Here is a 61898-nt window from a genome sequence, read left to right on the forward strand (position 1 = left end):
AAGATACTATGGATTACAATTTATAAAACTGTAGAGAAGAAAATTAGATGATTACAATGATGATAAGTGTCTATATTTATAGAACTAGATTTAGGTAACCATTCTTCTTGAATTATGGGTTCATTATGAGTGTTTACTCAATCCATCTGTTACTTTTGAAAAACTTGTAACAGCTAAGAAAATGTTAGAATTCCGTAACTGATGAGTTAATTCTGTAACTGATGAATCAATTCCGTAACTGATGAGTCAATCCCGTACCTGTTGAGTCAATCTCGTACTTGTTGAGTCAATCATGTGCCTGTTGAGTTAATTTCGTAATTGATTGCCTTGTTCTGCCCGCTTCAATCATTTATTGTATTTATTGTACGTTACAAAATTGATTTGTAACTGTTTGCTCTTTAAAATGAGTAACAATTGAATGTGTACGCAGTTTAAAGGACACATGATTTAATTTAACACGAATGATGTAAGAACGGCCAATAATTAAATTAAAGAGAGATAAAATGATCAAACCAAACGCGATGGAACAATTAAGCCTGCTTTAAGTTGAACATTAAAACTGGCTCCGATCGAGCCTTCGGGACGGGATCGGTTGCAACTAAAGAGAAGAGGAACTGAAGAACACTTTGAACAACAACTAGAAGACAAAAATAAACTTTATTACTTTGATATGTGTGCCAACAGTGGTTTAAAATGAAAATATTCTCCCCTTTATATAGTAGGGGAGTTTCAATCTTAGTACAAGCCTAAATAAGGTAAAAATCTTCTCTTTTCGGTAAATGTCGATCTGCAATTGATATCGGACGAGATTTGTGTTGCAATATCCGATTGAGGGCGGATATTGCAGCTCCTTGCTCATCGTGCTTAACCGTTTTCCTTTTTCCTTAGTACCGAAACTTCACTCTACCTGGATCCGATGTTCAGCTGTGTCCAATCCTGAATGCACCATTCGTCCTCCCCGGGGCTCTGAAACGAGGAACCCTTCGGCTTTACTCGAGGTTGCGTCATCATGCTTCCTTCTCATTTCTTTACTGGAAAATCGGGGGTAACATTATACTAGATTTTACTCGTACACGGATAGTCCCCTCACTTTTCGAAGAGCATATTTATCGAAGCGACGAGAAGTGATTAGTTGACCCCGGATCCTTCCTTCGTACGCTGCAATCGGGTCGACGAGTCAGTGAAATATCCCATCAATCGCGTCATTCTGACTTCGGACATGTGTTAGCCGCGGGTTGAACATTCTCGAATATGAAACGTCGCGCATTAATTACCTCCCCCTATAAAAGCTTCGGTTCTTTTTTCACTTTTTTACTTTCCGATCTCAAACCTTCTTAAATTACCCTCGAACTTTTTACTTGCTCATAATCCCTTCAAATCTTTATACACTGTTCTTCACATCTTCACATCTTCATCTTCTCATCTTCTAATCTTCATACTTTGTCCTTGAATCTTTATGTTTGACCTTCATACCTTCATCTTCATACATTCCCAGAATTTGGTAACGAAAACTTCAAAGTCTGTGCCCCAACAGGTCGCCCCTTCAACTTCTAACCCGACCATAGATGTCGAGGTGGTCGTACCTGAATTGGCCCCGGAACATCCTCTAAAGAATTTCATCCTCGGAGGATGCTCTATAGAGAACGACTTTAAGGTCGAAAAATCCTCCAAGGAAGAGGACCGAGATGAGGATGTGTGAAGGTTGTATGCTCCATCACCGAGGACACGCTCCCGACGGTTCGGGAGGACTACAAGTGGTACATCAAAGAAGTGGTCGTCCTTTGCCCCGATGAGGACATCACCACACATGTGGAGGGGTATTTAAGTGTTTATACAAATTCCTTCACGCTTCGCCCGGTGGATATAATAGTGACGTCTGCAAAAGGTATGAGGTCTGCCTCGGGCAGATTCACCCGTCCTTCTGGAGGATCGTGATCCTCCTCTGGCACTTCATCAATAACACGAAGGAGCTTTGGTTTACCATCGACCACCTGCTTTGCATCTACAATCCCCGAATCGTCTGAGGGGGATTAATCAAGACTCGTCTGTCGGGCAAAGAAAATTCCATTCTCGAGCATTGGTGAAGACGGGGATCAAGGATGGCATGGGAGATTGGTTCGAGTGAAGACCGAGGATCTCATTATCTCCGAGTTCTTGTCGTTCCCTGAAAAGTGGAACCTAACCCGTAAGTTCTTCTCCTTTTGAGTATTTAGAATACGTTTTGGATTTTGTTCTTCTTTCTCATCGCTAGTTCTACCATCGTGCAATGGTTTCCCGAGTCACCCATGCAATTCCCCACTTCAAAGACTAGGTCGAGGGGATCTGCAAATAGTTATCGTACTTCGAGCGCGAATGGCGCAAACTCTCAAAGGGAAAGTGGGAGGCCCGTTCCTATTGTGAGTGTTTTCCCCCGATCAAGTTTCCTTTTCTATTCAACTATTATCTTTATTAAGTCCAGCTCTTCCTTCCACGGGTTTGGACAAGATCACTGAGCTCCTGGCAGTGGACGAGGATGAGGCTCCGTCCTCACCTGCTAACCCCTCTGCTTCGGGATAGTCTGAGGCCATTGTGAAGATGGAGGAGAAAAAGAGAAGAAAGAGGGGGTCTTTTGGTTCCCCGGATGTGGATGCTAAGGCCAAGAAGAAGAGGGTCGCGATCAGGCCTAGAAAGAGCAAAAAGAAGAGTACCTGGGCCAGGGTATTGGACCCCTAATCCCTTTACCGGATCAGGGACTACCCTGAACATGATGACTTGTAGTTCGTTGCCCATGGGCCAGCTGTTTATGCAGAAGAGCGGGCAGCATCGGGAGAAGTGACCGGGAGGCCGAACCCTCTTTGGCTCAGGAGCTCGAAGGAAAGTCAGTGGTTACGACCTCTCGAGAAGCTACTCCCGCTTCGAGAGAAGCGGTAAGTGTCATTGACATCCCGGAGTTGCCATCTCACATAGAGTCTTTATTTGACGAGGCTCATCCCATTAAAGATAAACCAACAGAGACATCATGGGCCACAGATAAGGCCCTCAACATGTTCTTTAAAGGCATAGACATCGGCGTGTTGAAGGACTACTCCGGGTTCGGTCACCTGGAGATCCCGAAAAAAGATGTGATGCCGGAGTCAGACAGGCTAAGATCGAGCCCCAAGCTGGTGAAGCGGTTCCCTGTCCCGAGCGTTGATAAGTGGGGAATTTCACTACTTATTAGTACCTTTTTGCTTTTGACTCAAAAATGAGTGTTCCGAATCACAATACAAGAAAGGGTGCAAAACTAAAGAAGTGCAGTCTGCAGAAGGATATTTGCGGCCGCAGAAGAAAGTGCGAACCACAGAATTCCATCTTCGGCCGCAGATTAAGTGAAAGAGCCCGGCAGGAATTTGGCCAATGTGCGGACCACACATGAATTTTGCGGCCGTAAAACAGGGTCTGCACTGACAAATGATTCAAAGTTCAGAGACTGTGCAAAAGACCATGTCCTGAAGCCTTGTTGAAGTGTGGACCGTACAAGAATTGTGCGGCCACAGAAGATGCATCGCAGCCGTAATCCAGAATTGTGCGGCTACAGAATCCAAGATCTTGCAACTGGAGAAATCTTTGGACCGCACATGGAATTGAACCTCCCGAGGGCATTTTTGTCAGCGAATTTTAGGCCACTATAAATAGACGAGTTTTACATTTTTAGGTCATGTTTCGAATTTTGAGGTGTTGTAGCCGTTAAATTTTTCCATTTTAGGAAGTTTGTGAGCATTTTAGTGTTTAAACATTATATTTATCATTTTAAACTTAGATTATGAGTTTAATTAGCATTTGTTATTTATTGTCTTCAATTCCCACTATGCGTAGCTAGATTTTTACTAGGGTTGTGACCCAACCCTAGTGTGTAAACCTTATGGGTACTTAATTTAATGCCTTTTTGACTAGGCTTGCAAACACTGATTCATGCCTTTTTTACTTAGTCTCTACTTGAGAAAGAATGACATAGTCTAGGATAACTTGGGTAACAAGGAATTGGACTAATTGAGGGTTTGATTAGCCTAATCAAAGGGTTCAAACTAGAGATAATGAGAACCCAACTTGAGCTCATATCAACTATTTTGTTTGATACTCATTCGGACTAGAGAAAGCCAAATTGGGCAAAATTACTCTTTGACCGAGAAGTATTAAGTGGGTAACGTAGAGTTGAGAGCTATAATACACCCCAATCAACAAAATAAGTATTAATGTATTTTACCTATTAGGCGAACACCTAGGTTATGGTCATATACCTAGGCTTTTTAATTACTTTGAAAAACACTAAAAACAATCATTCGGTTCTAGTTTCTTTTCTTAGCTTATAATTGCTAGAGTAAAATTAGAATTAGAAGTCAAAGCCTTTTGTGGAAGTGCAATTTAGCTATTCCTTTCACTTTCGTCAAGTGTATACTCCTAACACCCCTAGTAACTCCTTGTGAAAATCGATCCCGACTATTGTTGGGTTCTATTCTTCCAAAGACCGTTTTCACTCACTATTGAGTGCGGATTGGACGTGGATCAAGCATGGATACCGACCTTAAAATAACGGTCATGTTTACGATCCCGGTGGATATCCGGATGTTGTCCAGGCCGGTTGGCATTGCCAGCTATCTTCGTTGCTTGGTGACCGAAGAGGATCAAGCGAAGATGAATGAGATGGATGCACCGAGCCTTTTCAATGAGGCACCACAGGCGCTAAACAGGGTATGCTTTTCTTTCTTTGTATCCTTTGAAGGGTTCATTTAACCTTAATGTATTCTTATGATCTCATCAATTTTGTTTCTTAAGCCATGGTTCTTCATCATGAGAGCTTCCATCGGTCTTGGATGTAGGTGAGTTAGCTCGAGTTCGAGCTCAAGGAACAGGTCCGGCAGAAGGACATGTACAAAGATCTTAGCGAGCAAAGAGATGAGGCCCTCAAGGACCTTCCCATCCTCCATAACGGAGCGTTGAGGAGCAAGATGGATCTTTTGGCCTCGAAAAAGGAGGCTACTAAAGAGGAGTTGACATCGACTAAGGACCAGCTCAGGGTGATGAAGAATAAAGCCGACAAGTGGTCTCGGCTGAATGATGAGCTCCGAGCACAACTATACTCGGTCATATCGGAACGGGATTCCTTCGGCTGAATGATGCCTTAGTTTATTTTTTATTTTCTTTTGTACATTTGTTTTTTGTTTATTTTGAGACCATTTTACCGTGCATCTATAAATACTTTTGGTATATATAGAAAATTTTCCCTTCGGCTATACTAAGTCTTTTACTTTTCAGCATCCGCTTAGAACTCTTTGTTTGAAAAAAGTCATTAATGCCTTAGCATAAAATTGGACATAATTTAGAGTGTTGGTTCCCCCAGATCCCGAATGAGGCCTGATTTAGATAAAAACTCTAAGTTGTTTTGGCTTGGAATATCTGATAAAAGTCTTTAAAATACTTGAATGTTTCAACCGGACACAGTGATGTTTAGTCAAGGGTGGCCTTTTTTCTTAGGTTTTAATCATGTGTAAGGTCCTTACTTTCTACGTACGGACTTGGACGTCTCCGAGTCGTTTTAAGTTGGTCATAGCCTTTCATGTTCAGGACCTGCCTAATAGGCTCGGTGCCTCCGGGATTTAATAGTCTGAGCTGTCCGATATTATTATCGGACAGCAGTCCCCGAATCAGAGAGGCTCGTGGGCTCTAGGATTTTGAACCCGTTATTTGTTCTAAGTAACTTAACGATAATGTCGTTGGTGCAAATGTGAAATAATGAAATATATAGGACAAATTTCTTTCATTACTTTTCATGTAGAGTACATGATCGAAGGCATAAAAGCTTTCTGCCATGGCAAGAATGAGCTACACGGGCATGATTAATTTGACCATTTGACCCTTACAATGAATTCTAATATTCAAACCTTGGATTTTAAAATGAAATAAAAAATGCCTTCTAAGGACCCTGACTTAAGGCGTAATGGTTCTCCTAGTATTCGAGACTGAGCTCATGAGGGGTCGAATACTATCGATCCAGTACAGGTGATCAGCAATCTTGACCTCGGGCCGATCTTCAAAACAAGGGTAGCACGTTTTACTATTGCCTCGTTAAAAACCTTGCCGTAAAACCCACTTAGGAAAAAACCAGTCCAAGGAAAAAAGATTGCATCGCGTGCTTTCAGACTTAATCGTCAAATTTAACTTAGACCGAATACCCGTATGGGTTAGTCCAAAGCATAACGAATTTCAAAGTAAATTATGTTAGTACCTTAGTAGTAGTATCGCTTTAAGTGTGCCACATTCTAGTTATTCGGTAGTTGTACACTATTCCTTGACTCGAGCTTATATGAACCTTTTCCGTTTAGACCGGAAACTCTATACGGACCTTCCCAGTTCGGGCCTAGTTTCCCGACATTTGGGTTCTTGGTATGTAGCGTAACTTTCCTTAATACCAAGTCCCCGACTTGGAAATATCGAAGGTTAGCCCTTCGATTGTAGTATCTCCCCATTCGCTACTTTTGGGCCGCTAATAGGACCAGGGCGGCTTCTCACCCTTTGTCCGATAAGTCCAAGCTTGTAGCCATGGCCTCATCATTCAACGTCTCGGTAGCGTACTGGAACCTTAGGCTTGGTTCCCCTACTTCGACCAGGATCAGAGTTTCTACACCGTAGACTAAAGAGAACAGGTTCGCACCGGTGCTTGACTTCGAAGTTGTTCGATATGCCCACAAGACCTCGGGTAAAATTTCTTTCCACTTTCCCTTTGAATCGGTCAATACCTTCTTCAAGTTTTGGAGTATAGTTTTGTTTGTTGACTCCGCTTGATCATTTCCACTAGGGTGGTAAGGTGTTGACAAGATCTTTTTAATTTTGTGGTCTTCGAGAAACTTACTTACCTTGTAATTGATGAACTTCCTCCTGTTGTCGCAAGTGATCTCGGTCGGTATCCCAAATCGGCATATTATATGATCCTAGATGAAGTCGATGACCTCTTTCTCCCGAACCTTCTCGAACGCCTGAGCCTCGACCCACTTGGAGAAATAATCGGTCATGAGTAATATGTATTGGGCTTTACCGGGTGCCCATGGCAAGGTACCAACGATGTCTATCCCCCATTTCATAAACGGCCATGGCGATAAACTGGGTGAAGCATTTTCCCTAGTTGATAAATAATCAGGGTGTGCCTTGGCATTCGTTACATTTTCGGACGAAGTCTTTCGCATCCTTCTTCATCTCATTCTAGTAATAACTGGCTCTGATTAATTTCCAAACCAAGGATTTCGCTCTTGAATGGTTTCCAAAAGTACCCTCGTGTACTTCCCTAATTACATAGTCGATCTTCCCCAGACCCAAATACCTAGCTAGTGGCCAGAAAAAGGATCTTTTGTATAAATTTTCCCTCGACCAAGCTGAACCTGGTAGCTTTAGTACGTAGGGCTCTTGATTCCTTGGGATCCGATAGCAATTTCCCTTTCTCAAGGTAGTCTATGTTTTTGTTCCTCCAGTCCCAAGTCAAGCTTGTCGAGTTTACCTCGGCATGACCTTTTTCTACCACCGAGTGCATCAATTGCAATGCATCGGCCTTGTTATTTTGATCCCAAGGTACGTGTTGTAGAGTCCATTTCTTGAATTGGTGTAATGTCAACTGCATCTTATCCAAGTGTCTCCGTATCCATTCCTCTTTTACTTCAAACATCCCATTGACTTGGTTGACGACAAGGAGGGAGTCATATTTGGCCTCGATCCCCTCAGCCCTCGGGTTCTTAGCCAGTTCTAAACCTGCAATCATAGACTCATATTCGGCTTCGTTGTTAGTCAATTTTACAGTTCTAATAGAATGCCTTATAACGTTACTCGCAGGTGGTTTTAATATGATGCCTAGCCTGCACCCATTTGGTTTAGAAACAACATTTATGAATAGGGTCCCGATTCCCGAGCTAGTCCCCGAGGTGAGAAGTAATTCCTTCTCAACCTCGAGGATCAAGGCCGGCGTAAAGTCAGCCATGAAGTCGCAAAAATCTGAGATTTTATGGTGGTCCGGGATTTGTACTCGAAATTGTACCCGCTAAGTTCTATGGCCCAATTGGCCAGCCGGCCCGAGAGCTCGGGTTTGTGCATAACATTCCTCAGCGGGTATGAGGTCACGACACATATGGCGTGACACTGAAAATTTGGTTTTAATTTCCTAGATGCGCTTAATAACGCGAGCACAATTTTTTTGTAAGTGAGGATACCTTTTTTGGCATCTCCTGGGGTTCTACTAACATAATAAATAGGAAATTACATACCTTCTTCTTCTCGGACCACGACACCACTTACCGCCACGTCGGAAACTGCCAAGTAGAGGTACAGTTGTTCGTCCGCCTTTGGATTGTGCAGCAAAGGAGGGCTCGATAGGTATCACTTGAGTTCTTCTAAAGCTCGCTGGCACTTCGGGGTCCAAGAGAAGTTGTTCTTCCTTTTTAATAATGAGAAAAATCGGTGTCTCTTGTCCAACGACCTAGAAATAAAAAGTCCCAACGCGGCTATCCGCCCGGTCAGTCTTTGTACTGCCTTAACATTATCAACTACGGTGATATCTTCTATAGCTTTTATTTTGTCGGGGTTGATCTCTATTCCGATTAGATACCATGAACCCGAGGAACTTGCCCGAGTTGACCCCAAAAACACACTTCTCCGGGTTTAGCTTCATGTTGTATTTCCTAAATATGTAGAAGGTTTCCTACAAATGCTTCAAATGGTCCTCTGCTCAAAGGGACTTAACCAACATATCGTCAATATAAAACTCCATTGATTTCCCTATTTATTTTTCAAACATCCGGTTAACTAAACGTTGATATGTGGCACCGACGTTTCTAAGCCCAAATAGCATCACATTATCACAGTAGGTGTCGAATTTTGTAGAAAGAAGTCTTTTCTTGATCGCCCGAGTCCATCTGATTTTGGTTGCACACGGAATAGGCGTCGATAAAACTCAGTATCTCATGTACGGCCATCGCATCGATCATTCGATCGATGTTAGGCAAAGGGAATGAATCCTTCGGACACGCCTTGTTAAGATCCTTATAATCTAGACTCATTCTAAGTTTATGTCCTTATTTAGGTATGACTACTACATTAGCTAACCAATCCGGGTACTTAACTTCCCGGATGTAACCTATTTTCAAAATTTTAGATACCTCATCTTTGATGAACGCGTGTTTGAGTTCGGACTTAGGCATTCTATTTTGTTTGATCGGGTGAAACTTTGGATCCAGGCTCAATTTGTGAGTTGACACCTCCAGTGGGATCCCTGTCATATCTAAATGGGACAAGGAAAACAATCAATATTAGCTTTAAGAAAATCAATAAGTTTTTTCCTAAACTCGGGAGTTAATCCCGTGCCTAGGTATAACTTTCGATCCGGTAGGTGCTCGATCAGTATAACCTGCTCCAATTCCTCGATTGTCGATTTAGTGGCATCGGTGTCATCGGGTGCTATGAAAGATCTCGGGATGTCGTAATCATTCTCCTCGTCCGATTTGTGCTCCTCCTATTTTTCAGGCCCGATCGAGGTCAGGATCATTGATTGCTATTTTGTTTCCTTTTCTTCGGCCAGCCCCCTATTTGTTTTATGTCGAAATCGCAGGCATCAGGATTACTTCATCGATAATGAACATCTTCTTTGCAGCCTCTATTCCCCGTAGACTGTTTTGACTCCTCCCGGAGTAGGAAATTTCAATGTTTGATGTAAGGTTGAAGGCACCGCCCTCATGCTGTGAACCTATGGCCTTCCGAACAAGGCGTTGTATCTCAGATCCCCCTCGATCACGTAGAACTTTGTTTCATGTGTGGTCCCGACAGTGTTCACTAGTAAAGTTATTTTACCCTTCTTCATCTAGGATACTATGTTGAATCTGTTCAATACCCGGATCGCCGAAAGGATTTGGTCCAATAATACCAGTTGTTATACGACCCTCCATCGGATGATATTAGCCGAGCTACCTACATCAATCAATACACGTTTAATTTGAGATTTATTGATAAGCACAAATATTACCAGTGAATCGTTGTGAGTTTGGATGATGCCCTCCCTCGGCATCTTCGTCACTGAATGAGATGGCCCCTTCCGGGACGTAATCCCGAGTGCACATTTCCCATGTGATAGAAACTTTGGTGCGTTTTATCATTGTCCCTTAGGGGACATCCACTGCCCCAATGAACATGTTGATCATGTGTTGTGGCTCTTTTTGTTCAACCTTTTTGTTGGCGTCCCAATTTTTGAAATAATTTTTTTCTCGTTCGCTTAGGAATTCTCGAAGATGCCCATTGTTGAATAATCGAGTCACTTCTTCCCTTAGTTCTCGACAATCTTTGGTCCTATAACCTTGAGTACCGTGGTACTTACATACCAAGCTATGTTCCCTCTGTGCGGGATTGGACTGAAGTGGTCTAGGCTACTTGGTCTCTTTGATGCGACCTTTGGCCGATATTATACTTTCAGCATACACTTTGAAATTGTACTCCGATAATCTCGGTGCTTCCCTACCCCCCAGCGACCTGTCTAAACTATTTTTAATTATCAGACCTCAGTTTCTCAATCCTTGATCATTGTCCTTTCGTTCCTAGTTAGGTAGCAACCAGATCCGTTTTCCCTTTTATCCGAAGCATACGACTGATACCGATCTCGGACCGGCTCCTAGTCGATAATCCTCTTTGATCTGTCATTCGCTCTGTTGTGGTAAAAACAAACCCGAGAGGACCCCCAACTGGTCTTCCTCAACTCTGATCTTCGACGGATACCTGTTATGGAGGTCGGTCAAAGTAATCGCCGGGTACTCCACCAAGTTTTGCTTCAATTATTGAGAAGAAAAGGAACTTCGGGGTTTGATCCCTTGAGTAAATGCCTCAACGGCCCAATCATCCGCGACCGGGGACAAGTCCATTCGCTCCATTTAGAACCTTGACACGAACTCCCTAAGCATATCGTTATCTCTCTACTTGACTTTGAAAAGGTCTGATTTCCTCGTCTCGACCTTGATGGTGTTGGCATGGGCTTTTACGAAAGCATTCACAAGCATAGCAAATGAATCAATAGAATTCAGAGGCAAGTTGTGATACCATATCATCGCTCCTTTGGATAAGGTTTCTGCAATTTTCTTCAATAACACCGATTCGATCTCGTCGTCTTCCAGGTCATTCCCCTTGATTGTGCACGTATAGGAGGTTACATACTTATTTGTATTTGAGAATGTTGGACATTAGGAATCTCTTCAGGATTGGCTTCGGGCCGCACTCTAGGGAAAGGCTTTTGAATGAATATTTTGGAATCACCCCTTCAATATTGGAGGAGGCGCTCCCTGAATCTGATCAACCCTGGAATTGTAAGTTTCCACCTTCTTTTCGTTGGCCTCTATCTTTTTCTCACTAGACTCCACCCGCTTTGTCAGTTCTTCAAGCATCTTCATCACCTCGGAATTTTACCCGGCCCAAATTCATCTGGTTCTACAACAATTTGTTCATCCCTTCGAATGTTTTCTCTAACCCACGCATGCTTGATCCTGTTAGGGACATGAATTTAGGTCTGCAGCTGCGCTATTGCCGCTTGCTGAGCTTGCAATATTTCGAAAATCAATCGCAAGCTAACCCCATCACCTTCCTCTTTGAGTGCTTCTCGAGACGATTGTCGGGGTGCCCTGCGAATGCTGTTTTCGGGGTCAGTTGGCTGGTTGATGTTGATGGCAACCTGTGAGTTAGCGTCGGTCGGGTCAGAGACTGGGACACTATTGGGATCAATATGGGCATATCATTGCAGGCACCACGTTATTATTTTCATTGTGGTGGCCTAACTCGGCATCAACGTTCAAGTGAGCAGATTGAGAATTTAACATTCTTAAGTTAAACAGAAATCAAACTTCAAAGAACAAAGTGTAAAACAGGGTGTGTTATGGAAATTTGTATTAAATCACCACTAATATCCTTGGCCCCACGATGGGTGCCAAACTGTTTACCCTTAAAAATGAGTAACAATTGAATTTATACGCGGTTTAAGGGACACGTGATTTAATTTAACACTAATGAGCTAAGAAAAACGAAACATTAAATTAAAGAGAGATAAAATGATCAAACCAAATGCGATGGAACAATTATTCCTGGCTTTAAGTTGAACACTGAAACTAGCTCTGATCAAGCCTTCGAGACGGGCTCGGTTGCAACTAAAGAGAGAGGAACTAAAGAACACTTTGAACAACAACTAGAAGACAAAAATGGACTTTATTGCTTTGATATGCATGTCAACAGTGGTTTAAAATGAAAAAGTTATCCCCTTTATATAGTAGGGGAGTTTCAATCCTAGTACAAAGCTAAATAAGGTAAAAATCTTCTCTTTTTGGCAAATATCGATCTGCAGTTGATATCAGACGGATTTGCACTATAATATCTGGTTGAGGGAGGATATTACAGCTCCTTGCTCATCATGCTTAATCGCTTCCCTTTTTCCTTAGTCCCGAAACTTCACTCTGCCCGGATCCAATGTTCAGCCGTGTCCGATCCCGGATACACCTTTTGTCCTCCCTGGTCTCCGAAACAAGGAACCGTTAAACTTCACTCGACGTTGTGTCAGTTCATGCTTCACTCTCGTTTCTTTACTGGGAAATTTGAGGTAATATTATCCCTGATTTTACCCATACACAATAACTGACGGCGTTATGATGGTAAATCCCATGTAGTTTGAGATTAATTGATTCTTTCCTCATTCTTAATTATGAGCTAGTCTCCCGTACCTGATCCAGGGCTATTCTATGATGATCAGTTCCTATACTAACATGCACGGTAGAAGTATGTGTATTTCACATATCATCTTTACATGTCATTCTTCACTTTTCTCATAACTTTGCTGACACGTGTCATCATATAAAAGACCCATATGGCGAGTCTATGTTTCACTATACATGTCACGACCCAGAAATTCATTATTGGTTGTGATGGAGCCTAACATCGCCGTGAGGCAAGCTAACGGTGATTAATCAACTTAGTTACTCATTTTATTACTTTCGAAATCATGAATACCATTAAATAAGTAGAGTAAAATCTGGCACTCGTAGAAAACCCGTGATTTTATTTTCCAATTTCCGTATAAAATATAAATTACAAGTTGAAATGATAATGATTACGTGGACTACAATAATGAACATCCAGTAGGAACCCCCAAAACCTGGTGTCACAAGTGCATGAGCATATACTAAGGAGTGCAGTAATAATACAACATCTGTTTGGAATACAAGTTAGACAGGAGAATATAAATAACTCTGATGGTGACTCTATATGATGCGGATCGAAACATGAAATGCAGCTCAACGTAAAATCCCCGCAACAGTCGCGCCCTTTGCGTCCAAAAGACCACCAGACATATATATATATATATATATATATATATATATATACATACATACCTGCACAATAAGTGTAGCAAGTGTAGCATGCGTACGTAAATCAACGCGTACCAATCAAGTATCTAGCCTAACCCCAGAGAAGTAGTGATGAGGGCTCGACGCCGACAATTACTAGAGGTCCAATAAAGCAGTATGTTAAATCCTAAACATATATGAAGCACAACAGTAATTGTAGGATAAAATGGTAACCAGCATAATCTTTCAAAATTTCTTTTAGTGATATAAACTTCTCAATCTTGTATCCTATCTCAAAAACTCGAGAAATATCAAGTGCCAATATCAAATAAATAAGAAATACCATATAAAATGCAAGGCATCAGTGGAAGAACAATCTCGTGAATATTCGGACTGCTAGCAATATAACGCATAATTATGCCGAGGTCGTATGGCCCGATCTCATAAGGAATATGATACTGTCGAGGCTAATAACCCGATCACATAATAATGTGTACACTGCAGAGGGTCAAGCGGCACGAACCATGGATGCATCTATAATACTGCCGAGGCGAACAACCCGCTCCCATAAGAGTGTGGTGCAAAAATCTGCTGAGGCGAACGGCCCGATCCCATTATAATAAGAAGCTTTAACGGGTCAGTTACCCCACTCACGAATATACGTGTAAGTAATGAGATTTTAAAGAAACCTTTGCAATGAGTACGCACAACGCGGGAGAAATTCATAAGGGAAGCACAAATTATTTCGCGGATTATCAAGTAGCTCGTCACATCTCTACAATAGCGAGTCTATCAACCTATGCAAGTCTAGTCTCAAGTCATAACACGAAATAAAGGAATTAAATGAGAAAAGATGACTCAAATAATATAATTATAGCATGGACTTGAACCTAAGTCTACCCGGACATAATCAGGAATTCTAGCATACGTACGGACACTCGTCACCTCATACGTGCATAGTTCCCACAACATGTAGCACATACGAATATAATACCTACGGGGTAAATTCCCCCTCACAGGGTTAGACAGGAGACTTACCTCGCTCCGAAATTCCATAACCGGCTCTAAAGCCACTCTAACACTTCAAACCGATGCACATCGCTCCAAAACTAAGCAAACCATGTGAAAACCAATAAATATATTCTCTAATACTCGTAATAAATAAAATTATAACAATTCCCAACTCCGCTCGAAAAGTCATTAAGGTCAACCCCCAAGCCCACATGCCCGGAACCCGAAAAAACTCACAAAATCTGACAACCCAATCAATTACAAGTCCAACCATACTAGTTTCACTCAAATCCGACTCCGAATCGATGTTCAAAACTCAAACATTCACTCTATGAAACTTTCGACAAAAAACCCCCAACTTCTCTTTTTAAATCAGCAACCAAATGCCAAAAAAGAGGATAGATTCATGAAATATAATCAAAACTGAGTAGAGAACACTTACCCCAATTTGTATGGCAAAAATCGCTTCAACCCGAGCTCCATAGCTTCAAATATGATAAAATGGCTGAATCCCCTGAAATATAGCTTATGCCCAGGTATTTACTCTTCGCGATCGCAGAAAATGCTTCGCGATTGTGAAGCATAACTTTTCTTAGCTCAAAATTGCCCTTTGTGATCGCGGAAAACCAATCGCGATCGCGAAGAACTAGCAGCCCAACTCCTCCAGACAGCCTCTAGTATAATGGTCATAACGTTTTGTATAAAATTCCAAATGACAAATGGTTTGACTTTCTGACAACTAGACACCAAGAGCTACAACTTTTATTTATGGATCATCTCCAAATTCCATATAGATTACAAGATATGAGCTTCCAAAGTCAGCTATGTGCAACAGAAATTTATTCTTCGCGAACGCGATTCACATTACCCTTTATCCCATTTTTCTCTTCGCGAACGCGATCCAATGTCCGCGATCGCGATGCACACTACTGTAGCCAAAAATCAGTAATTAAAAATGGCCTAGAAATGGTTCGAAACTTCCCCGAAACTCACCCGAGCCCCTCGGGACCTCGTCCAAACATACCAACAAGTCCCAATACCTTATACAAACTTATCCAAAGGCTCGAAACGCCACAAATAACATAAAAATCATGAATCCACGATAAAAATCTTTCTTTTAACTTTCAAACTTCCAAACTTTGACGAACGCATCTGAATCATATCAACACATTCCAGAATAACGCCAAACTTTACGCACAAGTCACAAATCACGATACGAACCTATTCTAAGGCTCGAAATTTCAAACGGACATCGATATCACCAAAGTCCACCTCAAACCAAACTTAGGAAATTCTAAAATCTTCAAAGTGCCAACTTTCCACAATAAGCACTAAAATACTCTCGAGGCCGTTTACTCAACCCGAATATACGCCCAAGTACGAAATCATAATATGAACCTATTAGAACCTTCAAATTCCAATTTCGAGGTCGTTTACTCAAAAGTCAAACCTTAGTTAATTCTTCCAACTTAAAGCTTCCGAAATTAGAATTTTCCATCTGAATCAACTCTGAACTTCCTGAAATTTGATTCTGACTATGCGTACAAGTCATAAAACATGAAATGAAGCTACCTAAAGCCTCAAACTGCAGAGCGATGCGCTAGAGCTCAAAACGACCGGTCGGGTCGTTACATTTTCCCCTACTTAAACATATGTTCGTCCTCGAACGTGCCAAGAAGTATTCCGGAGTTGTCCAAAATCACTGTTTAACACCTCATGCATCTGCCCATGCCACCACACCCATGTGAGCACATTAGCTCGAGCCAGACTGAATATCCTCCCTATAACCTTAGCTAACAAGCCTTAAAACCAAATTCCAATATCTGGAATTCACCACGAGACCCGATTCTAACATACAAATACCGCATCAATCACTACACACTGTACCAAAACATAATCATGCACTTTTGCTGAAATCACACCATGCACCGCATAATTTACATGCCAATAATAACATTCTTCGACAATAATAGCTGCAATTTCATGAATCCAATGCCCGCAATATGCCTTATAACATATGTAAGCCCTGTTCCAACTCTCGCAATACCGCCACGACGAAATATATGTGTAGAAACTCATAACCACCTGCCAAAACGATGGAGTCTCTTCACCTGAAAAGAACCATTACCTCATTCTGAACTGAATAACGATATTTTCTCTTTAATATACCCTACCTAAATCTGATCGCACCGATCTCAGGTCCAATAACCTCGTCTCACCAAGTACAAGCTGCTCGAGCAATAAGCCACCTCTAACACCGTCTAAAATCTCATACAGCGCCATCAAGCGCCAACAAAACTACAACTCGAATATGACACATAAGGAAGAACAAACTCCGATAAGGAACTACCCATCAACGTAACGAATAAAACCCAAAGCACGACTAAGGTGCAATAAATGACCTACATCTCGAGAGCCATCTTGCTCAATAACACCATAAGCTACACGGGATCACAACACACGTGCGAATAATCAAGTCATCCCACAACCCACCTGGCACAATAGAGCATTACATAGAATAGCTGGCAACGGGAATAACAACCAATGCCTGAAGACTCATCCGTAAGGAATGCTATGCCAAATGAACACATCTGACTTGACGTAGAGCACACATTCACAATAGACCCACCAACGGACCTCAAGCCAATTCTAATCGTTCCATACTGGGCCACAACCTTCCAAGGATCCACAATGGCCCTATTCATGACACACACGAGCAGCCGTCCAATATGGAACAAACCCCTACAGTCCACAACCAAGGAATAGAGCGCATTCCAAGCATAAACTCTCATTGGTGACAGTACCAAAATCTCCATACATGATTCCACACCAGGTAGCATGGTCTGCACATCCACACCTCCAACCGTATAAATTCTGTAGTGCAAATCAAGAATCTGCAATTAATACACAATGCCTCTTCCACAGAACACCATTCTCAGGCAACAATGAGATAATGCCATCTTACTCTGAACACCTGCATTCTCCCCTGCCCATCTGAGCTCGTGACATTTTCGTCAACACGAGCCGTAACCTTGATCCTCAACTTTCAATTCCCATGTCGTTCACTACACCTATCATGCTGCTACGCGAGAGTACAATAATTCATCATAACCCCTGAACTACTCGTAGAATAAACACTTCACTAGCTAGAAACCTTTCAATTTAATTCATTTCAGAAGAACCATTGCAACATGTGACTGAATTCCCATAACCCCGAAAAATACAAACCTCAAATCATGGTCTAAGCCGCCATTACCCTTCAGGAAATCCATTTACACAACAAGGCCATTTGAATCAAACACCTCCTAAATCAAGCAAATTATGGTGGTTGTCGAGCCCGTACGTACAACCACCAACCACCTGTATAACTTACGCACCAAAGGAACTGATAATTGCCATAATCATGCTGATTCAAACCATTACTAACCAACCCCACTTCTTTCAATTTACTCTTGACTTGCCTAAGAAATAATAATAGCTCCATTCGAGAACATAACGAAACTCAACAACACTCATCCTGAGTGACCCAATTCACGAGACCACATTGTCTCAATACCCATGAACCATCCCATACACTCCTCATGCGCACAATAGCAACTCAAACTGCTACACCCATTCTGAAAGACCTTTCGTGAATCCGAAATTGTTTCTCCTATTTTTCAAATACTGCCCCGTAGACCAGATGAAAACATAGAAAATTCCCCAAGTATTCTTCACACTCTACTGCAAAATCCCGGTCCCCAGCCATATAACGAACCCATTAGAACCACTGTTGAGAGTCACCCACTCTGACTTGGTCCCGAATATAAGCCAAACTCTAGTGCCCTGTCGGTACATGAACACTCCCAAAGATGTAACCGTATGAATTATTTTCCTTGTACATCACATCCAAAAGAAGCATAAACTCTAAGTCTTCCCAAAACCTGCACATGAATCGATAAAGCGAAATATAGCACATATTCGTCAAGTCCTTTGCTCGAGATGTTTTCTTTTCTAAGTCATAAATAATCTACCAATGCACCGATAACCAGAAGCTGCACAAGCAGGCAATCATGCAATCCAATCGTAGACGGTGGGCTTCCCTACTTAGCTTTAAGCTACAATCACATAAATCTAAAACGCACAAAGATTCCTCCTTCTCAAACACCATGATCTCGCAATGTAACCCGCCAAATTCTCGAAACCTCTTGTTAAACTTTTCATAAAACATCCTGAATTATCAGTCACAATTGATTATTCAGCCTCCTACTAGATAGTAAGTAGAACTCCTCGTAGAAGCTTCATCAGAAATCACACAACCGCTGGCCTGCTCACATGAGATAGCTTACTTGTGGAATTCTATACCGACATCTTCCAATGACACTGCACTGGATACAACTACCTCGAAATCAGTAAAGCCTCTTGAGCCCATGCTCGTCCACCAGTAGTAGGAGTCTATTCATTCCCCATTGACATCAACCGAAAGTCCAACAATACATTCCAAACTTGAAGTCACGTCACATCCTATAACGATAATCAAGCTTTTACACCCCTAAACACTACAATAAACTTCTCTCCGTCATGTTCAACCTTTCTCGGCACAGTGGCCACCATTCCAAATACAATCCGCAGACCTATTCACTGCCCACCATGATTCCTAAATTTCTCTAAACTCTTCTCAAGGCACGTGGCGATCCTACCACAGAATCCTTATGCTACTCTGTCACTCCCACTTCGGTTAAACTATCTCCTTAAGCAACTTCTCGACCTCTACAGTTTATAATTGACCTGCTAGCGATTAAATCACCGTGAGACACCTCCCACCATGTCCTTCCTCATCCTTCGCTGCCCAAAATACTACCTCAAATCATAATCCATCTTTGTAGCACCTAAACGGGTAATTTTCCACCAACTCTGAGACTCCATAAAGATCATCCCTATCGAGCCATCAACGTTAGAAACATCGATTCTTCGACTCTAAAGCCACCTTGCACCACTATCTCTGGTAATCGCTGCTCAGGCACCATTCCACAACAACACCGCATGATAACAATGCACGAACATCATAACAATGTGGACACAACTTCAAAACAATTGGCAATACTGATACAGGGCTGAAATGACAGAACACCCTTCCGCAAGGCGACGATAATAGCCTGCTTGAATACGCTGGGAAAAATATCCCGCACCATGTCTGTAGTACCATTACAACTCCTCGATGTCCAATTGACACGAGCACTCAACATCGTATAATAATGAATAGGAAGGGAACGAAGGCATAAGCTTCAATGGAAATAAAATCGCACGATGAGGAATCAATAAGGGAAGTGCTCCTAACAGCCTTGTAGCCTTTCGAAGATAAGTACAGACGTCTCCATACTGATCCGCAAGACTCTACTAGACTTGCTCATGACTCATGAGACCCAAGTGAACCTAGAGTTCTGATACCAAATTGTCACGACCCAAAATTCACTATAGGACGTGATGGTGCCTAACGTCGCTGTCAGGCAAGCCAACGGTGATTAATCAACTTAGTTACTCATTTTATTATTTTCAAAATCATGAATCCCATTAAATAAGTAGAGTAAAATCAGGTACTCGTAGAAAACCCGTGATTTTATTTTCAAGTTTCCGTATAAAATATAAATTATAAGGTGAAATGATAATGATTACGTGGGCTACAATAATGAACATCCAGTAGGAACCCCCAAAACCTGATATCACAAGTGCATGGGCATCTACTAAGCAGTGTAATAATAATATAACATATGTCTGGAATAAAAGTTAGACAGGAGAATATAAATAACTCTGATGGAGACTCTATATATTGCGGATCGTAACATGGAATGCAGCTCAACGTAAAGTCCCTACAACAGTCGCGCCCTTTAAGCCCAAAAGACCATTATATATATATACACCTGCACAATAAGTGTAGCAAGTGTAGCATGAGTACATAAATTAACTCGTACCCAGTAAGTAGCTAGCCTAACCCCGAAAAAGTAGTGACGAGGGGTTGATGTCGACACTTACTAGAGGTCCAATAAAGCAGTATGCTAAATCCTAAATAGATATAAAGCACAACAGTAATTGTAGGATGAAACGGTAACCAGCATTATCTTTCAAAATATCTTTTAGCGATATAAACTTCTCAATCTCGTATCCTATCTCAAAAGCTCGGGAAATATCAAGTGCCAATATCAAATGAATAAGATATACCATATAAAATGCAAGGCATCAGTGCAAGGAAAATCTCATGAATATTCGGATTGCTAGCAATATAACGCACGATTATGCCGTATCGTACGACCCGATCTTATAAGGAATATGATATTGCCGAGGCGAATGGTCCAATCCCATAATAACATGTACACTGCCGAGAGTCGAGCGGCACGAACGATAGATGCATCTATTATACTGCCGAGGATAACGGTCCGCTCCCATAAGAGTGTGGTGCAAACTCTTGCCAAGGCGAACGAACCCGGTCTCATTAGAATAAGAAAATTAAACGGGTCCTTGACCCCACTCATGAATATATATATGTAAGTTATGAGGTTTTAAGGAAAACTTTGCAATTAGTACGCACAACGCGGATGAAATTCATAAGGGAAGCACAAATTATTCTGCTGATTATCAAGTAGCTCGTCACATCTCTACAATAGCGAGTCTATCACCCTATGTAAGTCTAGTCTCAAGTCGTAATGCGAAATAAAGGAATTAAACGAGCAAAGATGTCTCAAATAGTACAATTATAGAATGGCATGAACCTAAGTCTACCGGGACATAATCAAGAATTCTAGCATACGCACGGACACTCGTCACCTCATACGTGCGTAACTCCCACAACATGTAGCACATAAGAATATAACACCTACGGGGTAAATTTTCCCTCACAGAATTAGACAGGAGACTTACCTCGCTCGAAAATTCGACAACTGACTCCAACGCCACTCTAACACCTCAAATCGATGCTCGTTGCTCCAAAACTAGTCAAACAATATGCAAACCAATAAAAATATACTCTAATACTTTAAAAGAATCAATTTATAACAATTCTCAAATCCGCTCGAAAAGTCAATAAAGTCAATCATCGGGCCCATGTGCCTGGAACCCGACAAAACTCACAAAATCCGATAATCCATTCAATTCCAAGTTCAACCATACTAGTTTCACTCAAATCCGACTCCGAATCGACGTTCAAAACTCAAACATTCACTCTATGAAACTTTAGACAAAAACCCCCTAATTATCTTTTTAAATCATCAACCAAATACTAAAAATAAGGATAGATTAATGAAATATAATCAAAACCGAGTAGAGAACACTTACCCTAATCCATATGGAGAAAATCACTTTAATCCGAGCTACACAACTCCAAATATGATAAAATGGCCGAAACACCTGAAATATAGCTTCTGCCCAGGTGTTTACCCTTCACGATCGCGAAGCACAACTTTTCTCAGCTCAAAATTTCCTTTCGCGATCGCGGAAAACCAATCGCAATCGCGAAGAACAAGCTGCTCAACTCCTTCAGACATCGTCTAGTATAATGGTCATAACGTTTTGTACAAAACTCCAAATGACAAATGGTTTGACTTTCTGACAATTATGTGCGATCGTGATGCATACTGCTATAGTCAAAAATCAACAATTAAAAATGGCCTAGAAATGGTCCGAAATCACTCTGAAACTCACCCGAGCCCCTCGGGACCCAGTCCGAACATACCAACAAGTCCCAATACCTTATAAAACTTATCCAAAGGCTAAAAATGCCACAAAGAACATAAAAATCATGAATCGACGATAAAAATCTTTCTTTCAACTTTCAAACTTTCAAACTTTGACGAACGCATCCGAATTATATCAAAACATTTCAGAATGACGCCAAACTTTACGCACAAGTCACAAATCACGATAAAAACCTATTCCAAGGCTCGAAACCCCAAACGGATATCGATATCACCAAAGTCCACCTCAAACCAAACATAGGAAATTCTAAAACCTTCAAAATGCCAACTTTTCACAATAAGCGCCGAAATGCTCCCGGGCGACCCGATATTTAACCCGAACATACGCCCAAGTCCGAAATAATCATACGAACCTATTGGAACCTTCAAATCCCGATTACGAGGTCATTTACTCAAAAGTCAAACCTTAGTCAATTCTTCCAACTTAAAGCTTCCGAAATTAGAATTTTCCATCTGAATCAACTCTGAACTTCCCGAAATTCGATTCTGACTATGCGTATAAGTCATGAAACATGAAGTGAAGCTACCCAAGGCCTCAAACTATCGAGCGACATGCTAGAGCTCAAAATGACCGGTCGGGTCATTGCAATACTCCCGTCAATTCGGCAACCTTTTATGTGCTTAATCTCTTTATCCATATATTCTATTTCAAAAATATTTAAATTGATAAAAAATATCCAAAGGAAAATTAGCAAACCATCACAATGACATCAATGCTTCCCTAAGACCTACCAATGTCTAATAAGAGTATTAAAACCTCTCAAAAAACAATTACTATCCATAATCCAACTATTTTTCAATGAGTAAAGTGTAGAAAATTCATTGAGGAGAAGTAAAGAAGTAGTCGCCACGTGCCCAGATGATCACTTTATTTAGGAAATACGTTATTTATATTATTTTTAGAATTATATTACAGTCAAATATAGAGTAATAGTACAAGCTTAACGTACATGTGAGTAATTAAGTGGTGGAACAATTAATAATTACAGTGAATTTGTGAAGGGATAAAATTGCACTTTTGATTTAAATGAATATTAAATAAACTTAGTCAAATATCACAAATACTAAAATTACTATTTACCAATACTGGAGGGACCAAAAATACTATTAACCTTTTATCAAATATGTTAGTACAAAAATAAAATATAAAGGTTAAAATGATATTACTTGACAGAAAGAGTTTTGTAGCTCTCCTGGTCGGAGGCCCTTAGATTTCCTAGTTAGACGATGGATTCGAACACCGATGATGCATATGTTTGAGTAAAGTTTTTATGTGCCTTGTCCTATCCCATCGGCTAAAATATCTATGTCCTCTTCCGTATCATTATCAGGACACAAGATTTTGTTAAAACTCAAAATTTGAATTCTCACTATCAGTAGACTTACTTTGAATTTTAGTCAGATTTTCACTATCAGGTCACTTGTTTTATAAACTGTAGCATATAGCATCAACAATAAATTCAGTGATTTTTCATAAGTGGGGATCTGGAAAGAGTATAATGTACGCAGTCGTGCCCCTATCCAAGAAGGGTATAGAGGTTGTTTTCGATAGCCGATTGGCTAGAGAATGGATAAAAAAAAAAAGGCAACAAGTAGGAACAACAACAAGATAAAAATAAGACTGAAGCCAAGAAAGCAGTTAAATTCTAGACAATATAGCAATCTATGAATAAAGGGATAGAATACTAACACTAATGCTAGCAAACTGAATAATATAAAGAGAAACGCTCGACTACCCACTAGCCTTTTATCTTAATCTTCGACCTCCACACCCTCCTATATAGGGACATGTCCTCAGTCAGCTCCAGTTACGCCATGTCCAACCTAATCACCTCTCCCCAATACTTCTTAGGCCTACTTCTACCCCTCATGATGCCCACTAAGGCTAACCTCTCGCACCATCTAAGTGGGGCTTCTATGCTTCTCCTCTTAACATGCTCAAACCATCTCAACCTCGCCTCCCATATTTTATCCTCTACAGGGGCCACTGCCACCTTATACCAAATAACTTCATTCCTAAGTGTATCTCATCTGGTATGCCCACACAACCACCTTAACATCCTCATCTTATTTACTTTCATCTTCTGGACATGAGAGTTCTTGATAGGCCAATACTATGTTGCATACAACATAGTCGGTCTAACTACTACCTTGTAGAACTAACCTTTAAGTCTCAACGGCACATTCTTATCATACAAGACACCAGAAGCGAGTCTCTACATCATTCATCTTGATATGATACGATACTTAACATCCTCATCAATCTCTCTGTTACCTTATATTATAGATACAAGGTATTTGAAACTCTCTCTCCTACGGATGACCTGTGTATCAAGACTCGCACTCTTGTCCGCTTCCTAGGTAATTTTGCTGAACTTGCAGTCCAAGTACTCCGTCTTAGTCCTGCTCAGCTCGAAATCTTTAAACTCAAGAGTCTGTCTCCAAACCTCTCGTCTGTCGTCGACACCTCCTCGTGTCTCGTCAATCAGAACTATATCATCTGCAAATAACATATACCATAGAACCTTCCCTTGAATGTGCCGCGTCAATGCGTCCATCGCCAATGAAAACAAAAACGGGCTAAGGGTTGATCCCGTATACCACCCCATCACAACCGGGAAGTGTTCTAAGTCTCCTCTCACTGACCTCACCCGTATAATAGCTCTATCATACATGTCCTTAATCACTCTAATGTAGGCTACAGGCACACCTTAAGCCTCTATACACCTCCACAGAACATCTCTCGGGACTTTGTTGTATGCTTTCTCTAAGTCAATGAACACCATATATAAATACTTTTTCATTGCCCTATACTGATCCCCCAATCCCATCACCAGATGAATGACTTTCGTATTCGAACGACCCAACATGAAATCGAACTAGTTCTCGGTAATAGAAACATTCCTTCTCACCCTCCCTTCCACCATCCACTCCCAAACTTTAATCGTATGACTATGCAGCTTGATACCCGTATAGTTATAGCAATTTTAGATATTACCTTTGTTCTTGTATAATAGAATCATCGTACTCCACCTCCATTAGTCAGGCTTCCTCTCCGTCCTAAAAATGACGTTGAACAACCTAGATAGTCATTCCAAGTCAGCCTTAGTTGCGCTCTTCCAGAATTTTACGGGGATCTTGTCTGACCCGGTCGCTCTATCCATGCTCATCCTACGCATCGCCACCTCGACCTTCCCTATACTTATGTGCCTACAGTACCCAAAGGCCTGATGACTCCCAGCATGCTCCAAGTCACATGACACAATATCCATGTTCCCCTATCATTCAAGAATTTATGGAAGTATGACTGCCACCTCTGCCTAATCTGAGCCTCATCCATCAGTACTCTACCATCCTCGTCTTTTATGCAATTCACTTGATGGCCAGATCACGTGTCTTCCTTTCTTTCATTAGGCATTCCCCCAGCTCAAGGTTTTTATGGACACTGCATGACCCCAATAGTGATCCCAACACAACTTCATGGGGGGCAATCAACATTCTTCTGATTCTGGACTCTGCTTCTTCAAGATGTCCTGCCCGACCCAAAAGATCCACAATGCAAGAATAGTTCTCTGCAGAAAGCTTTATTCCATATGATGATTCAAGGCTATAGAATAAGTGTCGACCTTGAACAACTAAACCTGAGTGACTACAAGCACTTAACAAAGATGCAAATGTTACATCATCTGGTTTGACCTCTCTAAACATCTGAGCAAACAAATGCAATACCATATCTCCCTTTCCCTGCATTGCCAGTCCGCTTAGCATGGTATTCCATGTAACTATGTTCCTTCGAGGCATCACCTTGAAAACTCGAAAAGCATCATCAATCCTCCCACATTTAGCATACATGTTAATCAAGGCAGTTGCCACCATTATATCGATTTCATGTTTTATCATATTCAAAGCATACAAATGTCCCCGCCTCTCTCTCCAAGCTCTTCATACAAATGTCCAAACGCCATTGTCTTAGCCGTAGTGACTGCTAACTTTGTCTTCTTCTTAGCCTTCTTATATCGCTCCCTGTTGGCCCTCTTCTCCACCTCGTCTATCATCTATACTAGCTTTTTATAAGCCGCTTTTTTGGCTTTCACTTTACCTTAGACTTCTTCATTTCACCATCAGTCCCCTTTGCGGTTACCAGAGAAAACCTTCGAGACCTCTAACACCTCTCTCGCAGCTTCTCTAATACAATTCACTGTCATAGTCCACATACAACCTGAGTCCCCACTACTCCTCCAAGCCTCCACAGCCAGTAACTTCTCCCTCAACACATGAGTTTTGTCCTCAGTCAAGGCACCCCACCTGATCCTAGGCAGACTGGACACAACCCTTTTTTCTCTTGTCCGCATGATCTTCAGGTCCATAACCAATAGCCTATGTTGGGTTGTGAGATTCTCACTCGGTATGACCTTACAGACCATACATAAACCTCTATCACACCTCCTGAGAAGTAGATAATCAATTTGGGTCTTGGCTATTGTACTTTGGAAGGTGACCAAGTGCTCCTCCTTCTTCGGGAAACACGAGTTAACAACCATCAAATCAAAGGCTTTAGCACTATCCAACAGCGAAGTTCTCCTCCATTCCTGTCTCCAAAATCGAAGCCGACATGTACACTGTCATAATCCCTAGACGATGCCCCAATGTGACCATTAAAATCTCCTCCTAAGATAATCTTTTTAGTGTACGAAATTCCCCCCCCCCCCCCCTCCCACTGACCCATCTATGTCCTCCCAGAAGCGCCTTTTGATCTTCTCGTACAAATCCACTTGAGGCGTACAGACACTAATTATATTCAAAGTAAATACTCCATAAACAGTAGCATATGTTTTATTTAAAGTTTTTGTATGCCTGGTCCTATCCCATCTTCTATGATACTACATATCTATCTGCTAAAAATCACATAATAAAGGGTATTGTACTTGTGGACCTCTTAGACTATACGGGTATTCTAAACCAATAGACTAAGAATCAAACTGCAAATATCAAGAGCAAGAATCATGCTGCTATATATTCTTTTCCGATGAAGTTGAATTAATGATGAGCTTTTGAATGCTTATTTGATGTTTGAAAGTATTTCCATGAACTCAAAATCTGAAGTCTTCGTCGATATGTTTTTGAGTACACTAACGTGTATTATAAACATAGCACTAATTTGAGTTTTAGTTAGACTCTCACTATCAAGCTACATGTTTTTTTTAGACTCAAAATTTTTGAATATAGTATTTCTAATATAGTTTCAGTTTTTGTTTGACTCTCAGTCCACATGATTTTATTAGGACTAAAGTTCAAGATTCAAAATTAGTGTAAGTTTTTTACTAGTACTAATTAGAGGCGAACCTAGTATTTCTAAAATATGGGTGCACCACTAAAATAAGGAGAAAAAAAAGTATTAAGTGAAAATTGATCCATATTCCCTATGACTATCAAGACACATGTTTTTATTAAGACTTAGATTTGAAGTCTTCGTCAATATGGTTTTTAGTACAATGAGGCGTGTATTATAAACATAGCATTAATTTGCGTCTTAGTTAGACTCTCGCTATCCAGCTACATATTTTTATTAAGAGTCAAATTCATTTAATATAGTGTATACGGGTGAATTTGAGCTAATGGTGCATCCTAGCCTCCGACAAAATAAGCTAGGTTCGAGACATGGCAACAAAGGACCGAAATCGAGCTAAAGTCCCACCGGGCATGACGCCTGCCTTCGAGAATATCGAGACCATGGTCCCAGAATCGGTCTTATACTCGATCGACTTCGAAGGACATTGTTAGAGACACTTAGTATTTCTCTTAGAGCATGTGAATTATTTCTACCTGGTTTTGGGAGTTGTAATTGTTTGTATCGCAGTTTTTATTTATATTTCATGTGTTGAGGTTTGAGTTTAGTTTATATTCTGTTATTCCGCACAAATCTTAGGCTTATCTAGTCATAAAGACTAGGTGTCGTCACGATATTCTACGGAGAAAAATTTGGATCGTGACAGTAGACTATATAAACTCAGATAACAACTTAATCAACATTTATTTGAATCAGAAACATGACAAGTAATCACAAGTGGGCAATATCTTATCATAAACAGAAAATAACATTTCTATATTGGTTATAAGTATCATAAACGACTATAGTTCTCATAACGCATTAAACATGTTTATAATGTTCACATAAGATGAACAAAAGAGAAAAGTTAGAGGTATACTGACGTTTTGAAGGGCAGCAGACCAAACAAGGATATCTCTTAGTTTCTTAAGACCCCTCGGACAATCTAGCATAACCAACAGAAGACCGAAATATCTGTAACGGGCCGAATGTTACGGCGGGAATCTCGGCACGTATCGATACAGAACCGGCAATCAGCGAATCGGAAGATTTTTTACCTTTTATAGAGTTGTACCTAAAATAGGACTCCCTTACTATATAAAGGGGGTCTAATAATTCATTTGACACATTGTAACACGCACTCAAAATCAATACATTATTATTTTCTCTATCTTTAAGTTCTTGTTCTTTTTTTATCGACCGGCTCGAGAGCGATTATACCATCAAAGTTGAAACTATCCAATTCGTGTGGTTTGGATTTATTTATCTTTATTTATTCACTAGCAACTTAATTTATCGCTTTGTATCAAGTTAATCCGCATATCCTTAAAACCACTTACAAATTTAATTGTTATCCTATTTCGAAGGTAAATAGTTTGGCGCCCACCGTGGGGCGCTAAGGAAAATAGTGGCGATTTGATACAAATTTCCGTAACACACCTTATTTTACACTTGTTCTTTAAAGTGTCTTTGATTCCAGGTAAAAATTGAAATGTCAAACCCACAGTCTGCCCATCTAAACATAGATGCGAAGTCCAGCCACCATGGCGAGAACAACAATGCAGCACCTGGTAACGAGGTGCCCCCGGTCGATCTCGACGAAATTCCGGTGGCACACCCCATCGATGCCAGTTCGTATTTGGCCATCAACACAAATTTGCCTATCGACCCCGAGAACAGCATACGCGGGGAAGTCCGATTAATTGCCCAGAATACTTGCAATGGAGAAAATGATGGGATCATATTGCGAGTGATCTTCGAAATGTTACAGGCTTAATAGGCAGTGATAGCCCAGTTGAAAAACCAAAGTCGAGCGCCGAGCAGGGTTTGAGCCCGAGCCATCCCGGGAAGTCACCCACAGAAATGAACCGATCACAGAGAGGCCGAAAGAAAATTAATCAGGGACTAACCCCGAGATCATAAAAATGCTCGAGGAATTGATAAAACGGATAGCATCGGGGGAGAAGAAAATCGAAGCCAATAACAAAAAGTGGAAACCTACAATTCCAGGGTCGATCAAATCCCAATAGCACCTCCGATATTGAAGGGCCTGGATTCCAAGAAGTTTGTTCAAAAACTTTTTTCTTCGAGCGCAGCGCCAAAGACAATCCAAATAAAGTTCCGCATGCCCGATATACCTAAGAACAACGGAACGACCGACCCAAATGAGCATGTTACCTGCTACAGATGCGCCATCAAAGGGAACGACTTGGAGGATGATGAGATCGAGTTTGTCCTGCTGAAAATATTCGGGGAAACTCTATCCAAGGGAGTTATGATATAGTATCACATCCTACCTCCTAATTCTATTAACTCGTTTGTTATGCTTGTATATTCATTCGTAAAAGCACACGCCGAGGCTATCAAGGTCGAGACCAGGAAGTCAGACCTTTTAGAAGTGAAGCAGAGGGATAATGAGATTCTTAGGGAATTCGTGTCCCGATTTCAAATGGAACGGATGGACTTGCCTCCGGTCGCAGACGATTGTTCCATTCAAGCCTTCACCCAGGGACTCAATGTTCGAAGCTCATTGGCTTCACAGTAGTTGAAGCAACATCTGGTGGAGTACCCGACTGTAACTTGGGCCGACGTGCATAATCGATATCAATCAAAAATAAGGGTCGAAGATGCTCAACTCGGGGCCACTTCCGAGTCCATTTATCCCATCAGATCAATTGACAGAGTTAGGAGAGACATAGATCGTGAGCCAAGGTCGAACAGGGATTGGTATCAGCCATACAATGGAGACTGAAAAGGTAGTGGATCTGGGAAAAACCCCACAAAAAGTGAAATAATAAGTGATCGAGGTCAAAACAATCGGAGACTCATGAGCAAAACCAGTTTCGACAGGCCCATCGGGCCGAAAGAAGCGCCAAGGCTATCGGAGTACAACTTTAACGTCGACGTTGACGCCATCGTATCTGCCATTGGACGTATCAAGGACACCAAATGGCCTCGGCCTCCACAATTTGATCCAGCCCAAAGGGATCCTAAACTAATGTGCAACTATCATGGCACTCACGGTCACAGGACAGAAGATTGACGACAATTAAGAAAAGAAGTAGCCCGGCTATTCAATAACGGGCATCTTCGAGAGTTCCTCAGTGATCGAGCCAAGAACCACTTTAGGAACAGAGATTCTAGTAAACAGGTTGAACAGGAGGAACCTCAGCACATCATTAACATGATCATCGGTGGGGTCGATGTCCCCCAGGGGCTGCCTGAAGAGCACCAAAGTATCTATCATAAGGGAAAAACGGACTCGGGATTACGTTCTGGAGGGAACCTTATCTTTCAACGACGAACACGCTGAGGGGATCATGCAGCCCCACAATGATGCACTGGTAATATCAGTACTCATAAATAAATCTTGAGTTAAACGTGTGTTAATTGATCTAGGTAGCTCGGCCAACATCATCAGATAGAGGGTCGTGGAACAGCTCAGCCTACAGGATCAAATCGTGCTTGTTGTCCGAGTCCTAAACGGGTTCAACATGGCATGTGAGACTACTAAAGGGGAGATAGAAATACCGGTGAACACCGCCAGGACCGTTTAGAAAACAAAGTTCTATGTGATCGAGGGGGACAAAGGTACAATGCTCTGTTCGAAAGACCGTGGATTCACAACATGAGGGCGGTACCCTCAACTCTACACCAGGTGTTGAAGTTCCCAACGCCGGAAGGAATAAACATAGTTTACGGGGAACAACCGGCCTCCAAAGAGATATCCGTGGTCAATGAGATGGCCCCGCTATCAACACATACGGCACCAAAGAAGCTGAGTCCGGTCACCAAGGGAGAAACCAAATAGAAACAACTGACATTGGCTCTGTCCTAATCGGAGAAGCAGGAGATGGGTGAGGACGATGACTACGGGGTTCCCAGGTCTTTCGTAGCTCCCGATGACTCCGACGCTACCAAATCAACGGTCGAGGAACTGGAGCAAGTCGTACTGATCTAACACTCACCCGATGGAAAGGTATACCTAGGCATGGGGTTGAATCCCGAGCTCAGGAAAAATCTCATTCAATTTCTTATAGATAACAAAGATTGTTTCGCTTGGTCACACCTTGATATGATAGGGATCCCACCGGAAATAATCACTTACATGCTAAGCTTGGACCCGAAGTTCCACCCGGTCAAGAAGAAGAGAAGACCCTAGTCCGAGGTCAAACATGCTTTCATCAAGGACGAGGTATCTAAACTCCTTAAAATATGGTCCATACAGGAGGTAAAATACCCAAACTGGTTAGAAAACGTAGTAGTAGTCCCCAAAAAAGGGAACAAATTAAGAATGTGTGTAGATTATAAATATTTGAATAAAGCATGTTATAAGGAATATTTCCCTTTGCCTAACACGAGATTCTCAGTTTTCTCGATGCTTATTCCGGGTACAATCAAATTCGGATGGACCTGGATGATCAGGAAAAAACTTGCTTTATCACCAAGTACGGCACCTACTCTTATGATGTGATGTCGTTCGTACTAAAAAATATCGGCGCCACTTACCAACGCCTAGTAAATCGGATGTTCGAAGAGCAAATAGAAAAATCAATGGAGGTTTACATTGATGGTATGTTGGTTAAGTCCCTGCGAGCAGAGGACCATTTGAAACATTTGCAGGAAACCTTCAGAATATTGAAGAAATACAATATGAAGCTGAACCCAGAGAAATGTGCATTTGGAGTCGGGTCCGATAAATTCCTCGGATTCATGGTATCCAATCGGGGGATCGATATCAACCCCGATAAGATCAAGGCCATTGAAGATATCACTATTGTGGACAACGTGAAGGTCATACAAAGGTTAACCGGGCGCATAGCCACCTCGGGACGATTTATCTCGAGGTCTTCCGATAAGAGACATTGTTTTTTCTCACTGTTAGAGGAAAATAATAACATCTCGTGGAACCCAGAGTGCCAGCGGGCCTTGGAGGAGCTCGATCAATATCTCTCGAGTCCACCGCTGCTTCACACGCCGAAGATAGACGAACGGCTATACCTATACTTGGTAATATCGGAGATAGCGGTAAGTGGATTCCTGGTCCGGGTAGAGAAAGGTACGCAATTTCCAATTTACTATGTTAGCAGGACTCTCGACGAGGCCGAAACTATACCCTCACCTAGAAAAGTTGGCGCTCGCTTTGCTAAGCACCTCTAGGAAGCTAAACCCGTACTTCCAATATCACCCCATATGTGTCGTAACCACTTACCCATTGAGGAATGTAATGCATAAACCCGAGCTCTCGGAATGGTTGGCCAAATGGGTCGTAGAGATCAATGTGTACGACATCGAATATTGGCCTTGGACCGCCATTAAGTCTCAAATTTTGGCAGACTTTGTGGCTGACTTTACACCGACCCTAATACCCAAGGTCTAAAGAGAGTTGTTGTTGAACTCGGGGACCTCTTTGGGAATCTGGACCCTCTTTAAGGATGGCGCCTCAAATGCGAAGGGGTCCGGACTTGGAATTGTATTGAAACTGCCCGCAGGTAATATAGTTAGACAATCTATCAGGACTGTAAAATTAACTAACAATGAAACCGAGTATGAGGCCATGATTGCAGGTCTCGAACTGGCCAAAATCTTAGGGGCAGAGGTGGTCAAAGGTAAGTGTGATTCCCTCCTTGTGGTGAACCAAATTAATGGGACATTCGAAGTTAGAATAGAACATATGCAAAGGCACCTGGATAAACTGCAGGTAATATTACATTGGTTCAAATAATGGACTCTACAACACGTGCCTCAGGATCAAAACAGCGAGGTCGATGCCCTTGCCAATTTGGGATCGTCGATCGATGATGACGAGTTCAACTCGAGAGCGGTCGTGCAACTCATGAGATAGGTAGTGGAAGAAGGTCACACCTAGATAAACTCAATGAGCCTGACTTGGAACTCGAGAAACCAATATATAGAATATCTGAAGACAGGAAAACTACCTTCAGACCTAAAGGAAGTGAGAACTCTGCGTACGAAGGCGACCTGATTCATCCTGTCCGAAGAAGGTAGAACGCTTGATGGCCCACTCCTAATATGTCTAGGACCCGGAGACACCGAGTATGTTCTGAGGGAAATCCATAAAGGCACCTGTGAAAATCATTCGAGCGCCGAATCATTAGTTCAGAAAATAATCAGAGCTGGCTACTAATGGATCGACTTGGAAAAGGACGCGAAGGAGTTCGTACGAAAATGCGACGGGTGTCAGAGGCATGCTCCGATGATTCATCAGCCTAGGGAGCTTCTACATTCGGTCTTGTCTCCTTGGTCGTTCATGAAATGGGGAATGGACATTGTTGGCCCCCTTCCATGGGCACCCGATAAGGCTCAATTTATATTATTTATGACTAACTATTTTTCTAAATGGGCGGAAGCCCAAGAGTTTGAGAAAGTCATGGAGAAGGAAGTCATTGATTTAATCTGGGACTACATAATATGTCGGTTCGGAATACCGGCCGAGATCGTGTGTAATAATGGGAAGCAGTTCGTCGACAGTAAAGTAAACAAGTTTCTGGAGGATCATAACATCAAAAGAATCCTGTCGACACCCTATCACCTTAGTGGGAACGAGCTAGCGAAGTCCACGAATAAAATCATACTCCAAAACCTCAGAACGAGGCTCAAGGTAGGCCCACTTGTTCCCAAAGACGGACTCTTCTTCGGTATCTCTAAGTCACCCAATCCGGTGACGTCCTCCGTGGCAGTGGAATCCACGCCATCAAGAAAACTGTGTAAAGGGTCATCCACCCCATGGGCCCCTCGTTGGGGCGTTCTTTCACCGTTTGGGCCTCATTGTACATAGATTCAGTAAATGAGGGTGACTCGGTGATATCTATCACAACGAGTGCCTCCTTCGGGGCATTGTCCACATCCCGAGAAGCCTCGGCCCCGGCCTCCTCATCGACCTCGTTAGCTTGAGGCAGATCAGCCTCAGAGTTCTCCGGTTCGAAGCCCCCTGCCCTTTGGGCTGCGATGGCACGCGAGCCACTAGAACAAAGGGTTCTTCTTCTTCTTTGGATTTGTCTCTCAGCCTATAGAGCGAATCCGAGGATGGTATCCGGGCACTGGTGCTTTATTTTGACTTGTGCACCATCTTTCTTCTTATTTTCTTTTTCTTCGAGGTCGGGGAACTCGGAGCCCTTTTTTTTTTCTTTTCTTCTTATCGGCCTGTCTCGGAGCAGGGGACTCGATAGGTAAGTCATCGCCACCAACTGGAGGCCTCAGCTCGACATCCTTAGATAAACCTGCATAAAGAAGTAAAGGGAGTAAAGTCTTAATATTAAAAGAGGAATCCTAATAGTACCTACTCGAGAAAGAAGCCTCACCATGGGAACGGGCCTCCCAACGGTCCTTCGAGAGCTTGCGCCACTAGCGCTCGGAATACGGCATCTGTCATATGATACCCTCGACCCACTCCTTGTATCGAGGGACAACATTTGGGACCCGAGCAACGGTTGTACCACCACAAAGCACCAATAAGGAAAAGAGAAGTAAGTGTAAAATTGACATTCGAAAGTAAATCGTACTTAAGTGAGGTATTTCACTTCTCGGGGAATGGCCTGCACTCGGCTGGGATTAAGTCTGAAGTCATCACTCGAACAAAACAGCCTTGCCAGCCCCGATCCCAGTCCTCATCAATACTTGAGAACGGGGCTTTATTGGCCCATCGCATTAGCTTTATCAATACCCCTCCCCCTCGCAGAAGATTCGGAGACTGTATAAGCGTAGAAGATGGTCGGTGGTGAACGAGCATCCATTGAATTTGTTCACAAAGAACCGGAGGGGGATCACGATCCTCTAGAGCGATGGGTGAATCTGGCCTAGGCACACGTTGTACCTCTGCAAAAATCCAAAATGACCGGATCCATTGGGCCCAATGTAAAGGGATAAGTGTGAACACTTAGGTATCCCTCGACATGGGTGGTAATGGCTTCATTGGGGTCAGGGACCGCTATGTCCTTATCAACCCAGTTGCAGTCTCTTCAGATTGTGGGGAGGATCTCTTCGGTGATCGAGCAGATGTATCTCAAGACCTCCTCACGTCGGCCTTGTACGGACGAAGGCTTTTTGACATTGAAATCGACGTGGACCGAGCATCCCCTGGGGATGAATATTTTAAAAGGGGATTCAAGTACTGGTTCATCGACGGAAGCGCGCGAAACGGTCTCCTCGGTTTTAGTAGCTGGTCGCGAAGTAGAAGGATTTTCTTTCTGGGGAACGGTTTTGGAAGTTTTTTCCATTTCTTAAAAAAATGGAGGAAAGCCTGAGAAAGGTGGAGAAAGAAATGAAGATTTAAGGATTAGACATTTTGGCTTGAGATAAAGATAGGTAAAAATTCTCGCAAAGGATCTCAAATAACCGGAGTAAAAGTGCTAGAAAGTATTTAAATCTTAAAGGTACGATGGTAGCAGGTTTGGATGTAAAGTTAAAATGAACAAAGGATGGGGTATTTATAGTATTCTAGCGGCGTTTCGCATCCAGGGACGGTGGACCGGCGGGTGACATGCATTTAATGCCATTAAGACTTGACTGACGAGACATTTCAGTTATTTTGTCATTTCTGTCACAGTGTATCGAAGTGAGAATCGAAAGCTCATATCATTTCTCGTCGTTTGCTCTCTGAAAAATGAGGGGACTATCTGTATACGGGTGAAATAGAGCTCATGGTGCATCCTAGCCCCCGACAAAATAATCTAGGTTCGATACATGGCAACAAAGGGCCGAAATCGAGCCAAAGTCCCACCGGACATGACGCCTGCCTTCGAGAATATCGAGGTCATGGTCCCGGAATCGATCTTAGACTTGATCAACTTTGAAGGACATTGTCGGACAATCCAGCATAGCCAACAGAAGACCGAAATATCCGTAACCGGCCGAATGTTATGGCGAAAATCTCGGCACGTATCGATAAGGAACCGGCAATCAGCGAATCGAAAGATTTTTTTACCTTTTATAGAGTTGTACCTAAAATAGGACTCCCCTACTATATAAAGGGGGTCTAATAATTCATTTGACATATTGTAACATGCACTCAAAAGCAATACATTATTATTTTCTCTGTCTTTAAGTTCTTCTTCTTTTTTTGATCGACACCGGTCGTGGTGAGCCCGGCTCGAGAGCGATTATAGCATCAAAGCTGAAACTATCCAATTCGTATGGTTTGGATTTATTTTATCTTTATTTATTCACTAGCAACTTAATTTATCGCTTTGTATCAAGTTAATCCGCGTATCCTTAAAACCACTTACGATTAGCGTAAGTTTATTACTAGTATTAATCAAAAGCGGATCTAGTATTTTTAAAATATGAGTGCACTACTAAAGAAAGACGGAAAAAAAGTATTAAGTGGGAATTAATCTTATTCCCTATCACTATCAGGACACATGTTTTTATTAAGACTCAAAAATTTTAAGTCTTCGTCAATAAGTTTTTGAGTACAATGAGGCGTATATTATAAACAGTAGCATTAGTTTGAGTTTTAGTTAGACTCTCACTATTAGGCTATATGTTTTTATTAAGACTCAATATTTTTGAATATAGTAGTCTTATTTTGAATTATAGTTTGACTCTTAGGCCCCATGATTTTATTAAGACTTAAAATCAAGATTCAAAATTAGTGTAAGCCTATTACTAGTGTTAGTCATGGCCGGATCTAGTATTTTAAAACATGAGTGTACCTCTAAAAAAAAAAAGGGAAAAAGTATTAATTGAAAATTGATCCCTATTTCATATTACTATCAGGACACGTGTTTTTATTAATATTCAAAATTTGAAGTCTTCATATGTTTTTGAGTACACTGGAGCGTGTATTATAAACAAAAGCATTACTTTCAGTTTTAGTTAGACTCTCACTATCAGGCTACATATTTTTATTAAGACTCAAAAATTTTGAATATAGTAGTATTATTTTGAGTTTTAGTTTGATTCTTAGGCCACATGATTTATTAAGTACTAGTACTAGTTAGAGGTGGATCTAGTATTTTTAAAATATAGGTGCACCGCTAAAAAAAAGTACTAAATGAGAATTGATCCCTATTCCTTTGGATAAATAACTCAGTATTCAGTCAAGTGCACCATTCAATATTTGTGGACCATCGGTGCTAACATATAATATTAGACTAATTCTAGAAAATACATACATAAAATATCTAGTTTGGCGAAGAGATCATGGGTTCACGTGCCCCATAAATTACCTATACATCCGCCCTTGGTACTAGTCTTTGACTCTTTGGACCCAAATAATAGCCTATTTGTAGGGTGTTTGGCTAAGCTTATAAGCTGGCTAAACTAGCATATAAGAACCTTTTGGCTGATTTACGCGTTTGGTAAACATCTAAAGTGCTTATAAGCTAAAATCAGGCATAATTAAGTCATACGTTGGTATAACGACCCGACTTATTGTTTTAAGAATTAACGCCCCATTCATCGATTTAAGGTCCCGAGCAACTTCGTAATACGTATTATGACTTGCATGTGCGGTCGAGTTTGATTTTCGGAAGATTCGGAAGAAAATTGAAAGAACAATTCTTATTTTTTAAGCTTAAATGAAAAGAGTTGACTGGAATTTGACTTTTTAGCAAATCTCGGAATGGAGTTTTGATAATTTCAATAGTTTTGTATGGTGATTTCGAACTTAAGCATACGCCCGGAATTGGCGTATAGAATAAATTGAAGCATTTTGGCGAAAGTTGGAAAAATGGAATACGAAAATTTGACCGAGAGTTGACTTTTTGATATCTGGGTTGAAATCCGATTCTGGAAATTTGAACAGGTCTGTTATATCATATAAGATTCTCGTACAAAATTTGAAGTCAATCGGAGTTGTTTTGATTTAAACCGGCATCGATTTCGCAATTTGGAAGTTCATAGTTCATAAGCTTGAATATGGGTTGCGATTCGTAGGATCGGGGTAGTTTTGATATTGTTATGTGTGATTTGATACGCCGAGTAAGTTCGTATTATGTTATGGGACTTGTGGTATATTTGAACGGGATCCCGAGTAGCTCAGGTGAGTTTCGGGGTGAGTTTTGAGCTAGTCGGGGCATTTCGCCACTCTGACGATGTTATGGAACAGTTGAAGTGTGAAGGGCACATTTTAGAGTGCGGAAGTGAGGCTGTAAACTCCCAAAGTGCGGGGGCAGTAGTAATTATGCGTACCACACTTGAAAATGTGCGGACCGCAGTTGAAATTATGCAGTCCGCAGAATTCTTCTCGTGGCTGCAGAAAGGGGATTCTGCAGGTTTGCTAATCTGACTTCGGAAGCTTATATCCTTTAATTTATAAGGAATTTGGAGATGATTCAAAAACAAACGTTGTAGCCTTTGAATCTAGTTTACAGAAAGATATACCATTAATCATTTGGACATTTGTGGAGAACGTTATGGCCAATTTACGGAAGCTTGGTAGTGCAGTCACTGCTGAAGTGCGGCCGCACAATTTGGATTGCGGCCGCAGAACCTGGGATGTGCGACCGCACAAGAAAATGTGCGGTCAGCACAATGAGAGGTCAGATTGTGTACTATATAAATGAGGGTTTGGGTATTATTTCACATTTGCACTTTGGGAGCTCGGTTTGTGGCGATTGTTCATGGGATTTTCAAAAAATTCTTCGGGGTCAGTTATTCTAACTCGGTTTTGGCTATATTACATGAATCCATTGTTATTTTTATCATTTAATCAGTGAATTGAGTTGAAAATTTGGAAAAAATTGTAAACTTTTCAAAAACGAAAAATATAGATTTGGAGGACGATTCATTATCGGAATTTAATAAAATTAGTACGGTTGAACTCGTATCGGAATGGGTGTTCGGATTTCATGAAAATTATGTCAATTCTGAGAGGCGGGTCCTGCGTTGACTTTTGGTTGACTATTTAATGTGAAATTCTAAGTCGACATTTTATTATCCGAAATTATTTTCGATGTATTTTAATGAAGTTATACAATTAATTTGGATAGATTTGAGCTGTCCGGAAGTCAATTCAAGCAAGAAGGATATTTTGGAATATCGGCCTAACTCCGTAAAGGTAAGTATCTTGCCTAACCTTGTGGGGGGAATTTTCTCTTAGGCATTGAGTCTTATGTGGAAATTGTGTGATTGAAAACCATGTACGCGACGTGACGAGTACGTACTTGGTTTATATGTGCAAATTATGTCGGTTAAAATTCGTAGACACCCTTATGTATTAAATTGGAAAATTGTTGGGACTTATTAAATGTAATAACCTGAAGTATTTTGATATAGTTATTAATTATGGGATTGAAGAATTAATTATATATATATATATATATATATATATATATATATATAGTTATTGGGCCTAAGCTAGTGGAAGAGAATGTATTATAGTATACTCTCTCCGTTTCAATTTATGTGAACCTATTTCCTTTTTAGTCTGTGCCAAAAAGAATGACCATTTTCCCTATTTTAAAACAATTTACCTTTATACAATGATTTATAGCCACATAAAATATATCTGCCTCATTTTATACCACAAGTTCAAAAGTCTTTTCTCTTTTCTTAAATTCTGTGCCCAGTCAAATAGGTTCACATAAATTGAAACGGATGGAGTATAAGAGAATGTATTATAGTATATAAGATAATGTATTGAATAAGTGGCTAGTGGGCTAATTAGACCTTATAAATTGAGAATTTGGAAATAAGTGACTTTGACTTTTTTTTGATAATAATAAGCAAGTGGACCAAGCCCATCCCTGACGTGAGATTTAAGAGGTTATAAATATATTACGGCTTATATTTGACAATAGTAAAAACATTAACTCTAAAGAGGCACCATCAGCCGTAACTAACTGGGGAGCATATAGCAGATAAAATAATACAAAGAGGCTTTGAAACAATGATGCACAGTAATTGGAAGAGACAAAGTATTGTTGTTAAGTTGACTAACTTCTACGTGAGAAGCTTGTGAAGGAACCTAAGTGATCGGGTAGTTGAAGCAGTTGAAGAAGGAATCTAAGTGATCAGGTAGTTAAAGAAGTTGAACGAAGTGCTCGAGGTGACGCGTTTGATATTCCTGCACGAGTACTGTGAGTAATAATTTTATCACAATTTATGTTTTCATAACCTGCATGATTTATATATGATTTTGAAAATAAATGTATTACCGATGCTTTAAAATTGCATGTGGGACAAGTCCTTTACTTGATATGCTACCGAACATTTTACTTGAAATGTTTACCGATTAATCTAACTATTTTCACCGTTTCTAGATATGTTTTACCGTTACTTGAGAGGTTACAGTTATTTGAATTATTCTCACTATTACTAGACATGTTTTACTGTAACTTCAAACATGATTACCGTTACTGAAATAAAATTTCAAGATTTGATAAGAAATGATATGCCATTTATTATTTTGAAAATGCTTTTGTACGAGTATTTACTATTTACAAGAAAGAGTATAAATGCGAGGAGACTTTGAAGGATCTCATAGCTAACGGCGGGTTCGTTAGACCTGGTACACTTTGTATTTACAGATTACCGATTACAGTTATAGCCCCCGCTAATGGGAAGATAGAACTAGCATACATTAACAGTTTTCCTCAAGTAGGGACCTACAGTTATATTTGACTCCTTTCACGAAGGGGTCCACACAGTAATACAGATTACATGATCCTTTCTTGAAAATCTCCCAAACATAATGATTTGCTATGAGATAGTGCTTACCGAATTGTTAAATTGATTTATGTTATAGGAATCGCATGATGATACTGATTATTGTTTATTATTTTTCAAAGGGCATTCTTAAGATATTTTCTATATAATATACTAGCATGTTTTCTGACTTGTTCCCAAATAAAAATAGTTATGGTTAAGTGTTATTACTCACTGAGCTAGCGACTCACTTCCCTGCTATTATTTTTACAGAAGCAGCAGTAGGCGCAAGCGAGAATTTCGTTAATTAGAGTACACGAGTTGACAGTTCCTGGTGAGCCCCGCATTTATTCGCGTGGGCAAGGATTGTTATTTATTTGTTATAGTATCTTTCTTGAAACTATTAGAGGCGCTCCATAGTCATTTTTATGAGTATCACGAGTATTCTTTTATTTATATAGACTTGTGACTCGTATTAGACTTTCCGATCGTATTTTTGGAGATGGAGTTAGTATTATTGTGTTGGGAGTACTTCGTTGATGAGGATTATAACTTGTTTTGGTAGATATTGGTTGGTTGTGTTGTTAATTTCTAAGACAGGTTTATTTTTGGATGGTCCTAAAACAGGTGAAACTCTGTCCGATCTTCTATAAAATACCGATGAGGTTTACTTGGGAACACTTGCTCCTAAGCGCTGGTCATGATCCTAAAATTGGGTCGTGACAAAATTAGTATCAGAGCGTAGGCTTTAAGTCCCGGTTCATGGAGCAGTGTTTAGTAGAGTCTTGCTCATGGGTATGTAGGCGCCCATATTTATGATCTTGAGGCTACTAAACATTTAGGATGTTTTCCCTTCTTTCATTCATCATTCGTGCATTAAGCTGAATCAAATTTATTCTTAGGATATCCCTTTCGCAAATGGCCAGGACACGAGTATCCTACTCTGTTGGATGACACTTTTGACTTGAAACTTTTGAATAAAATATATGTGATTGAGAGTATCCTTGAGTACGTGGAATGTTGTGTGCATTGGTTCTTTCTAAGAATTGACAAGTGATTATTTTTGGGGCAACTCTAGTTAGAAAAGAACCCATGGAAAAAAAATTAAGAAATTAGAGAAGTAGTCAAAATTTTGGACGTTGAGACTTCAAGGGAACAGTTAAGTGATCTGCGAATCTTTTTTTTTTTTTCTTCTTCTTTTTTTGTTCCTTCCTAAAAGTGATTTATTCAACAATTGATATTGTGGAGACAATTACTCGTTGTGAGTCTGATAAGATAGGTAAAGAATTGAATGAGAAAGCAAAAAGTGTAATAGTTTAACCACGTCAAGGATGTTGTACCTAGTGGTGAAAGTCAATTTGAAGAAGGTATTTATATCAACTTAATGCCTCTAGAAGTATTTTTTTTTTAATTCAAAAATTATTCGTTAAAGCTTAAAGAGAATCCAATATGGTGATATATTTTTCCCAATGGTGGAGAGGAAATTTTGTTTTTGTAATTCAATCCCAACTGAGATATATATTTTAATGAAATAAAATATGTGATTTTACATAAATGTGATGATGTAAGGAATAAAAAGTCAGGCTCAAAATAACATTTTACGGCTAGACTAAGGGGTCTTCATTTATCTTTTAAAGTGGACTTATTTGGGCTTAAGTGCAGCCCTTGCTGCAAGTTACTCATGGGAGCAACCGGTAAATGTACTTGCTAGGGCACATGTATAAAGATAAGTAGTTAGTAAAATAGTCTACTATGTTAGTCATGATGGGTCCTTTGAAGCCTATATATGATCCTTTTTAGAATGAGAACAAAGCAAAGCTTGGTGATTGTAACTGAAGAACGCAAGCTTATCAAGAACAAAGAAATACTAGAACAGAGAAAATGCTAAAATAACAAGAAGAAAATAATGAAAAGTGAAGATAGATTATTTTAGTGTTCGTGGTTGGGTTATCATGCACATCGAGGAAGTTGTGATCCAATTTGAGTGAACGTGATATTCTACGGAAGATCATGAGCCCGAGGTCTGAGCATAATATCCTATTCAGCGATGTGTTTGAAAGATAGTGTAATTGTACGAAATGCCTATATCATCACATGTGAAGATTAACATTGCATGAAATATTTACGTAGGGGCATATGGATGTGTTCCATCGCTGCCGTACGCGAGAGTATTATATAGGAGTATTTCGATGTGTTCTAGCACTGCCGTATATAAAATTTGTGGATTTGTTCCACTGCAGGACTATGGTTATGATGCTCGGATGTGCTCCAAATGGAGGCGTAAGAAAATATGAGTTTCAGTCCCAACATCAGTCAGATAGATATTACCTACTGAGTTATTCATGATCAATTACTTTGGACCGAGTTTGTGCATAATAGTAGTTTTACTAATTCGATATGCAACTCTTATCATTTTAGGCGTTACATGAATGTGAGTGTCTTGCTCTATCTGGTTGGTTGATTACGGTAAGTCACAGTTGTTGGATCCAGATTTGGTTTAACAAGCCTTGGATGATGTTGCACTAAATATCGGAGTGATTTCAAACATTATAGAGTAGACAAAACTCCTATTCTATAAATGATATGCGATTTGGAGTACATGAAAGGTGAAAAACAAAAACTCGTTTAGAAGATTTTATCATGAAGGAGTTATGAGATTTTGAATGAGATTGGATTAGTGGCATATAGACTTGTCGTGTCCTTAAAGACTTTCAACTATACACCTTGTGTTTTATGTGTTTATAACGAGAGTGATATAAAATTCAGCCCAAGGAAGTGGAACTAGAAAAAAAAAAAAAAAGGTTTGAGAGTTAGTCAAATTTTTGAATGTTGAAAATCTGTGTGAATTGTAAAGTGATCTAAGGATTCGATTTTTCCTGAGAGCGACATATTCAATATTTGAAGTTGTGAATACAATTCCATGTTATGAGTTTGATTAGGAGAAGAAAAGAATTGGACGCAGAAGTATAAAGTGTAAGGTAGCAATATCTTAAACACCTCTAGACTGTTAGGCCTAGTGTGAAAGATATTCAGAGAAAGATGCTTATATGGTCTAAGCTTAATCCTTTTGAAGTGATTTAGTATTACCAGTGATATCATCGTGATGGTAATATTATAAGTATAATTGGGGCATAAATATTCTAATTTAAGTGCATTGACTATGACCTTGATAGAGGCACTATGTGATGTAAAAGGTACAACATATCCTACTTGGGGTCTTTTAATGAATTACTGTATGTGAGAGAAAGTAAAACTTAAGTATAATGCTAATGCACCAATATAGTAAAAGGGTGAGTATGAAACTTAGTGAATAGTGGCATGATTAGCTATTAAAATAAGGGTAAGACGTACAGTCTCGTGCACCGTATATAAAAGAGATAGACAATTCGAAGAGTTAAAATACTTGAAAAGAATTAGCACAAATATTATCGAATTCAGTGTTCTATTCTGACAATTGTCGTAATGTTGTATCTTGTACTACACGAGTTGCGAAAGTTTGAATATTGACGAAGTGATGCGATAACTGAAAAAGTATAATTTTACCTAAGTGGGGAAGCTTACTATTGTTGATTGTGTTTATCAGACATATGGGATCACAGTTAGGACACGGGGATAGTCGTGAATTTGTTATGGATTGTAATGTTGACATATAAGTTTTGGTAGTTTAACGTACGGTCGCCCCTCCAACAAGAAAAGGAAACTTGGGTATGGATTGATTAGTTTTGTCATATTTAGTACTCCTCAGGTACCATACGTGGTGACGATCCTAGTGGGGAGACTATATTTGTGGATAGAGTATATAGAGGGGTTGTGATATTTGTTCAGGGAAGGGACACCATAGTCATTCTACTAATGTTGCCGATATCTGACTTTAATATTATTATGTACATGAACTGATTGGTGTCGTGCTATGTGATACACTATTGTTAAGTAAAGGATATTAGATTTGGTGTTCCTTATGGTCTTAGAATAACATGGAAAGGTATTCACGATTGCATGAACGAGGAAATTCCTTATGTGAGATTCTATATAACATGAGTAAAAAGTGTTTAACATATCTAATTATAATTTAAGACACGAGAGTAGAGATTCCGACTCTTGGGATAGTTATAGTTGTTATTAAGTTTCCAAATGAGTTACAAGAGGCGTATGTAGTATAAATATAAAAAGATAAGATGAGTGTAACGACAAAGTATTCATACCTCTCTTTTCTAAGGTATAGACCGCTCAACATTCGAGGACGAATGTTCTTTTTAGTGGGGGAGAATGTAATAACCCGAAGTATTTTGGTATAGTTATTAATTATGGGATTGAAGAATTAATTTTATATATATATATATATATATATATATATATATAGGCTTGCGTACTATACTTGGTTAAGGTCTGCGTACACACTACCCTCCTCAGACCCCACTAATGGGATTATACTAGGTTGTTGTTGTTGTTGTTGTATATATATATATATTGGGCCTAAGTTAGTGGAAGAGAATGTATTATAGTATATAAGATAATGTATTAAATAAGTGGCTAGTGGGCTAATTACACCATATAAATTGAGAATTTGGAAATAGGTGACTTTAACTTTTTTTGTAATAATAAGCAAGTGGGCCAAGCCCATCCCTGAAGTGAGATTTAAGAGGTTATAAATATATTAGGGCTTATATTTGACAATAGTAAAAACATTAACTCTAAAGAGGCACCATCAGCCGTAACTAATAGGGAAGCATATAGGAGATAATATAATACAAAGAGGCTTTGAAATAATTATGCACAGTAATTGGAAGAAACAAAGTATTATTGTTAAGTTGACTAACTTCTACGTGAGAAGCTTGTGAAGGAACCTAAAGTGATCAGGTAGTTGAAGACGTTGAACGAAACGCTCATTCTTGCACGAGTACTGTGATTAGTAATCTTATCACAATTTGTATTTTCATAACCTACATGGTTTATATTTGATTTTGAAAATAAATGTATTACTGATGCTTTGAAATTGCATGTGGGACAAGTTCTTTACTTGATATGCTACCGAACATTTTACTTGAGATGTTGTGATGACCGAAAAGGTCATCTTATGTTTTAGAACTCGAATCTGCGCTCTTAAGAATTAAAAATCTCATTTTCATCCTTCTCGATTTACGTGCGCAGTCCGGAGAGGTTTCCGGAAAGCTTTTATGTTGAAAACTAATGAAAATAAGAATCTTTGCCTTAAAAGTTGATTTTTATTGACTTCGGTCAATATTTTTGGTAAACGGGCCTGGATCCGTACTTTGACGGTTCCGGTAGGTCCGTATCGAATTATGGGATCTGAGCATATACCCGAAATTGAATTCGGAAGTCCCTAGCTTGAGTTATGAAATTTTGATGAAAATTAAAAGTCTGAAAATTATTTGTTTTTAAGAATTTATTGATATTTGGCATTGTTAGTATCGGGTCTGTATTTTTGGTTTCGGAGCCCGATACAGGTTCATTATGATATTTAAGACTTGTCTGTGAAATTTGGTGAGAAACAGAGTTGATTTGACGTGGTTCGGACGTCCAATTGAGAAGATATGAATTTTAAAGTGTTCTTGAGAATTTCATTTGATTTGGTACTAAATTCGTAGTTCTAGGTGTTATTTTAGCGATTTGATCGTGCGAGCAAGTTCGTATGATGTTTTTAGACTTGTGTGCATCTTTGGTTTGGAGCCCCGGGGGCTCAGGTAAGTTTCGGATAGGCCACGGGATGTTTTGAACTTAGAAATTTTTGCTGGTATAACTAAACCTGTTGCAGGGCTCTCATCTCGCAATTTCGAGATCAGGCATCGCAAATGCGAACATAACAGGGCCCGCAATTGCGAAGCTTTCATCGCAATTGCGATCAGAAGCCTGGGCCAGCAGTTCTCGCATTTGCGAGGTTACCTTCGCAATTGCGAAGGGAGTCTCGGAAGGGCAGGTTCACAAATGCGAACATTTACTCGCATTTGCGAGGTTCAATGGTCGCAAATGCGACACTTTCCTCACATTTGCGAAGGCAGTGGGATTGTGAAGGGCATCGCAATTGCGATTGTTCCTTCGCAATTGCGAGCTTCGCATTTGCGAAGCTCAGGTCGCAATTGCGACACCTGCAGCTAAGTAAAAGGGGCTTAGACGGGATTTTTCATTCATTCTTCATATTGTCAAAACCCTAAACCTTAAGAGGCGATTTTCCAAAGACCAAATCTTCCCCAAATAATAGGTAAGTGATTCCTAACTCTTTTCTTTTAATTTTTTACATCTTATAACAAGATTTCAACCTAGAATCTAGAATTTTTATGGTGAAATTAGGATTATTGGGTAGAACTTAGGAATTTCGAACATTTGAGGATTTAGACCCTAATTTGAGGTCGGATTCCAAAACTAATTACATATTCGGGCTCGGGGGTGAATAGGTAAATAGATTTTGGTCCGAATCTCGGGTTTTGACCAAGCGGGTCCGGGGTCGATTTTTGACTTTTTGGAGGAAAAATTTGGGAAATCTGTAATTATTCATTAAACTTGATTCCTTTAGCAATGTTTGATATTATTGAGTCATTTTGAATAGATACAAGTGATTTGGAGGTGAATTCCAATGGAAAAGTTATGATTAAGAATTAAGTGGCCTTCGGAGCAAGGTAAGTATTGTGTCTAACTTTGGCTTGAGAGAATAGGTATTGTGTGAGTATTTGCTACGTGTTTTGCTGTTGAATACGATGTATAGTTGAGATGACGAGCATCTATGTGTTGTGGTCGAGTCATAGCATGCGAGTGAAATTCCATTCTTGCAAATTTGTAGTCTTAAATCTTGTTATCCATGATTATTGTTGTTGTTGAAATGTTGGGAGACTTGTATTCAGTTCCACCAAGGTTGATAAAATTATGAATATTGATGCGAGGTTGAGATGTTAAATTTTGAAAGTAATCATTGATGAAATATTGATTTCTTTGTGAAACTTCTCTCTATCCGTTGTTATTGATTCTGTGAATTGTGAGGAAGAGTGTAAAGCACGAAGGGTGATGCCGTGCGTTATTTATTTATATGGTGAGGAAGAGTGTAAAGTACGAAGGGTGATGTTGTGCATGCATTATTTATATTGTGAGGAAGAGTATAAAGCACGAAAGGTGATGTCGTGTATATTATGAGAGGTTTAAAGCACGAAGGGTGATGTCGTGTATATTAGGAGAGTTTTAAAGCACGAAGGGTGATGCCGTGTATATTATGAGAGGTTTAATGCACGAAGGGTGATGCCGTGCCGTTCTATTTATTTATTTGGTGAGGTTGAGAGTAAAAGCACGAAGGGTGATGCCGTGCAGTTTTTCTTGCTGTTTTAATTGCTCAATTCGTTTAAGGATTTTCAGTTAAATTCTTTCTTTTCATTATTCTCACTGTTTTTGTTGTATTCCCCCACTGTATGTTCCCTTTCCATTAATTTTGTGTTATTTCTTTATTTACTGTATTGCCACTAGCATAATTATACTGTTCAGGTTATATGTAGGTGTCTTGTCCTAACCTCGTCATTAATTCATCGAGGTTAGGCTCGACACTTAGCAGTACATGGGGTCAGTTGTGCTGATACTGCACTGTGCACTTTCTGTGCAGACTTTGATACTGGTTCGGGTTGATCGAGATTTTGCTATTGGTCCGCTGTCTGGAGACTCAAGGTAGATCTGTCGGCGTTCACAGACCTTGAAGTCCCCGCCTATCTTTTATGTTCTATTGTTTCTTTCATTCAGACAGTTGTATTTCTTTCAGATTATTACTTGTTGTAAATTCTAGAATGCTCGTGAATTATGACTCCAAATACTAGTGGTAGTAATTAATACAGTTTTATGATATTCTGCACTTATTATATTTCATCTTAGTTAATTATTGTTAATTACTGAATGGAAATAAGGAATTGGTTAATGATTATCTAACGTTGGCTTGCCTAGCAAGTGAAATGTTATGCGCCATCACGGTCCCGTCGGTGGGAAATTTCGGGTCATGACAGTTGGTATCAGAGCACTAGGTTGCCTAGGTCTCACGAGTCACGAGCAAACTTAGTTGAGTCTGAAGGATCGGTACTTATCTCTCAGAGGCGATGAAGTTTAGGAACAATATCACCTCTTTCATTCCTTATCGTGCGTCATTGATTTTGCTTGAAACCTATATCTCACATTTCTTTGTATCTACTCGTGTATGACATTGCGCACTCAGTATCAGTTGTGCGTCGACAGTTCGTCATACCGCAGATGAACTACGAGGGAGCCAGAGATGCTCAAACATTGCCTCAACGTGTGATTCCGACTGAAGATGCGGACGTATAAAGAGATCACCCAATGAATAATGTGGGGGGTGAAACGTACCTTGGCATCTGGTTGATTTATACGAGTTGTGAAGGTTAATATTGTGGACCATCGAACGTGGTGAACTATGACTTCGCGCCTAGTGGGGGAGTCCACTATCAATGAATGGATTGCGAGTCATGTGTTATATCTGTTTTGGCCTGAAATGTATATATGTGGTACTGAAAGGTTCTCCCAAAATTTACATGTGTTTAAGGCCTACGATTTTGTAGAGGATAAGGTTGGGACTTGCGGTATGTCCGCCTCCATAATAATCTTATACTTCAGTATCAAAGGAGTTAGAGAAATAACATTAAATTTACATAAGGTCTACTCAGCGTGGACGTCACGGTTGCGGATTTTGGGGTGCTTCGGAGGAAGTACAGTGGTTGACGAGATTTTGGACAAACAATTGTCTGTATGGAGCTCTACTTTAGTGATCATTGTATATAAATAGGGGTAAAGTTTACCCCAAAGAAGAATCGAAGAGTATGTTAAGAAATGGGTCAGCTCAACAGTGTTGAGTCAGCATAACAAAAGAAGAAATTGGCCTTGGGAGAGATAATTCTCCACATGTGTCTGTGGCAAGCCTATGAATAGGGCATACCAGCCAATACAACACCGCCCACTTGGCTCGGTTCTCAGAAATACTTTTGAAAGAGTTTGTTTCCCGAACTCTCCATAATGCATGGCGCATAGGGGTTTAACGATTGCGTCAGGTCACCATGACAGTGTCATAATATGCCATCAGATTCAATAAGTTAGCCCATCATATTCCTACTTTGCTTCCTACAACCAGAGAGCGAGTTCACAGACTCATTAGAGGACTTAATTATGATCGTAAAATTTTGTATGACTCGGGAGCTACAGACTGATACTTCATTTCCATTAGTGGTAGAAATTGCCAAGATATTAGAACGTGTTTGGGGTGAGGAAAAAAAAGGAAACTACGGAGACCAAGACGTCTCGAGGTTCTAGGTGATTCAATGGAATCTACTCTGCAAGTATAAATTATTATAGCGGGGGCTCGGGTAGTCGGCCAGCCTAGTTCCCACATTGGATTAATCGAGGTGCTCCAATAAGTTCTTTTAATACATCACTGACATGAGTTTCCTACAATGGTTATTCCAGTTATCTGGCACAGACTCAATATGAGCAGCCAAACTCGCAAAGGGGTCGTTAAGAATACGGCGATACTAGGCACATCATGAGAAAATTGTCCCAAACTTGGGAGAGGCATATTTCATCAAAGCACTCAGGCTACGTGCCCCGTTGCAGTTACTACACCACCCACACGATCAGTTAAGGGTGGAGGACAGACGGGTAGAAGGCGTCCTAGAGGTGGAGACCCAGCCGTCATTATATTTGTTTTATGGTATGGTGAAGGTAGTTACATCAGATAGTGTCGTTATAGGTATGATCTCGATTTAAAATAAAGGAATAATTTCCTTAACTTGATTCGGTTCTAAGTATCAAGACGAGTCCTCCTATTGTGCTCCACTTATGAGTGAGCTTCATAATTCTATAATCTACTTATGTGTTTACTTCTGTTGGGAGGTTTTATGGAGATAACTGCACCTATCATTCCATGATGGACTCTAATAAGATCTGTGAGGATAAAGGTGCCTTTCTGGTAATTATTTCGGTATGTTTTGATGTATTTCCGGATAATTAATTACAAATTATGAATTATATGCCCTACCGGTGTGGGGTTCATTATGTGTTGTGATTTTGTTTAACGAAAGTTATTTAAAAGGAGAAAATGGAAAGTTTCGATTAGCAAGATGTGCATATTACTTGTGATTCAAAACTGAGGCCGAGGTCCTCATATTTTAAAATAAATTGATATGTTTAAACCGGGATATGAGTTACGGTGGAAGTTATATAAGGACGAGATCCTTGTGATAAAAATTCTTGTGTTTAAATTCTCCCTTGCGAAAATTAAATTTGTACTATAGTACTAATAGGGAGTCATACCTGCTAGGCTTATTTGAAATATTTTTGTATGAAATTCTCTGTGCATACTTGCCAAATTCGTGTTGTAATATTGAGTTGTAACTTACGAGGTAGGTGCCCGCCCAGGTGGCGTTAAATGTGACTCGTTAATTCGGGTAAATAATTATGAAGTCTTCATGCCACGTATCTCGTAATTTGTATTGTGAATGTTTGAAACGAGATTTTTGTTAACATCAAGTTAATTGATGATTCTGTAATTAATTATGAATAACTATTAAGACCAGATTGACCCAGAAGGGTGCCCCATTTAGATGGTCAGACGAGTGTGAGTTGAGATTTCAGAAGCTCAAGACCGCTTTGACTACAATGCTAGTGTTGGTATTACCCACAGGTTCAGGATCGTATACGGTATATTGTGATGCCTCTCACATTGGGCTTGGTGCAGTATTAATGCAAGATGGCAAGGTAATTGCATATGCATCGTGGCAATTGAAAGTTCACGAGAAGAATTATCCTGTTTATGACTTAGAATTGGCAGTCGTTGTTCATGCGCTGAAGATTTGGAGGCATTACCTCTACGGTGTCTCGTGTGAGGTATTTACTGATCATCGTAGCCTTCAGTATCTGTTCAAACAAAAGTATCTTAATTTGAGGCAGAGAAGATGGTTGGAGTTGTTGAAAGACTATGATATCACCATTTTGTATCACCCCAGAAAGGCCAATGTGGTGGCCGATGCTTTGAGTAGAAAGGCTGTAAGTATGGGCAGTCTTGCGTATATTCTGGTTGGTGAGAGGCCATTAGCTGCAGATGTTCAGACTTTGGCTAATCAGTTCGTGAGGTTAGATGTTTCAGAACCCAGTCGGGTTCTAGCTTGCACAGTCGCTCGGTCTTCTTTATATGAGCGCATCAGAGAGAGGCAGTATGATGATCCTCATTTACTTGTCCTTAAGGACACGGTGCGGCACGGTGATGCCAAACAGGTTGTTGTGGGGGAAGATGGGGTTATGCGAATGCAGGATCGTATTTGTGTGCCTAATGTAGATGGATTTCGTGAATTAATTCTTGAAGAAGCACACAGTTCCAGGTATTCTATTCATCCAGGTACCGCCAAAATGTATCAAGATTTGCGGCAACATTATTGGTGGAGGAGAATGAAAAAGGATATAAATGCATATGTAGTTCGGTGTCTGAATTGTCAGCAAGTTAAGTACGAGCATCAGAGACCTGGTGGTTTGCTTCAGAAGTTTGAAATTCCAGAGTGGAAGTGGGAGCGTATCACTATGGATTTTGTTGTTGGGCTCCCACGGACTCAAAGATACTTTGACACAGTTTGGGTCATTGTGGACAGGTTCACCAAGTCAGCACATTTCATTCCAGTGGCAGTTACTTATTCTTCAGAGAGGTTAGCTGAAATTTATATTTGTGAGATTGTCCGCCTTCACGGGGTACCTTACATTTCTGGAGGGTTGTACAGCGTGAGTTAGGCACGCGGGTGGAGTTGAGTATAGCATTTTATCCACAGACAGATGGATAGTCAGAGCGCACTATTCAGATATTGGAAGATATGCTCCGCGCTTATGTTATAGACTTTGGAGGTTCTTGGGATCATTTCTTGCCACTTGCGGAGTTTGCTTATAATAAATAGCTACCAGTCGAGTATCCAGATGGCTCCATATGAGGCATTATATGGAAGGCGATGTCGATCTCCAGTTGGTTGGTTTGAACCGGGAGAGGCTCGGTTGTTGGGTACCGATTTGGTACAGGATGCCTTGGATAAGGTCAAGTTTATTCAGGATCGACTTCGCACAGCTCAGTCTAGGCAAAAGAGTTATGCCGACCGTAAAGTTCGTGATATTGCATTCATGGTTGGAGAAAGAATAGTGCTCTGGATTTCACCTAGGAAAGGTGTAATGAGGTTCAGAAAGAAGGGCAAGTTGATCCCTAGGTATATCGGACCCTTTGAAATTCTTGAAAGAATGGGTGAAGTAGCCTACATGCTTGCATTACCACCTAGTTTATCAGCGGTTCATCCGGTGTTCCATGTGTCTATGCTCCGAAAATATCATGGTGATCCATCCCATGTGTTAGATTTCAGCTCTGTCCAGTTGGACAAGGATTTGACTTACGAGGAGGAGCCTGTGGCAATTCTAGCCCGATAAGTTCACCAGTTGAGATCAAAGAGTTACCCTTCAATTCGAGTGCAGTGGAGAGGTCAGCCTATTGAGGCGGCTACTTGGGAGTCCGAGTCTGATATGCGGAGTAGATATCCCCACCTTTTCACCAGCCCAGGTACTCTTCTATGTCCGTTCGAGGACGAACGGTTGTTTTAGAGGTGGATAATGTGATGACCTAAAAGGTCATCTTATGTTTTAGAACTCGAATCTGTGCTCTTAAGCCTTAAAAATCTCATTTTTACCCTCCTCGATTTTTGTGCGTAGTTCGGGCAGGTTTCCGGAAAGCTTTTATGTTGAAAACTAATGAAAATAAGAATTTTTGCCTTAAAAGTTGATTTTTGTTGACTTAGGTCAATATTTTTGGTAAACGGGTCCGGATTCGTACTTTGACGGTCCCGATAGGTCCGTATCGAATTATGGGACTTGTGCATATGCCCGAAATTAAATTCGGAAGTCCCTAGCTTGAGTTATGATTTTTTTATGAAAGTTAAAAGTTTGGAAATTATTTATTTTTAAGAATTGATTGATATTTGATATTGTTAATATCGGGTCCGTATTTTTGTTTCCAGAGCCCGGTACAGGTTCATTATGATATTTAAGACTTGTAAGTGAAATTTGGTGAGAAACGGAGTTGATTTGACGTAATTCGGACGTCCAATTTAGAAGATATGAATTTTAAAGTGTTCTTGAGAATTTCATTTGATTTGATACTAAATTCGTAGTTCTAGGTGTTATTTTGGCGATTTGATCGCGCGAGCAAGTTCGTATGATGTTTTTAGACTTGTGTGCATGTTTGTTTTGGAGCCCCGAGGGCTCGAGTGAGTTTCGGATAGGCCACGGGATATTTTGAACTTAGAAATTTTTGCTGGTATAACTAAACTTGTTGCAGGCCTCTCATCTCGCAATTTCGAGATCAGGCATCGCAAATGCGAACATAACAGGGTCCGCAATTGCGAGGCTTTCATCGCAATTGTGATCAGAAGCCTGGGCCAGCAGTTCTCGCATTTGCGAGGTTACCTTCGCAATTGCGAAGGGATGGAAGGGCAGGTTCGCAAATGCAAATATTTACTCGCATTTGCGAGGTTCAGTGGTCGCAAATGCGACACTTTCCTCGCATTTGCGAAGGCAGCGGGATTGTGAAGGGCATTGCAATTGCGATTGTTCCTTCGCAATTACGACACCTGCAGCTGAGTAAAAGGGGCTTAGTCGGGATTTTTCATTCATTCTTCATATTGTCAAAACCCTAAACCTTAAGAGGCGATTTTCCAAAGACCAAATCTTCCCCAAATCATAGGTAAGTGATTCCTAACTCTTTTCTTTCAATCTTTTACATCTTATAACAAGATTTCAACCTAGAATCTAGAATTTTTATGGTGAAATTAGGATTTTTGGGTAGAACTTAGGAATTTCGGAAATTTGAGGATCTAGACCCCAATTTGAGGTCAGATTCCAAAACTAATTACATATTCGGGCTCGGGGGTGAATGAGTAAATGGATTTTGGTCTGAATCTCGAGTTTTGACCAAGCGGGCCAGGGGTCGATTTTTGACTTTTTGGAGGAAAAATTTGGGAAATCTATAATTATTCATTAAACTTAATTCCTTTAGCAATGTTTGATATTATTGAGTCATTTTGAATAGATACGAGTAATTTGGAGGTGAATTCCAATGAAAAAGTTGTGATTAAGAATTAAATGGCTTTCGGAGCAAGGTAAGTATTGTGTCTAACTTTGGCTTGAGGGAATAGGTATTGTGTGAGTATTTTCTACGTGTTTTGTTGTTGTATACGATGTATAGTTGAGGTGATGAGCATCTATTTGTTGTGGTCGAGTCATAGCATGCGAGTGAAATTCCATTCTTGCAAATTTGTAGTCTTAAATCTTGTTATCCATGATTATTGTTGTTGTTGAAATGTTGGGAGACTTGTATCCAGTTCCACCAAGGTTGATAAAATTATGAATATTTATGAGAGCTTGAGATGTTAAATTTTGAAAGTAATCATTGATGAAATATTGATTTCTTTGTGAAACTTCTCTCTATCCGTTGCTATTGATTCTGTGAATTGTGAGGAAGAGTGTAAAGCACAAAGAGTGATGTCGTGCGTGATTTATTTATATGGCGAGGAAGAGTGTAAAGCACGAAGGGTGATGCCGTGCATGCATTATTTATATTGTGAAGAAGAGTATAAAGCACGAAAGGTGATGTCGTGTATATTATGAGAGGTTTAAAGCACGAAGGGTGATGCCGTGTATATTATGAGAGTTTTAAAGCATGAAGGGTGATGCTATGTATATTATAAGAGGTTTAATGCTCGAAGGGTGATGCCGTGGCGTTCTATTTATTTATTTGGTGAGGTTGAGAGTAAAAGCACGAAGGGTGACAGTTTTCCTTGCTGTTTTAATTGCTCAATTCGTTTAAGAATTTTCGGTTAAATTCTTTCTTTTCATTATTCTCACTGTTTTTGTTGTATTCCCCCATTGTATGTTCCCTTCCCATTATTTTTGTGCTATTTCTTTATTTAATGTTATTGCCACTAGCATAATTATACTGTTCAGGTTATATGTAGGTATTTTGTCCTAGCCTCGTCATTACTTCATCGAGGTTAGACTCGACACTTACCAGTACATGGGGTCGGTTATACTGATGCTGCACTGTGCACTTTCTGTGCAGACTTTGATACCGGTTCAGGTTGATCGAGATTTTGCTATTGGTCCGCTGTCCGGAGACTCAAGATAGATCTGTCGGCGTTCACAGACCTTGAAGTCCCCGCCTATCTTTTCTGTTTTACTGTTTCTTTCATTCAGACAGTTGTATTTCTTTGAGATTATTACTTGTAGTAAATTTTAGAATGCTCGTGAATTGTGACTCCAGATCCGAGTGGTAGTAATTAATACAGTATTATGATATTTCGCACTTATTATATTTCATCTTAGTTAATTATTATTAATTACTGAATGGAAATAAGGAATTGGTTAATGATTCTCTAATGTTGGCTTGCCTAGCAAGTGATATGTTAGGCGCCATCACGGTCCCGTTAGTAAAAAAATTTGGGTCGTAACAGATGTTTACCGATTAATCTAAATATTTTCACTGTTACTAGATATGTTTTACCGTTACTTGAGAGGTTACAGTTATTTGAATTATTCTCACTGTTACTAGACATATTTTACTGTTACTTCAAACATGATTACCATTACCGAAATAAAATTTCAAGATTTGATAAGAAATGATATGCCCTTTATTATTTTAAAAATGCTTTTGTACGAGTATTTACTGTTTACAAGAAAGAGTATAAATGGGAGGAGACTTTGAAGGATCCCGTAGCTAACGGCGGGTTCGTTAGACCTGGTGCACCTTATATTTACAGATTACCGATTACAGTTATAGCCCTCGCTAGTGGTGAGGTAGAACTAGCATACAGTTACAGTTTTCCTCGAATAGGGACCTACAGTTATATTTGACTTCTTTCACGAAGGGGTCCACACAGTGATATAGATTATATGATCCTTTCTTGGAAACCTCCCAAACATAATGATTTTCTATGAGACATTGCTTACGAATTGTTAAATTGATTTATGTTATAGGAAACAGATGATGAAACCGATTATTGTTTATTATTTTTCAAAGGGCATTCTTAAGATATTTTCTATATAATATACTAGCATGTTTTCTGACTTGTTCCCAATTAAAAACAGTTGTGGTTAAGTGTTATTACTCACTGAGCTAGCGACTCACTCCTCGCTATTGTTTTTATAGAGGCAGCAGTAGGCGCAGGCGAGAATTTCGTTAATTAGAGTACACGAGTTGACAGTTCCTGGTGAGCCACGCATTTATTCGCGTGGGCAAGGATTGTTATTTATTTGTTATAGTATCTTTCTTGAAACTCTTAGAGGCGCTCCATAGTCATTTTTATGAGTATCACGAGTATTCTTTTATTTATATAGACTTGTGTTTCGTATTAGACTTTCCGATCGTATTTTTGGAGATGGAGTTAGTATTATTGTGTTGGGAGTACTTCGTTGATGAGGATTATAACTTGTTTTGGTGGATATTGGTTGGTTGTGTTGTTAATTTCTAAGACAAGTTTATTTTTGGATGGTCCTAAAACAGGTGAAACTCTGTCCGATTTTCTATAAAATACCGATGGGGCTTACTTGGGAACACTTGCTCCTAAGCGTCGGTCATGATCCTAAAATTGGGTCATGACATTAAATCTCTTATTTGTCATGCCTTATTCCTTATTTTGCCGAGATTATTTTTATATGATAATTTGGTGTGATTGCTACTTGACTTTTATGTGAACTCTGTGTTTGTTTGAGTTGTCATTTTTATGAAAAATACTCATTATTGATTTTATTTACAGATAATTTAAATGGAAAATTTAGTTAATAAGATAAATAAATCTATTTATTTCCTGAAGTTGCGATTTAAAAGAGGTGTTGTTCCTTGATGAATTACTTTTCAATTCATGTTGTTGAAATTTGGTATTAAATTATAAAGGCCGTGAATCATATTGAGGCAAGTGCTAAATTGTGAAATATTATTCGGTTGAGTTGTTCACTCCCAACAATTTTGTTAAGATCTTGTACACATTATGATCGAGTCGTTGGCTCCTTATTGTGAAAAATAATATTATTATCGATTTCTGTGACAAGTTATAATATTTGAACACTTGATGTGCAGTTTATGAGATGTTGTGATATTTGAGCAATTGATGTGCAATTTGTGATATGTTGCGATATTTAAAAATTTGATGTGCAATTTATGATATGTTGCGATATTGGAACACTTGATATGCAATTTATGAGATGTTGTGATATTTGAGCACTTGATGTGCAATTTATGATATGTTGTGATATTTGAGTACTTGTAGTGCAGTTTGTTGATGCATATTTACTTTTGGGACTACGAGGTGGTACCTCGAGAGTGCCCACCGTAAAAAATTGTGATATTGATATGCATGCGGTGGTATAAGGTCAGGGTGTTGAAACGCATGCGGTGTGAGAAAGTGGGCTAAAATGCGGGATGCTATTTCGGAAAAAATGATTTTTAAAACTAAATGTGAAGGCTACCGCGGTGATATAAGGAAAGATTATGAATTTATTTTTGGGACTACGAGGCGGTACCTCGGGAGTGCCCTTTATTGAAAGTTATTTATGGTTGCACTTGCCTTGGTTATTTTATTTTTCTGTGATATGTAAATTCTTGTCTTCTTCCGTGATTTACTAGTTGACTTTATTATTATGTGTTTTGTGTTCCTTGTTGTATTGTGTTGGCTTTGGCTTTTTAGTACGAGACTCTGATGATTTATATTTCTGGTCATTACTGATTTTCGATGATTGAGTTATTTTAAATAAAAGAAATTACTATTATGTTTTAAATTAATAAGTTTTACATCCAAATTATTAGTTTATCTGATGCTTTAATTTAAGTGCAATGTCATTTTCTTCACTCAAACTATTTCTAAAGTAAATTGATAGTGCATATTTTTATATATTTATATTTTTGGCACGTGAGTTGTCCGTGCAGTTGTGATAGAAATATGGGCACGAGGTGCCATGAAAATATGAAAGTGGATTGAGACCCGTATTTTTATAATTTTGAAATGAGGTGTCACAAGGTGACTTTTATTTGAAAGATTTATATTCGAAAGATTCTTTTTTGAAGGGCGTATATTCGAAATATATATTTATTTGAAGGGATTATATTCTAAGAATTTTTATTGAAAAACTTATATTTGGAAGATTTATACTTGAAGTACTTACATTTGAAAGATGTAAATTTGAGGGACTTGAATGATTGGTTGTATTTGTGATCCTTATTCGTTTGAGCAATATTTATGGTGTTCTTATTGCCTTGTTGTTTATATCATTGATTGATTCGTGTTGCCATCATTGCTATTTGTTTCTATTATTATTATATACTACTATACTCCACGGGTTAATTGATTAGTGAGTGTCTTGATTGTACCTCATCACTACTCCACCGAGGTTAGTCTTGATAATTACTGGGTACCGACTGTGATGTACTCATACTATACTTCTGCATATTTTTGTGCAGAGCCGGGTATTGGAGATATCGGACTCCGACATAGTTAGAGTGTGATCGGAAGGACTAAAAGTTGAGCTGCTTGGTCGTCGCAGTCACTTGGAGTCTTTCCATTTATTGTACTATCAACTCTTATTCGAACAGTATTATATATTCGATCCTTGAGATCATTGCATGTATTCAGTTAGAATTCGTGACTCAGTATTACCAGTCTTGGGAAGGTGATATAATTATTTCCGTTGTTGGTTTCGATTATAAAAAAAATGGCTTGAATTGTAATTGTAATCGGCTTGCCTAGTCTTAGAGACGAAGTGACATCACGACGCCTATAGTGAAATTTTGGGTCGTGACAGTTGGTCACCCCCAACTTATGGCTTTTCAGCTTATAAGCACTTTTAGTTTGACCAAGGCTTTTACGAGTTTATCCTTAATAATATTTTTTATTTCACAAAATATTTTTACGAAACAAATTTCCTAACTTTCTCTTCATTCCATATTCGTTATTCATCCTTTTCTATACAAAGAAATTTTCTAGTTATAATATTTTGTAAAGTTTTAAGGATATTTTAGTCACTTTCACAAAATAACAGCTTATCAATACTTTTCTACCAAACATATCAACTGCTTATTATTAGTTTCAACACATCTATCCAAACTTAAAAAATCAGTTTCAGCAATTAAAAAATATTTTTCAGCACTTCAAGCTTATCAGTTATTTATAATCAGCTAAACCAAACGAGCTCTTAGCCAAGCTTCTCCCAAGGGTAGAAGTGTTTTTTTCTTTAAAAAGGTATTCTTTTCTTTAACTTGAGGTATTTGGCCAAACTTTTCTTTGGGGGAGGGGGAGAGAGAGTGTTTTTGGGTAGAAGCACAAATAGTTTTTGAGAAGTAGAAAAAAGTAACTTCTCCCCAGAAGTAGAAGCAGAAGCAGAAGCAGTTTTGAATTTTTTTCCTACCAAAAATACCCTTAGCAAAATATTGTATGTAGCAAAATAACATTACTTAGTTTAAATTATTAAATAATATATAATGACTTTTGTGATGAACTTCCTCTCTACCTGTATTAGGTAGAGATAAAGTGTGCGTACAAACTACCCTCCCCAGACCCCACCTGTTGGGAACATACTGGGTTTGTTGTTGTTGTTGTTGTTGTGATGAACTTCCATATTTGTTAAATAATTTTTTATATATTTAAATCATCTTAAAAGAATAAATTATTTTTAATTTTACTTTTATATTTTACTTAAATAAAAAAAAATTATTATCATTAATGGTAAATATTTGTAATTATTTATTTATATAATATTAACTAATTAGGTAAATATCTTCATATCCTTATTCGTAATTTGATACTTAAAAGCACTTTTTGAAAAACTTAGCCAAGCACAAATTATTGCTCAAAAATATTTTTCAAATTAATTAGCCAAACACAAACTAATTTTCTCCAAAAGTACTTTTTCGAAAAGCAGTTCTCAAAATAAGCTCATTTTTTTCCAGTTTGGTCAAACAGGCTATAAATGAGTTTAACTTTTTCTTAAGAAAATTACTTATAATATAATTTAATAAATATAATAAAAATGATGAATTGGTCATATTTAACTAACTAACAAAAAAAGAAAAAAACAAACTCACCCAACAAAATAGAGCAACCAAAATGGGCTTGGCCCCCGAGGCCAGTCCAATCGAACTCGTTACTTGGATAGGATTGGGCTAAGATTTTTCTAGCCCATTTAAAAGTGAGGCTTATCGGCCCAACCTGAGTTAGTCTGTGGGCCCTTGAGGCTCGACCGAGGCTGGGCTAGGGCCGGCCTATGGGCCAAAAAGATTTTAATTTGAATTTAAAATAAAAAATAAAAAAAATTAAAGAGTCAAAGAGACAAATACTACTCAAAATAACACTTATCAAATAGGTCTTTTGAGTTGAGTTGCTGGAATATAATTTCTTGAAATGAATCTGCTTGATTTTTATTTTTTTTTTTCTCTTAATTGGTTATCGCGTTTTAGTACAATCTAAGCACTTTGTTGACGCAACAAGATATATTCACAAAATAGAAGAATTCAGTTTTTGTCGGTTTGTTGGGAATCCAACAATTTTTTTTCTGTTAACCATATTCTATATGTATGTGACTGTTAGGTAGGTATATTTTGATTTGCATCTATCCATGGTTTGGTTAAAAGGTTTCTTTTCTTGGAGTGTTTTTTTCTTATTTTGTTATTGGTAATTTCTTAAAATTTAGCTAACAACTTAAAAATTTTAGTAATAACTATAAACCTTCATGTTTGCGAATAAAGTCGACTTTCCTGAATACCATAAAGTTTTATGTAATATTAAATTATTGTCTTACAAAAATTTATACTTTTGTAATTTT

General features: G+C 39.5%; 1 protein-coding gene across 1 annotated transcript; it reads right to left on the reverse strand.

Annotated features, from left to right (window-relative positions):
• Positions 1-25465: 25465 nt before the first annotated feature.
• LOC138894565 (pentatricopeptide repeat-containing protein At5g15340, mitochondrial-like) lies at positions 25466-25969 on the reverse strand. The gene has a single exon (XM_070179269.1). It carries the CDS (start codon positions 25967-25969, stop codon positions 25466-25468), a length of 504 nt encoding a protein of 167 aa, XP_070035370.1.
• Between the last annotated feature and the right edge of the window lie 35929 nt (positions 25970-61898).

The sequence above is a fragment of the Nicotiana tomentosiformis genome, chromosome 6 (genome assembly GCF_000390325.3).
Source record: "Nicotiana tomentosiformis chromosome 6, ASM39032v3, whole genome shotgun sequence".
NCBI lineage: Eukaryota > Viridiplantae > Streptophyta > Magnoliopsida > Solanales > Solanaceae > Nicotiana > Nicotiana tomentosiformis.

Coding starts and splice junctions, on each gene's coding strand:
- LOC138894565 (XM_070179269.1), bottom strand. CDS start 25,969: ATGGTGGCAACTGCCTTGATTAACATGTATGCTAAATGTGGGAGGATT.